This window comes from Seriola aureovittata, chromosome 8 (genome assembly GCF_021018895.1).
Source record: "Seriola aureovittata isolate HTS-2021-v1 ecotype China chromosome 8, ASM2101889v1, whole genome shotgun sequence".
NCBI lineage: Eukaryota > Metazoa > Chordata > Actinopteri > Carangiformes > Carangidae > Seriola > Seriola aureovittata.
In genome coordinates, this window is record NC_079371.1 from 4,214,243 (window position 1) to 4,286,331 (window position 72,089).

The 72,089-nt window shown below is 40.7% G+C and overlaps 1 protein-coding gene across 5 annotated transcripts; it reads right to left on the bottom strand.

The window, feature by feature from the left end:
* Positions 1–4,696: 4,696 nt before the first annotated feature.
* On the bottom strand, positions 4,697–19,708 carry tlx2 (T cell leukemia homeobox 2). 5 transcript variants are annotated; one of them, XM_056382073.1, is made up of 5 exons: positions 17,689–19,708; positions 10,804–11,016; positions 9,758–9,992; positions 5,581–5,761; positions 4,697–5,079 (listed from the first exon to the last, which is right to left on the bottom strand). In XM_056382073.1, exons 1-5 carry the CDS (start codon positions 18,203–18,205, stop codon positions 5,068–5,070), a joined length of 1,158 nt encoding a protein of 385 aa, XP_056238048.1. In that variant the 5' UTR covers positions 18,206–19,708; the 3' UTR covers positions 4,697–5,067. The 5 variants fall into 5 exon arrangements, with proteins under 5 accessions (XP_056238048.1, XP_056238047.1, XP_056238050.1 ...); XM_056382072.1 differs by having other exon boundaries at positions 9,758–9,995; XM_056382075.1 differs by lacking the exon at positions 10,804–11,016 and having other exon boundaries at positions 17,689–19,706.
* Between the last annotated feature and the right edge of the window lie 52,381 nt (positions 19,709–72,089).

Here is a 72,089-nt window from a genome sequence, read left to right on the forward strand (position 1 = left end):
GTATTATCTAAAAGGAATGAGTCGTCTTCATGCATGCCTGAAAGTTTTAGAAAGCTTTAATGTGTCACACACTGCCAGGACATGTCTGTGCATCCTTTCTTATGGCCGATATGATGCTGATGCACATGGACTTACTCAACACATTTATTTTGCACTTGAATCCTGAAGGTGTAGGGATATAGGAAGTTGCCTTTTTTTAATATTTACTCACTGCAACATTCACTTTATCTTCTCTCTGTCACCACACAGCCTGTTTCTGAAGTAAGTATATATTTTATATTCCTTATCAAAATTTGAGGTACACTAGATTTTCTTTTCTTTTTTGCTATTATGGCTAAATTTAACATAAACGTCCCTCTCAGCATCAGAGCTACAAGACTCATTCTTACTGCCACTCACAGTACTCACAGTTTAATGGGAAGACGTTCATATTTGTGCATGCTTGCTCTTTGTCCCCCACATTTACTCTCCCACGCAGACATGGAGATGTATAACTGTTTGTACATGCATGTGTCAGCAAGTGCATGCATACGTGAGTGTGTGTGTACGCATGTGTAACTGAAAGACAGAAGAGACAGAGAGTCATGAAAGCGTGTCATGTCAGCAGGTTGAGTTAGTGCTGAAGTCTCTACGACTGTTGAAAGATCCTCGTTCTTCAGCTGGATGTGACTCGATGCTCCTGGATTTTCCTGCTGCAACGGCCGACAAGTTGTTTAATAATCATCAAACACAACCACAATTTACAGTACTAAAAAAGTAATTCAATCCCATATGAATATGTTGTTAAATATTTCCTATATTCTATCAATTTATTGTTTGATCCTTTTATAGATTCTTAATCCTCTTTTGAGAGGTTTAATTTGAATTTATAGCAATAAAAACGAGATTAGCTCCATTGAACCAGATATTCATCTTAATTCAAAAATAAAATCAAACCATCATTTGAAACCGACAGTCTCAACTCAGGAGGTTTACATCATATGAATTAAAAGAAGCCAAATGACATCATGAGGAACAATGTTTTGAAATTAGTTTCCTGATCCATTGCACATTTGAAGATCAAATAACAAAAACCAAATCATACAGGATTATTGCATCAATCACCAGAGCATTGTGGTTCATTGTGTTTCATTACTAATGTTGATTATCAATGAATAGGTTAAAAAAACATGATGTCAAATGTTTTCACTGACTGAATGAGACGCTGATGTAAGTTGACTATTCCATCAGAGAAAACTAAATCTATCTGATTTTTCACATCCAGTCAAGCAAAACCTGTTTGTGATTTTTTTTTTTAAATTTGTGCCCACTTCTAATATTTTCACAACTCTAGTTTCACCCACATGTAAAAACCCGTTTATGAATTCTTCACACTTGACAAAACATCAGTGGGGGAAACGCTACAGATCATTAAACATCACGACGTAGGTCAGTAATAGTCAATATCCGTCCACAGGAGAATTCCTCCACACAGCATGCACCGGTTGCCTATATTCTCCAAATAACTCAAACTGTGGGGCTGTAGCAGTGTTTTAACTTCAGGGACCGCAAAAGCCTTTTTGTCAACAAAGCCTCTCATGTCAACACATTAGCAGTGATCTAATAGAGTTTGGCAGCGTGCGGTGGAGGCTCCTTTCCTCCAAAATCTGGGTGCCACAGCAGCTGTCACAGCCTGAAAATGGTTGTTAGGACTAATAATATTCCATCTGCTATCATGTAAAAAAAAATCATGTATTGAACAGTTATGGGCGTTAATTCAGATAATAGTTTAATAAACACATAAAATCAACCAGACTCTTCAGTAAACTGCAGCTAATCTTTATTCAAACACTCCTATTCTTATGCTCAGCTTTAATAAAACAACAAATGTGCCACCAGATGAAACAGATGAATCCAATGAATCCTGAATAAACTCATTATTGGGATTAGGTTAAGTGACTGAAATCACACAGTTTTGAGCCAAATGTGCATTATCCCAGTCTTTTCTTGTTTATCCTGCCTATTATATACAGTGCAAACAACCCAGTGAGCAGTTACAGCACTGAATCATCATTTAGAAACTGAATAAATATAAAAAGGTTTATCATGTTTATGTAGCGAATGACAAATTATTGAACGCTGACAAATTGTTGTTGTAGCTGGAGAATCAGACAATCTGTATAATGTTGCAGTGACCAAAATCCCTCTCAGTGTGTGTTCAGGAATCAAACTTCCAACCTCACAGGTTCACTGAAGCTCTGATATCTGCCTCATAATGACTTAAATGTTTACCCGTGTTTCTCAAGAATGGAAACAAGTGATGGGAGCAGACGGCGCATGACACAGAACACAACAAAGAGTATGTGGTGAATAGTTTTTCTTCTTTGTTTTTTTTGTTTTTTGATGCCCCTGTTCAAAACAAAGTGTTTGATAGGAAGTCTGATATACACTGTGCCTCTTGCTCTTGTTCATCTTGTGTGGTGACATTTTATTGGATAAGGACAGGGCTCTGTGGCAGCGACAGAGAGGGGGGGGGTGAGAAAAGAAAAAAAAAAAAAAAACCACACTACAGAGCCATGACAGGAGAGGAGAAAAAAAAAATCTTTAAGCACCTGTAGTAAAACACAATGCGTGGTTTTGAAAACAGAAAAGGAAGGAATTTTTCGAAAATGGGCCAAGTCACGTCTTCAAGGCATCTGAGACAGAGAGATGAAAGAAGCAGCAGGGAGCGGAGGAAGTGGGGGTTGAGGAGGCGTCACCTGGAGAACTGTCTGCTACTGACAGGATCCCAACCAGGCAAGACGCCCGAAAAACTGGCTAAACATAGACGCTGTGTTTTAGGGAAAGCCGAGGGGTTGTTGAGGTTGGATGCAGTTGCAGACAGCTGTTTCGAACCACATCATCAACTTGCCCTGAGCGAAGGCTTGGAGGATCCAGCAGGCAGATGCCAGCGAAATCCAAACAAAAGGCACAAGAGGTTTACTCAGGAGTTTGTGAAACACACGTCTGTGATAGAGGCCCGCGATAGCCGTTTGTCAGTTGCAGGCACGGCCAAGATTAACAAGAGGCCAACGTTATGCTGAAAAAGAAGTGGAGTGATTCGATGTGGATGAGAGGGGTTGGTGCGCAGCGAGGCCCATTTCCTGTGACATTCATGGTGTTGAAGGCTCATTTACGAGCAAGGAACCTGAATGAGTGTTTACTGTGCTTCTACATGGGTTGTCTTTGTTATGACTTAGGTGATAAGCATTTGCATGATAGGGTGGATGTGGTGATAACAAATCTTTACGACTGTCTGGTGTCTAGGTGGCCATGATTCACCAAGACAATAATGGCAAAAAATGATGTGGGAGCGAACATCCACAAAGGGATTTAAAACTTGCTTAAAAAAAATCTCCTTTCCTAACGAAAAAAAACCTAAATAAAATAATCTACACAGTGTTGTCCAAAAGACTCAGACCTTTGACCTCCAATGCACATGATGTTGTATGTCAGGTGACAGGCATTCAAGGAATTTCTTGAGGACAGACAACATCCTGCTGTAGGTGTCAGCTGATTGACAGGAAGCAGACTGTGACATGATGCAGAGCTGATACAAAAAACAGAGCAACTTTCACCGAATAAAGCTACGGGAAGATCGCTTTCCACACTGTGCAAGTTCAGCTAGTTTTGTAAACTACATCCACACAAATACGTTTTAGTTTACGTTTACGCCCGGTGTCCTCACTATACTCTGGAGTTTTCAAGCTCCCGAGACTTTTAGTTTGAAAACTCCAGGGTGGTGTTTAAGTCTGGACGGGCAAAAACAAAGACTTTTAGAAACAATGATTTTAAACACCCAAGTTTGCCTCCTGATTGGCTCTTCAGCCTTGACTACCAGTGGTGAATATAACTCTGATAACAAATTAAAAGCGTTGCTGAGCCTTGTTGTCTTTGTTAGCAGCTGTTGTGCAGTAAAATTCTGCATTTTAACACTACAACTGCCTTTGCTGTTCCTAGTTCCTAATATTTTCTACAACCAACCAGCCGCAGAGTGGACGATCTGCTTCCTGCTGAATGGTGAAACGCTCATCTGGACAGAAATCGTTTTAGTCTTAGAACGTCATTTTCAAATCAAAATGTAGTAGTGTGGACGTAGCCTCAAACGTCAAACTCAAAAAACACCTGCATTATCCTTTTAGGTTTCCTCCTCCAACGGCTGAATGATTCTTCCATTAAGGTCTTCCCCTGAAATCACTGGAATAAAACAAACAAAACCTGCAGCACTGCATTTCAAATCTTCACTTGGCAGCTGCACATCTCGTACTTTCTCATTCGCTCCCATTCTAATTTGAGCTGGCATCAGTTTTCCAAACCTTTCTTTTTATTTATCCAGGGGAGGGGGGTTTCTGAGCACACTTGCTGTTTTTCAGCAATGCCCTGCTTCACATTCACTCATGGGAGCTGTAGTCATCAATTTTTATGTATATAAAAAAAAAAAAAGGTATTGTGATTGTGCTGTCCTTCTGATACAATCTGATGGTATCTTACCTTTGGGTGGTTTGAAACTTTAATGTGTAATCATAGCTAAATCCCACGAGGCTAACTACCTCCACGCTAAAATCATAAAGTATTATTGCATGGTTTTCATAATGGTGACAAACGCCGAAGAGTAGCAGTGTGAAAAATCTGACAAGACAAAAGGAGGCAAAGAAAAACAGAGAGGTTTGTCATCTTTTCAAAAAGTCACAATATCATTTAATATAAAACACCTTTAAATTGAACATAATGAGGAATCCGTGATCAGGAGTTCCTCCAATCCACTACCACTTGAATGCTGCGGTCGGGGAGGAGCTCCACCTCGACGGCAGCTGACTTCAATGGTACTTCCGAGTGCACACAGAAAAGGGTTGAAACATGCATTTACTACATTGTACAAAGTCAAAAGCGAAAAACAGGAGGTCTTTTTTTTTTGCCATTTGTGGCAGACAGTCTCTGCCGCCTCGTGAGGGATCCAGAGGCAAAAGAGGGGACAGTCTTGATAGTTGGGCATGTACAGAGGTGTCCATTTGTTTCCTGGCACTTAGGGATAAAGTGCCCTCCTCTCTTTTAGACCGACAGCTGAAGGGAAAGCGGAAACTTGGTGTAAGGCAGGAAAATGACTCAACACACTTTAGATATTTAAGATAACAGTTGAAGATTTGCTTAATTTTGACAGACAGCAAAGTCAGTGCGGCTCCTGTGCTGTGAAATCCGCATACAGTGAGTTTTTTGTAGGTCTTGGCAGTAACACATAGCTGTCTCTCTCTACACATGCTCCCCCACCATATTGCTGGTAACGATCAATGAGGGAGGAGGCACAAGGTCCATTCAAAAATTTTTTTTTCCAGCAAGCATCATTTTCCTGTATCTATAACAATCCCATAATGGTACTGCGTTTTTGAACGTCAGCCACGTCAGAAATAGAAAGAAGAGATTCCTCCCTCTTGTCCATTCACACTGATGACAATCTGATATACACATTTTCATCCCTCCCTCTGTCCCTCCCTCTCTCTCTCCTACACACACACATACACACACACACGCTCACACTACAGATGCCACGGAGGTGACGGAGGTCACCTTATTGTCTTCTGCCCAGGGCTGCAGGTTCTGCAGGGCGTAGAGGGAGGAGTTGTGCAGGCAGAGTGGGTCCGGCTGCAGAGGCTGGCTCAATGTCTTCTGGAAAGCTTCCTGCTGAAGCTGCAGCATCAGCCGGTTGGCCTGTTGCCTCTCTGCCTCTCTCTCCTCCGCAGTCTGTCTCCTGGGTGGATGGAGAGAAAAAGAAGAGCAGAGGAAAATTTAAGATCTATATGATGTTGATTTTTATGGGGGCATGTACACAACATCGATTAATGCCACATACAACAGCATTGTTTGCAATGTTTGTCCCATATCCTACTTCAAATACACAGGATATAGTTTATATTCAAGCAGACAAATCTGTGGGGTCATAAGATGATGTTTGGTACACGAACATATTCTTTAAACATTCCCGTAATCTTACTTTTTTAGCATAGTTTTACTTCTTTAAGCCTCTAAAATATTCAAATACACAAAGAAAATATGTATATTTATATGTTTAAAACCAACCAGTAGACATGTGCAGTTTTCTGAGACTGTCCTCCTTTAAAAACGAGCCCATATGTCGTATGTGGCAGTAGCTTATTACGACCCATTTACGTTTAATTGTGCGACCTCTAGTGGCCGTAGTAATTATGAAGGGAGCAAAGGATGAAGTCAGGTGACGTAGCATAAAGAGCGACAAAGTTCACGTCAGGAAGAGGTTGGAGGTGCATGAAAACATGGCCACAGGAACTAGGGGTGCTGCAGGTGCTCATGCCTAAACCTAAACAATCCAACCAGTGAAGGCAACGATCATCAGCCAATCAGACGCAGCGTAGGGCGGGCCATGTCAACTCTATTAATGTACTTCCGGTTGTAGCATCGATAGCTAATCGACGGATAAATTCAAAATGGAGGAAAAGCGTTTTTCTTGGCAAACCACCAGCTAGAGAGAGCACAGATGAGAGCAGCTCCAACAGCATCGTTTTCGTTTGTTTGTAGTTTTTCCTCGGAGACGGAGACTGCCGCCGGAGTTTTACCTGTATAGTACCACATTAGCACCGCTACCGTTGAGGCGCGTGCTGCTAACAGGTGTCAAGCTAGGACTGATTTTGGCGGCATTTGAGGAGCCTCTCCAGCCAGACATTTTGGGGAGCTGGACCCAGCGCGTCCTGATGGCCACATCTGGATTATTATAACTACTAGAGCACCTGACCTGCAGCTCAAGGTAAGTTATTTTGTTTAAGCTGCCGCCGAGCAGTTTAATATTCAGCTGTCACTTACTTTGAACACACTGATATAACACTGTTGAAAAAAAATGTGCTTATTTGGATATGTTCTTGTGTGCCCTGCGCAATGGGCTTTTGGACATGTGTATTGCAATGTTATGGCATTATTGTGAGCTGCTATTGTGCAATAGCATTACTGAGTCCTTGTTTATAGACCTGGCTGCTGTTGTTGTTACTAGTGCTGCTTTTTTGGTGTGTGTGTGTGTGTGTGTGTGTGTGTGTGTGTGTGTGTGTGTGTGTGTGTGTGTAGTAGTATTGTTGTAGGCCTGTGTTGTATTTGTATGGGTTGGTTTAAAATGCTCTTCCCCCTACAATTTAAAACATCTTCCTGCGGCCCTGCATGAATTGGTCAACAAAATACAGGACTTTGACTCAGGAGGCTGCTGTTTGTTTCCTATTTGTAACCGTGACAACGAAGGTAATCTAACCTTAAATAAGTACTTATTTTAAACCAAACTCCAATCTTTTTCCTTAACCATCGTGCCATATCAAACCAAACTGGGACCGTTACATAACCATGTGTTTATGATTGTAACCATGACGACAAAGGTTTGGTATGTCTGCTGCCATAGGGGCACTGTGTCAGAGATGCTCTTATGAGTGGTATCAGAGGGTTCAGGTTGGTGGACCTGTTGGTCACAAACCAAAAAGCAGAAAAGGTTGTGAATCACTGCATTAAAGCTGCAACATGCAACTGAGTTTATGATGGCAAGAAATAAATAGGATGGCAGTCTGAAACTGGATTTTCAGTGTTGTTTATCTTTTTTTTGGGAAGCACATGTTTCATGACTATCAATGTAACTGCAACAGCCACTAAACAGCGAAGCAAAAGCAAAGAAGAAATCAAGCAAAGAAAGTGGAGAAATGAAAGTGTCTCAGAAAATTTACCAATGAATCTTGTTCATTTGCAAATTGGTTGCTTTTGCCGTATGTTTATTACATTCTGGTGCTAGTCACTTTAGCTTCAGGCTACATGACAGCTGATCAAGATGAGTGACAGGTGTTGGTGGGGGGGAATGTGACTAACGCAGGGGGAGGAGGAGCAACATTACACTTCCTGCCTCAAGGTGAAAAGTTACATCTGTTTTGTTTTTTTTTTCTTCTTCTTTCTTTTCAGCACAGCATATGTTCACAGTAACTTATGTATGTTGTGTCAGTAGGTGCTGATATCAGCATTTGCTGTCACGAATACTGGCTCAGATGTGTGTTTTTCCTGAAACGAGAGCGGTTAGAATGATATGTCCTTTTAATGGAAGAGTTGAGGTGCTTGTGTTGGAAAGTATCCAGTGAGTCTGCAGAATAAATAAAGAAGTGAACTGAGATGATAAGTGCAAAAGAGGGAGGACTTAACAAGCTTCAAACCGTGCTCTCATTGTGATTCAGAGCGGATGAGATGCTGCTTTTGCTCATAATCTTTTTCTTCTTCTGAGTTGAAGTTTCTTTTAATATTCAAATCAATTCTCCTGACAGAATTTTACATGGTAATTACTGTGGTTGTGTGACAGGAAATGTTCTGAATGGTCCATATCTGCATCACAGAATAAGGCAGAATGAAGAATTTATTAGGCTCTTTTGAAATTATGGTGCTGCTAATAACACAAGCCATAAGGGAGAAATAATTGCTGTCAAAATCAACAACAAAATAAAAATGGCAGGAAGGAATCACAGGCAGAAACACACCTCTAAAACACTCTTTCATGCACACCAACCTCCATCCATTAGCCACACATTATTGTTAACAGCATTATCATAATCTCATTCGCTGCCTGTTGATTTGATCATCCTCTTGTTACTAGCGTAGTCGTCACGCAAAGACATCCCTCATGCTCATCCTATCAGGTGCACACTACAGGGATAGAGGCATAAATCTCAGCAAAACTAGGAAATCAGAAAAACGAGTTAAGCCAATTCCCTTGTTACTCGTGACATGCCGCTCAGTCTTGGGTTCAGTTTGGTTGTGTTTATTTTAGGCAAATTCATCATCATCACATCTTGTAGAGGAGAAAATGTGTCTTGTTTTTTTCAATGCTATGTTGCTGTGACTGATGTGATTAAATGCGGATTTTAAAACATTTTTTTTAATAGGATTATCAAACCAATTTCGATATTAAATGTTTATTCAAGACAAACAAGCCAATCATGAATGTGAACCAGCAAAAAACACAGTTCAGTTTCAAGTGTTTTCTATCTGTATTAAATTGAACTGAACTGACTAAAAAGCTTTAGGCTCATTTAAACATTAAAACCCTTTAGGTAATGTAGCTGTTAGTAATGTGCCTTTGAAAGATGCGTCCTGCCCCTTTAACTAAGGGCAGGGCATCATAATGTGATTTTCTACTCATTTACTTCCAAATGGCTATAAACAACAGTTAGAATGAAGTGAAGGAGTGTGTTTTTTTTTTTCTCTTCTGTCTATGAACTTGGCAGTCAATTCCTCCTGTGAGTGTTTCAGTATTGCTTTGGACAGCAATTTTCTAAAAGGCCTTTCAGGAGGCTCAGAAGTGATTGTGCTTGGTCAAGTGAACTGGCCTCGACTGGCAGCTAAGCTAAGCAAAATAGGTGTTGTGTTGTACAACTGCTTCAGCTGCGGACCGTTTTACTCGTGTTTAAAGTAAAACACAAGTGAGCATTTTGGACCGTAAGAGCAAAACAGAGACACATTCACTGCTGACGATTTATGGCGCAAGAAATTTTTGGAAGGAGTGGCTCTTCTGAGCGAGCATCCCACGCTCATAAAGACAAATAGCTTCTGAAAAATCCACCAGGACCTGTTTGTTTTGCCTAAGTAGATCATGTGGGGGAAAAAATGAGCAAAATATGTCATGTGGAAGAGAGTTATGACACTTTGGTTTCGCTATTCTGTACTTTCACGTAGCTAAAGGGTGCTAAGGAGGGACGAATCTTACCGCCATTTTGTCCGTCTGTTCTGAAACCAGGTCTTGACTTGTGCATCTGTCATCTTCAGGGCCTTGGCCAAGGTGGCGCGCTCGGCCGACGCCAGGTATTTCTGTCGGTGAAATCGTTTCTCCAGCTCGCAGATCTGCACCCGGCTAAAGGAGGTGCGAGGCTTTTTCCTCTTGGGCGGCGTCCGGTTTTGATAAGGGTGGCCGATACGACGGGTCACAGAGAAGGGTGAGAGGGCTGCTGGAAATGCAGAAAAAAAGGAATTTATTTGACTTTAGCTAGTTTGGTTTAGTTATTCATGAAGCATTGTGTATTTAGTTGATTGGAGCTTTAGACGTTATACACATCATTCTTAAAAAAGTCAGTGTTAGCATTAGCAATAAGGTGACTGAGTAATTGAGGTGTTTGGACGTTCATCTTTGGGCTTAAGATGAATGTTTGTTAGTTTCAGTGGTTATTTCCATTTCTAAACTGCAGTGAACTGTGCTTTTAAAGAATAAACTTATTTCCCTTGAGGTTTTGTTTGTACACACTCATGTTATAAACACAATCCTTGGTTAAATAGAATTAATTTCCAGTTTGTTTCAACTTGAAAAACCAGTGTGTTTTGTCGGGGAGTCTAACAGAAGACCCAGGAGCTGCCAAGTGAAGGAGATAAATGTAATTTCCAGCACAATTCCCCTGCCACATTTTTTAAAACCAAATAGCACAATGAACTTTACAGACAGGAAGTCAAAGAAAAAGTCATGGAGGGACATTTTGAAAGCTGGGATATGCAAATATATAATAACTCAAATTAAGACATTTCTTGCAGCTGGTGATAAATTGGCTATTTTAGAATTAAAAGATTAGTACGAATCTAAATGTAAACTTCTGCAATACATTTTCACATGTGTTGTTTCTGTTTCTGATGTTTACATCAGAAACATTTCAAAGTGTAAGTAAAAAACTCTTTGCAGAGCACACGGGAGGGATGCACTTAAAAATCAGCTGTGACACAAATGAGTGAGGTAAGGGAGGCGGTTGGTAGAGGGAGGGGGTGACTCACCTGGGCAACCCCCCTTTGGGAAAGGATAGTCTGCTAGAAGGCCATTGCCGTCTCGCAGGTGAGCGAGCTCGGGGTAATAGCATTTGGCTAATGTCTCCACAGTGCTCCAGACAGGGACCCTGCCGATGTCTCCCTTGGGGAGAGGACAGAGGGACCCGGCGGCCCCCGGGCCCCCTGTGGCCTCTCCAGCTCGGCTCTCCTCTGCCTGCTCCCCTAAAGGAAAGGGAGACACAGTAAGGTCCCACATCTGGAGCACAGCAGCAGCAGCAGCAGCTGCTGCCGGGCAGGCACCGACGCATAGGAGCTAATCACATGATGAGGCCTGAATGATGAACAGAGGCTACTGTTATTTACTGCTAGTCTCTTAAGTTAGCATTTGAAGAGGTTTCACTTTGAAAAAGAAAAAGAGGTACCTTCCATTTGGAAAAATAAGTGACATCTAGCAGGAATACTAAGATAAATCAAGCACATACTAGTCAGCAAATCAGAAACAGGCAATCAGGGTAATCTGATGATAATAAAATGAAGGTCAAAATGTGATTTAATAACCACTTTGATAATGTTAACCTACTTCAAACAATATCATTACTATTCACAGACTTAATATAACAAAGTACAATTTTGTAGAATATAATTTCTGCCATCAGTCCAGTCAAATTAAAACACATTCAGTTTTTGCACAAAATATCTTCCATACAGAAATCAAACATTTGTCATTTAAGCTTGTAAGGATAACCTCACGAGACTGATCATGCATGTACAGGGCTACATGTATTGACTTGACTGCTTTGTGTCGTTCCAATTGCTTTGTCATTGTGTCTGTTCAAATTTATAAATTGGACACAGTCATTATAAGAATCTGTATTGTGTTTTTTCTTCCATCTGTGCCTCAGTGCCTGGTGGTTCACTTTCATATATCTGGATATTAATAACAACTTATCCTCGGCATCATAAAATATCTATGAATCCTGTCTATTTTGTCAGCTATGGGTAAACAGAAGATCAATAAATGTAATGAGATCGTTTTTGGCCATAGATCCACTCCCCAGCTGCAGTCGCATTTTGAGGCAGAATGGAAATCAACAACAACTCTGTCTCTCTCTTTTTTTCTCTCTCTCTCTCTTTCTCTCTCTCTCTCTCTCTCTCTCTGTATCTTTGTGTCATTCCTCCCCAGCAAGCTGTTTTGCCTGCTGTCTTACAGGGTGTTTATTTGTTTTTGTTTTGTCAGAAAAGCTCACCAGGAGCCAAAATGAATATGAAAACATCTGCATAGGTGTCCCCCGAGGGCCACGTGCTGCTACCGCTGCTGCTGCTGCCGCCGCTGCTGCTCTCAGAGTTTCAGCGACCTGAAAATTCATTTGCCACACAGACGATGACAATTTGGATGGAAAATGGAACATGAAGCTATTATGCGCTCCGCAGTCGTTTCCAGGGAGCTTCCGACATCCCCTGATGGTGCTGAACACGAGTGGCAAATTGAGGCGTACGCGAGCAAATGATTTGTAAAGTAAAGATAAATAGCTGCAATGTGCAGTTACAGTAGGTCGCACAAAGTTAACGTTACCTGGGTGTAAATTAGCGACGCAGATTTAGAGCCTGAAATGAAAACTCACAACCTTTTATTGTCTTTTCTACTTTTATAGTGACCTTTTCTTTTTTTTTTTTCCCCTCTTCTTCTCATTATTATTTTTAATCTCCTCTGGTAATATAACATTATTATCAGGTTTCACATTATGTGTTGCTCTGATGCTCAATAATAGTAAAATGGTAATTGTATCCTTTTAATATTCCTTTTGGAACTTACACAGGCATCTATGGTATTTAATCATGAGTTTATAGTGAATTTATTTATATTATGTTTCTATAATATTCCTATAGGTGCTCACACTGGACTGTAGCACCTTTGTGGCCCTTAATAGTGAATTTATGGGGGACCTTATTGCACTGCATGGTATGTTTTTAAATCTCCAGCTTCTTATGAAGACCATTCTACGGCATTTCCATAATATCTACATTTAAGCAGCTGTTTCCTTTTGATTGGCTTCTCATTGCCAAAAACTATGTGTAGCCTTATGGGTTACACGCTGAGTATGCGAGCAGGCCTGTTGTTGCTCCCAGCGGCAGGTCTGGCTGAATAATACTGCATTAGATGGCTATTTCAGGCCATCTGTAGGCTAACTAATGGACCAGGCACATAGAAGCACGTTCAGAGGCAACCCAACATGCAGCAGGATCCCTCTGGACCTGCCAACTGCAGCAAGGCTTCACCTTACAATGTGCTAAACACTGGTAAATATATGATACTGAGATGCTTTGGATGTTGCATCAGTCATGTTTAATGTTTTGACTGAGGGTGTAAGCCTAAGACTGCTCAGCAATCAGATACGCCCTCAGATTTCTTTCTTTCTATTATTACTGGGGCTGGAACTGCTGTGCATATATATATATATATATATATAATATATATATATATATATATATATATATATATTTTATATATAGAACAACAATGATGTAATGTTTGAGGTCTTGTAGTCCAGCACTGGCTTGGCTTTTAAACCGACATCTAAATTGAAAGACTGTCCCTGCTCAACTGCATCAATCCTAATGAAATAACATGAATCAAAATAAACCCGATTCAGAATATTCCTGTGTCAGATCTGTTCATAAAAGCCTCTTCTGTCACTGTAAAATAACCAGGCACCACAGTATTGTAGGGAAAAATAATATGTACAATACCAAAGGTACAGAAGACAATTAATGCCACTTTGAAATAAGATAAAGAAATGTATCCAAATTGTGCGTTAAAAGTCCACACAGAAATATTAAAGGCAGCTTATGGAGCAAACTTTCCATTGATGATGTATTGTTCCTGCATGTGGAGTCTAAATCCAGTGAACTGAATAGTGATTGTTGTTTAAAGTTTGCATCTTTAGTCCTGAGCATTTACTATAGAGTGTAAAATCAATTATTAAATATTGCTGTAATACTTAATTATTTTTCCTGAGTATTAATAGTTTTCCTGAACAGCCTGGAAAACAGTTAAAGAGTTAATGAAGCTGTGTGGTGGATGTGGAAAATCCTATTCACACGGGTGGAGGTCATGTGTTGTTCAAACAATCATTTACTGTATTTAAAAAGACGGAAAAAATCTTGTTCCCTTTTTTTAAATAAAAAAAAAAAAAAAATTAAAACAAAAATCATGTGATTTCTTGTTAACCTCAGTCAAATAAAAAAGAAATGGGCTGGAATGCTAAATCTGCTGCCAGGGTAATACAATTTAGCATAAGCATATCAAAAAATAAAATGCTACCGTGGAGAATATGTTTCCCATAATAAAACCACTTATACTTAATAATACTTCTCGGTGACAGCGCCTCCCTTCCCCACTGCGGATATTACCTTTGTAGCAATCTAATAAATATATCCGTGAAGGATTCTAAAGGGGATATTGAAATATAACATGAACATATATTGCTATTTATTACACTATACGGGACAAAAGGCAGGGAGACTGTCTTCTGTCACAGCGAGAACCAGGACAGCTGGAAACGCACGAGGACAGGAGCGGGGTCCAACACGGAAATAAACTCACATTTTTCTGCTCTGCTGCCATTAAAACCCAGACAGAGAGTTACAGGAGGAAAAAAAAGGTTTAATTATGTTTTTTATTGGTGCTACGCGGCCTGTAGAGCTACACGTGCTGCATGCTGTTTATTGCAAAGATCCACAAACGATCCACATTATCGCCTGTTGTTATTATTGTTATTATTATTATGATTATTATTAGTATTATTATTTTAGAACATCCTTTAAATTACTGGATTACTAGATTTGTCTGTCGGCAGCCATTTGGTCATTAGCAAATATCCGTGCTTGTCCACATTTATTTATTTATTTATTTTGTTTCAGTGTATTAAAAATCATTATTATAAAACTTGGCTACTTCATTTACTGTTTTAATTTAATTCATCATTTTTGTTTGATTTATGTGTTTTTATTTAATCAAAATCCTTAGCCGAGCATTGAGCAGATTTAAAAATAGATCTAACTAAAAAATAATTTATATAATAAAGTAAAATCACGTCACCTTTTTCTTTTCTCTAGGACACAGAGAGAAATAACACTGCTGTTACACTGCAACAGTTATGCTTTACTACTATACTACTATACTAATAATTACTGTACTATAATAAGAATAAGAATTATAGTGTCAAATTAGTGGTGAATAAATTTAAGCCCATAAGCCCTGAACAGAGGAGCTGGTGATCAACATGAGCCCTGTCGATATAAACAAGTCTTATTTTCAGACCTGGATTAAATAATGCCTTTAACACCCCAAACCTTAATCCCTCGCGTCAGTCTGACACAACCCCTCAATGATTTAGACTACGACGTGAATTTGAGCCACACGGACTCATGACTCATGTCAGTGTGAAAAATTAGAAAAGTCTATTGTGCAATTTTACATCCAAGCTAAAAAAAAAACAAAAAAACACGTCCCTCATGGCTGCCAGGGCTGAGGAGCCTTTGGCAGCAGCACGTTGGGCTGTTTGAAGCTGAGAGGACGGTTTTTTTTTTTTTTTGGTTTTCTCTCCTCGCGTTTCAACTTGGAAAGCGACGAGAAAAACAAGAAGCAGAGAGAAACATTTAAAATGGTTCTCTGCCCATCAGGATAGATGATAGTCTTTTTGATTTACGGCCTTTTGTAGAAAACAGAGCAGGCTAAATCTGGATAGCGCGTGTGTGTGTGTGTGTGTGTGTGTGTGTGTGTTAGGGGTGTGTGTGTGTGTGTGTGTGTGTGTGTGTGTTAGGGGTGTTAGGGGTGTGTGTGCGCGTGTGTGTGTAGCTGCTGCTGCTGATCTTTGGCTGATCAATACAGTGGAAAGATATAAGCTGCGAAATAATTACAGCGACACAAAGCTGAGAGAGAAATTAAACGAGAGGCCCTCGGTGACTATGAGTAAAATTGATAAGCCTATTTACACTGTATCTTTTTGCAGTTGACATATCGTCCCCCGGTTTTGAATAATTAATCAGCTCGAAAGAACGGAACAGTGAATATTTAATGCGTGGAGAGGTGGGTGAGGGGCTGAGGGTGCGCAAATAATCCATGGTGTTCTTCATTTTCATCTTCATAACGGTGAGGTCATGAGAAAAAAACCAACAACACAGGAACCACCCCTTTCAAAATAGGAAAATAAATAAATAAACTACCATAACCTACGTACAATAATAGATTATGAAAAGTCTGTTTACAGCAGAAATAACTCTGCAGGTTGACTTTTTTCTTTTTCTTTTTTTTCTTTTTTTAAAGTTACATGTAGTTTAATGCTTTTGCAACACCAGCAATCTTTATGTAAATGTATATGCAAAGAAAGGCTGGTTTAACATCGAGCCAGGGAAACGGTTGAGAATGAACCTTTCGTCTGACGCTGGTATTTTATTAGTTCTGTTCATCAATGTGATCAATATGTTCCTGTAAAACTAAACTAATACATTAAAAATGTTTTTTTTTGTGTGTCTGAGGCTGTAAACGCCTATTCGAATAATAATAATAATAAAACGTTATTATTTGGTTTTACAGGTAAGATACAAAAATACTAAGAATGCATAAAAATGCTGGGAACTAAAACAAAACAATAGCATGTAAAATATGAACCTAAGGATATTTAACGCAAATTATTTGCACTATAGACAGTAGAACTAGACTGCCTTGTAAAAAAATTATAAAATAATAATAAAATAATTATGCATCCTAGTTTCTTTATTTCTGTTCATTTTTAATTAAAAAATATTATTTGTTTAGTTTTTTTCTTTTTTATATTATTCAAAAAAAGAGGAAAAGAAAATCCAAGGGCTATTAAATGAAAAATAAACTATCTAGAATCTACAAGAATTGTATTATTGTAGTGTCATGGTATTTATTAATAATGTACTGTAAGTTATTTTTGCATTCCCTTTAAATTCACAAGCTAACAGAGAAACAAACAGTAATTTTAGACAACAGAAAAATAACGGGTTGACAAAATCCTCAGCCTGAACTTCATGAGTCCAATGAAAGCGAAGCAACGGAATGTGAGCTCTATTATAGTAATAACTAAATGTGAATTTTGCAGATTAATTACATGTACAGCTTTTTTTTTTTTAATAAATTGCATTTTAGTATGCAATGTTATGTTAGAATTTAAAAAATGTGGATTAAAAAAACTCATTATCCACTATAAATTCTAAACGCTATGAAAGCATAATAATAATAATAATAATAATAATAATAATAATAATAGGTAATATACTGGTAATATGTGAGATTTTAACCTGCCATATGTTGTAACTGTTACGACTCATCTTCCTGTTCTCTCGATTGGCTCATAGAAGAAAAAAAATCATTCATCCTCATGAAAAAAAAAAAAAAAACGGGGGACGTCGTTATCCGTCATCCGCTGTAAATGGAGAGTGATGGTCCAATACTGATTCATCAGCATGTCCATGTCAATTTCTCCACTCGTTTGTCAGGCTGCCCTTCCAGCATAATAAAACCGACTCTGTGCGTGTGTGTGCATATACGATTCGTTATAGATACATTACAACCTAAAGATGAAATCACCAGCCTCACTTTGTGGAGCTATTAGTCTCCTTACACCAGATCCTTCAGGGTCCGATTTAAACACAAATGTCAGAAAAATCACAATTCAAACCTGCACGGCCATGAGGGAAATATACACTAATACTAGTTCTACTCTGTGAGTGTTTGGCTCATTATTAGAGCGTGAAATGCAGGTGAAGGCACATGAAGGTGTTCTGTAGATTATATAGGACCCCTCTGTTTTAATGGGACAAATCAGCCTACAGGTGTTGCGGTAGCACGAGGAAACTCTTTTTTACCTGTTAGTCTGTCTTTGGCAAACCTCCTACTGCTCTCCATCCACGGGAAGGTGAAGTTTGCCGCATTCCCCATCCCCATCCCGGGCACCGAGGGGATGCCCGGTCCGATGCCCGGCGGATGCGTCGAAGGGGGCGGATGCGGCGCAGCGGCGGCGGGCGGTGGCGGCGGAGGTGGCATGGGTCTGTGCGCCGGCACCCGGATCACGCCACCGGCGCCTCCTGAGTTCACGTTAACGTTCATGTTCATGTTCATACTGACGTTCATGTTCATGTTGACGTTGTAGGAGCCGGCCAGTCCTGCCGCCGCCGCCATGGAGCAGGCCGGGTTGTAGACGCTGTTGTACCCGTTGCTGTAGACGTTGGAGGCCAGCGCGTAATCCGGGTCGCCGGTCCGGTTGGGCAGCATGCAGCCGCTGGACTGGTCCGAGCTGTTCAGGATTTGGTCGATCCCGAAGCTGATGGGCTCATGCTGCTGCTGGTGCGTCTGGTTCACCTCCTCGATCCCGGTGTGCTCCATAGTTTTATCGGTTTATGTGTTTGTCAGTGTGTTTTATCAGAACAGGGATGTGTTTTTGTCATCTGGTAATTCACGCCTTTGAAGAAAGAAATGTTTGTGTGTTTACAGCAGTACTGGACTGTTTTTTGTTTTCAAGCATCGACACAGGCCTGTTCTACTCCCAGGAAACCAATAACGTGTCCGGCGCTATCCAAAATCTTGCCATTATTTCTGTCCAACAGCGGGGTCGAGTGTTCCCTAAATTAAGTGCCTATCCGTCGGGCAAAGAAAGAGCGGATCCATCTTTAACAGCGTGCTCTCTCCCCGCGAACTAGACACAAGGAAGCCTAACAAGAAGAAAACGCAGCCGAAGACGCAGAGTGGTTATCCTGAGTACTTACAGACAAAAATCCGTGATTGTTTTTTGGAGGGGAGGCAGTTCTCTGGAGGGGCTCGATGCGCTTTGTTCGCCTACTCTGGCAGAGACGATCCATACGCAGGGAGCATGGTAGGATACCCGAGCTCGTTGCATCAAAATAAAGCAGCAGACAAAACAAAACAAAAACCCGAAGAGGCGAAAAGGAAGCGCTGACCTCGCAGGCTGGATATTAATTGGAGGTGAGAGCGAAAGATGGCTCTGTTGTGCTGAATGGTGAAGTGCGTTTCAGCAGGTGAGACAACCCTCTGCGTAAAAGCTGCCATTCGGTCATCCAGCCAAACCTCCCTCCACTCCCTCCCTCTCCCTCTCTCCCTCCCTCCCTCCCCGGCAGGACAGTTGTTTTGCTCGGATGTCTTAAAGAAACCGCAGCTTTTTTTTTTTTTTTTTTAATATTCTGCAGCTTTTCTGGTTTTAAACAGGAGGGTTCGTGTCTTTTAGTGGCGCTGAGGCCCGAGTTAAACGCTTTACAAACTGTTTCGCAATAAAACTCGCTTACATATTTGAGATTATAGAAGAATGTCCACATTACACAGTTTGGTCTCATGTCTGATACATTACTCTATAGTTTTAAATTAAAATTGTGTGGTTCAAAAAGTAGGCAGGACCATTTATATACATTTTCTGAAGTGTCATCACATTAAAACCGGATTTTTACTGGACACACCAAATTTCATTTTTTAATTTTTTTATTATGGTTTGTTTTTCAAAAATAAGTTTATCACTGGAAACACCAATAATAATACAATAAATGTTTATGTGTCCATCTTCTCTGAGCGTCTTGCTAAGTTAAAGGTTTGTTTTTTCTTTTTTAATTTTTTAATTTTTAATTTTTTTTTTTCCAGGCCTCCAGAGATCCCTCCTCTACTTTATAGGATTTTGTTTTGCAACTCTCTCTCTCTCTCTCTCTCTCTCTCTCTCTCTCTCTTTCTCTCTTTCTCTCTCCTGCTGTTGGGCATGATTTGGTACAGGACTTGACAGCAGGTGAGCACTTCGAGCTAGCAATGAATTATGGGTGTCCTTTCGTGTGTGCAGTTAAATCAACCTCATATTTACCCATGGATCCTCAGAACTCTATAGTGCCCCCACAGCCCCCCCCCCCCCAACCCCCCCTCTCCTGGAGCTTCCTGGTACACAGGAGAACCCACCAATGTTGGGATCAATGAAGACTTATCGAGGATAAGAAGAAAACGGTGCAGATCGTGCTGGAGAATGGGGCCTGACTGGTATCCCCATGTCTGTGTTTTATTTATTTATTTATTTTTAAAGGCGGGTTACGTCAGTGCACGGTTCTCCTACAGGATACAGCGAATACTGGAGCAGATTTATGTGCACGAGCCGGGCTGAAGCAATAAGCTGTTGCACTGTTACACACAATGAAGCAATAAATCCACTGACATTGACGGGAAGTGCGCAGAGTATCAAGAGTATAGGCCTGATTTAAAGCCATTGATAGGCCCAGTCCAACCTAGATAGATAGATAGATAGATAGATAGATAGATAGATAGATAGATAGATAGATAGATAGATAGATAGATAATTAAACAAATAAATAGCAGGTGGAGTCGCATCATGAGGCCAAATGTGAAACGCGCGCGTTGCTGATTTGCACAAATTATTTAACCTTTCTCCGCCCGAAGCGACGACGCGGATCGCCAGGGTCTCAATTCAATAAAGATGAAAAATGGCTCATAATAAAACCGCGACACGGGGAAAAACGAATTTAATATATCACCGTTTTATTACGCACTTATTTCACTTTCTGTGCGAATAAAGATATCTCTCAACTGCACAAGGTGGCTAGAGGGAAGCATAAAAATCAATTGTGTGAATTCTAGGCCATATCAATAACGGTACCGGGGACGAGAACAGTGCGAGTGTAGCTGCTATTAGGCTTGTTTATATTTGCGCGTTACGGTAAAATGAATAGGGGACGAGAGGATGCGCCGAGCCTCAGATCAGCTTACTGACAAGGTAATTGGCCGTTTATGCAAAACCAGGAAGATCTATGGGCAGGAGGGCGGAAAATAATGTTTGAAAGCCTCTTTGGGGTGGCCCAACACTCCTCTCCCTGTCGGTGATGTCAGCAGCTCAGATCTGATCGTGCATCAGTGCCACAAACCGAGTTGTGTGTTTACACCAAGGCAGGGGGGGTTCCCAAACTTTGCCATGTCAGGGATCCCCCACAACAGACTGTGATCCTCCTCCTGGGCCAACACGGGGTTAAATGGAGAGTTTTTAGTGAATATGGATCAGGACAAAGCTATCTTTGTCTTAAGAGTACTTTGACTTCTGTTTGAACATTTAGATTTGTCATATCTTTAATTATTTAAATCTTAAACATAATGTCTTTTCATCATTTGAATTGCTACTTTTTATTCCTTTTTATTATTGCATATGCAAAATGTGTATATGTCCACGTGTATATGGGCCTTCGAGCCAAAGTCCTATGTGAAATCACAGTATTTATATGTAATAAACTGCCTGTAATCAAAGTGCTGGTGAGAAGTTTCTTATCAGTTGTAGGTTGGAGTTGCATGGCTCTCTGTTATTGTTGTGGAGGTGGAAGCTGTCAGACTTATTCCCATGCATAGACCAACTGCACCAGCATTTAGTCAGTGAAATTAACTTCCCATGCTTCAGCTCCTGATAACCACTCAAAGAATATTGTGTTGGTTTATGATGCTAATTTGTGAATGTGAGAGCAGTAAAAGTATTATACTGTATCCCTGCGCCAACCCAGCCTCAATGTGGAACATCTCAATGGTAGCTTTACTTTTTTTATTATTAATTATTTCAGATTGATTTCTTGCTTTGGTGTAGGTTTTGTTTTACATTCGACCAAAAGAAGAAGAAAAAAAGACAGAGCCTGCTGCTATTTTAAACTCTATGCATTCAAGTTTAACAGTTTCATACTAAACTTCCAAAGTAATCCACAAATGACAAATACAAAGTGTTTCAGATTTACACTCAACGATTGAAACCTTGTTTATGAGACGGCATCTGATTTTTCCTTAAAGAACCATTTGAGTTTTGGCAGAAACTAAAAACAATCCTCATAACTCACATCGTGAAGCAGAAAATTCCTAAACCTTTCCACGATGCGTCCTGTTCACACGAGGCAGGGCCCCGCATGTGCATGAATGAGGCTCTTTGCCAACATGTTGAGCACAATGGTAAAACTGTAAACCTCTAATGATCAGGAGCAACATCAGACTTCTCTCTATTGAGACTGACAACCGGAGATTACCCAACAAGACACCAAGTGTCTCGTTTCATTATTCTCAACAGTTCAGGCTGTTCACGACGATCAGCTCCCAAGAGTTTAATGAAGCTATAAGGAATTAAAATGATTATTTTAGTTAGTTATTTGATTTGTAATGTGTCTCATGTCATTTTTATGTTTATGTTTTTACATTGTAGTTGAGATTGAGGTGGAAGGAATGTTTTCCCTCCATTTTTTTAATCATTTCTATATGAAAACCATAAATAAACTGTTTCTTTTTTCAAATAAAAGTCCTTTTTTCCTCTTGACCATCAGATAGAGCTCAAAAAGATGATTTAGTGACATAATATTCAGCCAAAATGTTATTTAAACACCTTTTTACACCAAATCGTATGTATCTCTGATGCTATTCTGCAAAGAGAAACACTGTGCTCTTGCTCTAATATCTTGTTGAAGTATCTTCATTAGCTTTTTGCTAATCTTATACATCCCTCAATCTGCTGCTGCAACGACCCAGTTCTCCCATCAGGATCATTAAAATTTTATCTAATAAGCTATAGCTGCAAAGCATGAGGGGATTGGAATTATTATTATTTTTAAATACAGATCCCTGACTTACTATGAGCTGCCACTATAGAAGTGGCTATAAAACAGGCCAATAACAGGTCCACCTATAGGTTTTAAATGCAAACTTGACGTGATGCTGTGCGGGATTGTAATCAGCAATTTTACTAATGCAATAAAATCCCATTGCCAATTAAAGTATAACCCCCCTCACACACACACACACACACACACACACACACACACACACACTGACTGAGACACACACACACCCTCTCTCAATATGAAAGCCCCTTGCTGACTTTGCCCAAAGGCGTTGTCTATGGTTGCCGGCTGTGCGTGATGAATCGTTATCTCCAGGCCATGCTGCTCGTGTGGGTAATAAAGTACCAGCAAAGCGGAGACAAAAGGAATTTGTCACAGTTGCCTCCCCGATATATTAGTGACCTACCGGTCGGTTTAGCTTTCATTTGGTGGGGAGAGCGGGCCGGGCCGGGCCGGGCCGGGCCGGGGGCCTGCACACCAAATTAAAATGAAAAGAAAAAATAAGAAGCAGAAACAGGGAAAGGTGCGTGTGTCAAGTTAAGTCATGAGCCAGCAGAGGTTTGGTTCAGGCGTTGGAAGAGGAGGATGTAGACCTCCTACAGGGACTACAAATATATCACACTGCTACTGCACTATTACCGCCATCATTCAGCCCCCGCTTCCCCGCACGCGCCCTGTCATTTAATGCTATTTTCAAGCTAATCAGCGCATATCTGAAGCGGATTTTACGCACACTTTTACGCAGGTGCGCTAAACGCGTCTCAGCCAATCAGAGCTGCGTATTCTGTCGCTAGTTGTAAAACATTAAAATCGGATTGTATAGATAATCAAACATCCGTAATTTTCACACCAAGTTAAATATGCTTACAGAATATTTGTGTTATATTAAAGTTGTTTAATTATTGTAAAAAGATACATATCCATAGAATATATTAGAAATGACTAACATGGAGTGTTTCTATATTGTTTTTACACATAGCCTAGTGCAGTGGTGGAGGATGTATTCACACTGTTGACTCAAAAGTACAAATAGCATGGTTTCAAATTGTTTAATTTCAAGTTTAAATTCTGCATTAAATATTTAATTTCACTATTATCAGCAAAATGAACTTGAAGTCTCAAAAGTAAAAAGCTCATCACGCAAAATCTATCCATTTGTGTGATTATTTTTGATGCAATAATGTGTGAGCAGTATTTCGGTGTTGGGATGGTGTTGATGTGTAACAATGATTCTTATCTTATGATATATGTTTCACATGTAAATACAGGAGAAGAAAAGTACAATAACATGAAATGTTTTGGGGTAAAAGAAGCACAAAGGGGCATCAGATGGATATAATCAGCTAAAATAAGAGTAGCCTCAAATAACAAGCTCTTGCCTCACAGTGTTATCATTAGATGATCAAGCCTATTGCTGTTGTTGCTGATGCTGGTAATAGTGTTAGACTTTGCTTTGTGTCATTAGTTTGTGTTAAGCCTGTTTGTTATTGGTCACTGGGGGTTTCCCACATTTCATCAATGAAACCGTTTCCATGGACTTTATATGTTCACTGACTGTTTCTGTATAAAGAGAAATGATGAGGGAGGGAAACACTTGAAACGTAGCTAGTCATGTGACCATGTCATGATGCAAGGCTTAATTAAAAAATCAGCCTGCTTCCATTATCGGACACTCAACTCACACTCGGTCAATCAGTGTCGTTATTTTTCTATTTTTCACTTCTAGTTCAAGAAATATTTGGTGACAACACATCTGGTGTGAATTTGCGCACTGACACACGAGAAAACAAACTGACATTTAGCTCAAACGTATTGATATGTGTATCAAACTAAATTAGCCATACATTGTTAAACTCCTTCAGGTGCTGTCAGCTCGTTGTTTGTGGAGTCCTGTTCACATTTTTTCTCCAAAATTTGGCAAAAGGCGCATCAGACAGCAAGGGGCGTCCGATAATGGATGTCTGGCAGCTAAGTTGTCCGATAACGGAGGCATTTAAATTGACAGCTGAAATGATCCCAGACCTGGGGAGAAGGAAAACTGCCTCTGCAATCAAGGATGTGGAAGATTAGTGTGACGAAGCCTGTCATCCCTCCCCGGCCCTGTGTGGCTCTCTGCTGCTGTTAGGTTGAATTTCACGAGATACACCCAGAAAAAACAGGGTCCAGTGGCTGTTCAATCTGCACAGTGAACTTAAACTGTCTTTGTGATTAAAAGTCCAAGAACACCTGAATAAGACGTCTTCTGTGCTTCTGAAATAGCCTACTTATTTTTACCATTCATTATCAATGTATTTCTGCCTTTTCAGGGCCGTAGCCAGGATTTCAGAAATACTTGGGCTCCGTTTTGCCCCTGACACCCCAAATGTTTTTTCCTTATTTTATTATTTACACGTCAATTAACAGTTTGATTAGATTTTCTGTGCATTTTATTCCCATTCAGTTGAAGATACTGTCTCATTGATTTTTGTTGACCTACTGCGCATCCTCCAATCTTTAGGAAATCATTGTTATTACCCAAAAAAAACCAATATAATCAGATTTAGTTAATGCATTATCCTGCATGTTAAAGACCCTCTTACTTATGCTTTAGAAGCAGCAAATGATTCAATGACACACTGTTATTGTAAACTAACCCTAAGAGTTGCTGCAGGTTTTTGTTTTCTTATAGGGACACAAGTGTTTTCAAAGGCTCAAACAAACACGTTCAGTGAGTGTGACCTGCAGAACCACTGCGTATAATGCAGAGTCACCACATTTACGCGCTTGGTGCTGCAGCTTGAAGAACATCATGATCTTTTAGAAGTGTTTTGTTAAGTGTGGAACCACCGGGGTTCTCTGTGGTTCTGGTACATTATTCTACGGAAACAAATAAGTTTAGTGCACGAACCGTTCTGTCGCACAACCTTTTTATTGAGAGAGAGAGAAAAGAAATAAAAGAAAAAACACATTTTGTGATTGTGTAAACAGAAATAACATTTAGTGTTGCACAACCTGTATTTCGATATGTTTATTTTCTGACGGTTTCACAACCCTGATGAGGGCACAGGGGCCGAAAACGAAGGAAATAAACACGAGAGAAGTTGACTTGAACTTTGCGTCTGCCTCGACAAGTTTGCTGCTGTTTGCTCTTGCTGAAGTGGAAATTTACAGAATCTGGATCGGGTCATATTAAAGTATAAAAAAGCCATTTAGTGTTATGAGACGAACATTTGCTATAAGGGCTCAAATCTCACATGAAATTTGGACTTATTTGAGCAAAATCGTATAACATGTTATGCTTTTCAGGTGACACGTATGAAAAAGAGCCTTACATGTGGTTTGTGAAGTAATACAATCAAAAGCTTTTTTAAAATTTTGATTAAAAAAAATTCAACCAAAAAATATTACACAGATCTAATGTGAAGATCTAATAGATATTACAGAGCTACTTCAACAACATTGACAGTTTATTTACTATTGCAGACAAAGAGATTTTACAGGAACATTCACTTTTATTTTCTCTTAAAAATTATTAGGTAATCTTCATTGTTTATTTCCAACTTGATCATTTGAATGTTTGTGTTTCTTTTCCTTCATGAATTATGGATTAAAAGACAATAGAAAATGTGCTTTTTTTCCTTTATTCATAGTGTTGCAGCATGTAAAACCTCTTTTCTTGAGAGTGTGCAACCACCGGGGTTCTGCGAGGGAGGAAGCATCATCTCTCTGCTGAACCTTTTATGCTCAGAGTGTAGAGCAACCATTGTGCTGCTCCACACAATAAACCCCCATAAAGAACCATCCCGCGCCGTGAAGCCCTTTTTTACTGAGAGTGTGGAATTACATTATTCTGCATTTGGAGGGTTCAGTCCTTGACTCTTCGCCTGCCTCAGGGGAAAACCTGGCGCCTCCTGCCCGGATCAGACGACTCGAAACTGGACGGAGTGGAGAGGAGGAGGAGGAGGAGGAGGAGGAGGAGGGAGAGCGGGGAGGAGGAGGAGGAGGAGTGGGGGGAGTAAAAACAGTGGAAAAAGAAAGAGAAATCGCTAAAATGCATGCTTGGGACTGGGTGGATGGAGGGATGTTGCTGTTACAGGCCTCACAGGCTGCAAGAAGAACAGGTAATTTCTAGAATTATTATTATTATTGTTATTATTAATGTTATTAATATTATCATTAGAAATTAATCGATTTTTAAAAAAAATTTTGTTTCATTAACTTTTTCCTTGAGAGTTCATTGTATTAGTAAAAAAAAAAACAAAAAAAAAACAGAAAGGTAAACTAAAACCCGTCATTTCATTACTGCACGTGAGATTTCTCGACTTTATCTTTTCCTCTTTTCCTTTTAAATGCAAACCGATTCATTTCGCTCTTCCCAGCTGTCGGCCTCAGATAAACCTATCGATTAGACATCAGTTAGATTCCTAGCCGGGGCTTTATTGAGTAAGTTGGTGAACCTTAAAGTGAATTACAGGAACTGCTCTGCCCCTCCGGTGAACTATTTAGGTGAATCTAATTTACTTTGATAAAGACCATTTATTTTATTTACTCTGATCGACATTTTCATCGGGGGTTTATTGTGAGACTGTGAGGGGCAGTTTGTGGAAGATTTTTTGGGAGGAAGGGAGACGGGGATCATGCATTAGGCTGCTTTTGTAGATTTAAACTGACAACTGTCAATATGACCTGTAAAGTTTATATAGAAAATACACATCACTTATTTATTTATTTATTTATTATCAATAAAATTCCAAGATAGGCCTTTGAATTCTAGCTATCATTTTGCAACAGATGCCAAGACAATTATGTCTGCAACAGAGCCATTCATATTTTCTCAATCAATACTCTTCAGCAGACGTCAATAACATCTGCAAACAAGCCTTCATAGATTTTAATATGCATTCTTCTTTTGTCTGCAGGAGGCACAAACAGCAGCAGTTTCGTCCAGAGCTGCACACCTGCTGCAGGATGCTCCGCTGCGCGGGAAATGTTCTGTATTTTTGGTTAAATCGGGAATGTCAGACTACGTCCTGCGTTGTAAATAGACTTTAGGGCCTTTTAACGATATTTTTCAGTCTCACTAGGGTAAATGATAATTTCAAATTAATATTTCATATTATTCATTTTATTATAATGCATATTTTGCATGCATATTTCGATACAGCCTAATTTTAAACATTTGATTTAGTCTAATTCAACCACTGAAAGGCCAAAATGAAGATTTGGTGATCATTGTAATATTTTTAAATTCCTTTTTTTATTTAAAAACATCGTATTTTCTGTTAAAATGCACCAGCTCGTGCAAAAGAAAAAAAAACAACAAAAAAACTACGACAATTATATTAAAAATGGGCATAAAACTGAGACAAATCTCCGCAGATAATAATGAATGGAAACACAAGTGGCTCCACAGTCTGTTTATCCTCCTCTCCATCCCTTGTTCCAGTCTGAAACCGGGCTGCTCTGAGAGCCTGTTGTACACATGCGTCGTATTCAAGTGTAATTGGCCGTATCATTGGCTTTTGTCTTGTTTACAAAGCGGGCAACAGGAGCGGTAATTTAATTTCCTCTGCCGCATTGAAGAGCCACCAGCCGCCTGTCAGGCCGAGCTCAGCCTCCCCAACCCCGGGCAGCGGGCAGGAGAGTGGCTCGGGGCGATTCGGGAGAGGGAGGGAGGAGGAGGGAGGAGGAAGGGAGGGAGGGGGGAGACATCTGCCTCCAGATAAAAGTGTATATGAATGATATAGTGGGATGTAGAGGAGGGTAGACCCACTCCTGTCCCTGTGGTTTAGCTGACATAAATTTATAATTTATGAATATTTATTACAGTAATAGTAGGATAAGAAGGATAATCATTCATTCATTCATTCATTCATTTAAATTGAAGAAAGCAGATATTTTGCTTTTTATTCAGGTTTGTTTGGTTTCACATCAGCATCATATTCTTCTCATGTATTTTTTATATTAATTCACAATGGAAGTCTGTGTAATGTCTGTACTCAGTTTTATTATGTTTACATGTGTTTAATTTACTGCTACAACTTTCTATTTATTTATATAAATACTGATTTTGTTTCTTGTTTTTGTGAACTGATGTTTTTTTTTATTTTTTTTTATTTTCCGTGATACGTTCTGTTTATAATTTCTCGGTTCTTCAGGTGATAAATCAAGTTTCATTTGGGGGAACAAAGACAAATAAATAATTTTTTTGAAATAGTTCAGGTGATATTTATATTGGTTGTTATTTAGGTGATGATGATCAGGTTCTGGGGGTTAGAGCCTCTTTTAAGGGTTAAATTAAGACTTGCTAACAGGTCATACTCATACAGCAGCATCATGGGAAGGATCATTAAACCATCACTGGGTCTAAAATGGCAGATAAAGACAAAAACTGGCGATTTTCTGAAAATATGGGTCTTTATGATGATTAGGTTTTCATTAACAAGGATCCAGGAACCAGGAACAAGGAAATACTGTGATATAGTCGAGGAATTTTATATTGGTCAATCTGACAATCTTCTGAATAAGACAAAGGGACAACGACAGCAGCTTTTGCAGGTTGAATCGTAGTTAAGAGAAAACAATTAACAGCCTGTTAATAGCGGATCATCTATTCTTTAGGAAACGCAACATGCACGATTCAGTCTTCAGGCTGGATGGCCTCTTGCTTGATCCAAAGGGAAACGTAAACAAAGCTATGACGTCACGGCGGCGCAGTGTGACCTATATCACAAAACACTTCATGAAATCTTCAGGAAAAAAAAGCTCTAGTTTCTTGTTGAGTTTTTATCCTCTTCTGCGCTACAATCCCCGGATATGACAGAAATTACAAATGGCTCTACTCAACATTCAAAGCTCAACGTGACAGAAAGAAACTGCTGAATTTGAGGCGAATCAATTCCTTAGTTGAAAAAATTAAAACCCTTTTGCAGAGTGGATCCTTGTTTATGTTCCAGAAATCAAATCACGAGTTTATGGTTGAATTTCCAGCATGAAGGAAAAAAAAAAAAAAAAAGGCTTTTGTAAATGAACTCTTTATTGGCATCAAACAGATCTGAGGAAGAATGAACCGTGTGTGTGTGTGTGTGTGTGTTTACTAGACCAGCAGAGAGAGAGAGAGAGAGAGAGAGAGAGAGAGAGATGGCACATTAGGCCTGAGGGTGCATCATTATTAGAGAGCCTGGCTTCCCTCCCTCCCTCCCTCTCTCTCTCTCTCCACCAGGCCATCCCCATCCAATCACAGAGGCGGTCAAAGGACAAACAGAGCGCCGGCCGTCGTGCGGCAGCCTCCTTACAGGGGAACACGGTTCCTGCTCTCATTACGCCATGATACAATGCAATATTCCTCTGCAAATATTCCCACATAAATTCATTTCACAATCCATTAAAGATACAGCGGGTGAGATCATTTACATCACCGTGTCCCAGAACAATACAGCACGAAGCCGGCTTTTACAACGCCGCCAAATGTGCCAAGTCCCCCCGGTTGAACGGCAACCTGGTAGGCATTAACTCAACATAATGTCTCACAAATTAAAGTATTGCTGGGGCTACCACCGCGGCGTCAGATAAATGTGCTCTATTAGGAGGCCCCAAGCTGTGCGCAAAACAATTGATTGCTTGTTTGTGTTTTCATATGGCGTCCGTGAACATGCAGAGTGATGGATGAGAGCCCGCCATCTCAAGTTGCCGTTAGTCGATTGCTGTTGGTGTTTTTCTTCCCTTCCTCTAATAGGAGGAGTTGGTCAGTCCACACACACACACACACACACACACACACAAACACCTTATATTTTCTTTATTGAGGCTGTAGGAAGGCTGAGAGGGAGAGACAGTGCAGAGGGGGCTGATGGGAGCTGAACCCGGGCCAATAAGGGCAGATGTGATTGCAGAGCCAGTAAGGTGTTAACTGCAGTTATGTTCACACTGCAGGACTTCATGTTCACTTTCTTATTGCTGCTTGTGTCAGATTTTATTTTTATTTTGTTGTGTGTTCACAGCTCACATCTATTTTTGGGCGTGATCTGTCTCCAAATCCAGTGCGAGCCGACAACAATAGCAAAACAACATGAGCAGGGTTTCAGCAACTGTCACATTTGTTCTCGTATCAAACACATTTCAGTTACACTGACAATTTGATCCTGTGTGACTAAAGACCAGTTACTGTAAATCTAAAGCTGTTTGGCTTCTTCACTGTCCAAAACGTTAAGACAGGCTCAGCTGAAACGCTGCGAAAGTTACGACAAATGTTCTTGGTGAAAGATTTGACTGCATGAGAATAATATTATTCCATGCTACAAGAGCTTGTTTTTAAATTGACTGTCTAAGGAAAGACTTTGTGCAACTCTCTGCAGTTCACATCAATTACAGAACATCTGATCTGTGTCTCACTGACAGAACCAAACGCTCTCAGCTGCAGCATCCACAACATATCTGAGCATAAACTCGGCATAATTTAATATTTGGTCCAAAACAGGTTGAATGTTACTCTAAAACTCTGACCGGACAAAAGTCATTCAATCAAAAATAACAACATCATCTTCCAAACAACGCAGCTGATCGCGCGGGAATGTGGCGTTATAGAGGTGAACGCGGTGGACGGGGATGTAGCATGTTAGCACGTCAGGCTTGCAGGAGACTAGAATCTGCCTCCTTCCTGTTTTAGTTGCCCAACCCTACCTCACCTGTAAGGTATTTACCATGACTATGATCTTTTCCAGACTATAATAACCACACAGTAGTTACCATGCTTACTGTAGGTATCTTAGAAAGCCAGAATTAGGCGTTTGGCGTTTTGCAGAATCACCCAGTACCACCGCTCTCGTCTAGTAATTGAGCTGCTTCCAAAACAACCCATATGAGCTTTTCCTGATGTGGCGCCACAGCTGGCAGGATGACGTACCCAACAAGTCCATACCGGGATGATATGACCAATTTGAATAAAAATATTGATATTGTGATCCGTCACCACTATCACCGAGGTTTGGTTAGCTTTAGACAAGTGGAAGCGGTGAGTCAAGGTTAGGTAGATTGCTTATGGTAAAAGAAATGTGTCAATGTCACACCCTTTGTTTGCTCAAACATCCGCCCTTACCTTTTCCCTATAGAGGTTTTGCTGTGTTAGAGCAACAGCAAACTCATTATTCGCTCGACTGCAAGAAGTCACTTGTCAGGAAACGTATAAACACTGGTGCTTTTTTACCGTTTGAATGAATGACAGACGCTGAGGACACTCTCTTGTGAAATCCAACCTGTGACCTTTCCATTACACGACCGTCTCTTCTCTTACAGACTGAGCTGATGAGAAGGATCTGTGTTGTTACTGTCTGTATATGATCTAGTAATGAATACCTGCTTGAAACTGTAATCATCCACTTAAACCATTTGGATTCACGGCTCAAACATGTAATCTGATTATACTCATTTTCCATTGGACTGCTTCATCTTCAGCGCTGGTTAAGAGTCAAGATGATTTACTAAGTACATTAAGTAATTTGACCATTTTTTATCAGCAACACTGATTCATTCCAAAATGATGTATATTAGAAAGAAAAATCAAAACCTTTAATGGCCTTTAAGTTCCCATAATGCCCCTTAAAATATATTTTAACAGCGAAGGACTCCTGATAACGTTTATTTTCCCCTTTAGTCAAGTTATATTTGTCTCTGTCTTTTCTCCCATGGTCAGATTTCCTGTATTGTGCTTGTGATTTCAAGTATCACTCCTTTTATTTCATAACCTTGCAACAGGGATATTACATGTTACATTTGATCAATATCAGCTGTCTTCAAAAATAAATTGAAAAAACATAAATATACCCGAGATGTCTTGTTTACTACCTGAAGCACCATCTTCCACATCAGCATCTCTTGGTCCATCACAGTCATTAACATAATCAGAAAGCTGCTGCTGTGAGTCCAGGTGAGAGCGAGCCGGGTCTCCGTGAGGATATTGCTGCATTAATTGATGTTTAGCTCGATCAGTCTCGTAGGTGCTGATCGCAGGTGCTGCGGCGGAATTGATGAGAATGCCCTCCCTCCGCTCTTCACCATCACTTCCACCGACACCACCATCCTCTCTAGTCCTCCGCCCACCCCTCGCACACCCTGCTGCCCAGTGGTAAACACAAACGTGGGGGAAACTATGACCTCCAGTATGTGATCATCATTAGATGCACAACCACCATTAGATATATATATATTTTTTTTTTTTTAGAAAAGGTGTTATTTCATGCTTTTTACTCCCTTGAAAATTATTTTTCTCATTTAAATCACAAGTTTTATTGTGAAAGAACTTAAATCATGACGGTTCATATCAGCTTAAAATGATGAGTAAATCCAATTGTGCAAATAGCCCTACTCCAAACTCTCACTAATAATCAATTGCACAAGTTTTATCCTTTGAGAAATAAAAAGATATACAACTACTAGAGAGAAAATAGAGAGAAAGGGATGCATGTGCTGCAGGTTTTTACACACTATATGCTGAATCTCCCGCTGTAAACCGGGTGTTTTATCTTGGGGAAGTGAGCAGCCAAGAGGAGGCCTGGCTGCAACGCCAGCCAAGGCGGCTAATTACATTTTCCATCTCAACAAGAATGGAGGATCCCTTCCTATGTTATTAATCATAATGAGGGGAATATAATAAGCTACCATACATCATGCCGTTGACAGTCGTAGTTTGCCATTTGCAAGCCCAAGCATTCTTCTTCTTTTAATGGCCGTAAACTGAATTAATGTACACTGAGTTCGATGCCCATAATCAATTGTGGATGAGATTTAAGGCCTTTTAGCCTCACCCTCCAGGATTTTGGATGGATATCAAGAACGATGCCATCCAGGAAATCACTGTGAGTGTTTATATGCACAGTGCATTGAAACAGTTTCTCCTATAAGAAAAGAGCGTTGATATACTGTTTTGTATTGATTAAACATTATTTGGGGTAAAACATCAAGCCGCCCAGATTACGTTTTTAATTAATATATATTACATGTATCTGAAAGGATACTAACAATTCTGAAGATATGTTCATACCAAGAATATGTAGAAAATGTTCATACTGAAGATACAGTATGCTAAATACCTAAAGAGAAGGGGTTCTTCTCAGAGCTTTTTCACCTCTGTTAGCTCATGTTTCAGTTTTACAGCATATTTACTGAAGGTTCAGCCTCAGTCTGCAATCAACATTGTTTCCAGGCACAGCAGGCCGCCGTATTCACCACACAAAGCTCTGACAACCTAAATGTTAATAGCACCGAACTGCAGACAGAATAAGTTCATGACTAGCTGGCGAGGAAAATAGAAGATCTAGCAGCTAATCAGCAGGAGAGTGAAAACTGGTCTTGTTTGTAAGTTTTGCGGTTGCTACATAGCCAACGTTAGCATTAACAGCTGTTTACTCACCAGTCTTGGCAAGAGCTTCGGCCATTGTTGCATTTACAAGACCAGAGGTTATAATCCGCCCTCTGAGCAGCGCTACTTCTTCAGGTCAGACTGGACGTTACAGTCGCACATTGTATGAAATTGATCAGATTGGCCGACCGGGCCAGAGCTAGCTGGTTAGCATGCTAACTTCAGTAGAAGAAAAGAAGTAATAGAAATAGAAGCAAAATAAGAGTTAACATTAGTGTTGCTTTCCACGAACAGGAGACGGCTCTTGGCGTGTAAAGGAATGAAGTCACGGTGTTTCTTTTAGACTTGTAAGTAAACAGCTGTTAATGCTAATGTTGGCTTTGTATTCATCAGGTGACCAGAAACTGGACTTTAGTGGGTTGATAATGTTGCTTTGTGTCTGCTGCGTGTCTACGTGAGCAACTGTTTGCTAACATGTTAGCCATAGCAACTTTGGAAGGCAATCATATGTCAGGCCAGAGTGTCCACAGATTTGTTTTGGTTTTCTTCTGCCTCCTAGTGGTCAGAAAGTTAATGCATCTATATAAGTTAGTATATTCTCAATTATCTTCCTATTGGGGGGTTGGATACTTCTGTGCACAGGGGATTTAACAAAACTGTTGCTAAGTAAATATCAAAACTGTTGCTAAGTAAATATCAAAACTGATAATAAAAAAAAAGAGTGTTTTGCTTCCATAACTTTATATGGATAGTTTGATGTTTTTCACTTATTCTCTTTCTTGTTGAGTTAGATGAGAAGACTTATAGGCCTACCACTCTCATGCCTGTACAGGAGGCATGTGGCGGGAGCTAGCAGCTGGTTAGCTTACCTTAGAGCCTGGAAACAATGGGAAGAGCTAGCCTGACTCGATCTGTCCAAGAGTTACAAAATGTTTAACCCTCAGCAAGAAAGTGAACAAGAATGTTTCTCAAATTGTCAAACTCATTCTTTCACTTAAATATTTGCTTATTTAGTCGAATGCATATACAAGAAACATGGTGGTTGATGTATTTAAGAAGAATAGATGGAGAGATTGCCATTAAACATATAGAAAAAGTCAAGCGTGATATCCAGCTCCCAGATCTCCACACACTCACTTTTGGCTGCGCTGTATTGACTACAAATGTTGTTTTGAGTTTGATTACCGTGTGCATGCGTGTGCAGTTGTTGATTTGTGCCTGCAAAAGTGTTTTCTTCTTACACCCGCTGTTGAATGTGACAGTAAAATGCAGAGAGCAAAAACCATATTTCTTCTTCTGTTGTCAGCCCTGACATTTCGGTATCAACTAGGGGAAGCCAATTCTATCACTGTGTTTAATAACAGCACGAAAAATGAAAAGATCCTGAAGGTAGCTATACCTCCTGAACGGCTATCTGGAGAGAGAAAGCACTGCAATGTAATTTATCGTGACTGAGCTCACAGCCCCCGGGCTTCTCTTTCCAAAGAGAAAAAATCTCAAAAACGAACAAATAGGAAATAAAGGCATTTCTCCTCTTAATCCTCCTCACCTCAAGGGTGAAAGACACAGGTTAAAGACTTCACAGCCGTATACAAGCAAGATAAGGTTCAAGTCAGTCTGGTCAGTATTTCGATAACTTCATCAATCCTGGAAAATGCAATCAGATATAGTGCAACTCTAAGCTGCTGTTGCCCTCTGGGAGGCTGAGAGAGACATTCATTTTAGTGAGGAGGGCACACAATCTCCCTTTTGTAATTAAGAGTACCCAAATAAACTGTGTGTGTTACCCCTGAAGTGGAACAGTTAGAAACAAATAAAAGGCTAATGAAGAAATGATTGCTCTTTTACAGGGAGAGGGAAGAGAAGGAATCTTAAGGCAGCGAGCTGCTTGTATGCAGCAGCAGTCCAAACGAGGCTGGTCGAAATAAGATGAAAACAAATGAGGACGTGTGTGCACGTACATGTGCATGTGATTGTGCCTTAGTCGAGAGCCTGTTAAACTAAGATCAGATGATGAGCAGGCTTCTGTGTGTCTGTAGATACACTGACGCAGGCTGTTTGTCAGTGCCTTCCAACATGAGCTAAAGAGCCACCTTATGAAATCAAACTGATTAATACATTTAACTACCTGACAATTTATAAAGAGCTTAAATTATCTCCACCTCAACCAGCTTCATTAAAATTCTGTTTACACATAACGCGAAACAGTAATAATAATCCATATTCATTTATAATCCGTAATATTTGTAATAAAAACTGTGGCTCGGGCGGTAGAGCGGGTCGTCTGCTAATCAGAAGGTCGCCTGTTCGATTCCCAGTTCCTCCCGTCTGCACTTCTGTGATAGAAAAGCGCCGTATGTGTAGGAAGAAGTGTTATATGAATGTGTGTGTGTGAATGTAGCTTCAGTTCTAAAGTGCTTTGAGAGGGCAATAAGTCTAGAAAAGCACTATGTACATAATGTTAGGACCCAGTTTAATGCACTGAACATTAGTTTTTGTTTATATTGTAATCTTTTACATTCATTTTCCATGTCATGATTTGAGCTTGTAGTCTATAATACAGTCCTACTTTAATATCTACATTTTGCTATAAATGCTTCTGTAGTTAAACTAACTGTAAATTTTGAACGCAGAACTCAACGTTAGTATTCACAACTTTTTCATTGTGCTATTTCTGCTTCTTAAAGGATCTGAACGCTTCTTCCACCATTGTCTTCATCCGCTCATGGGTCATAGCTGAGAATCTCTCGAACACCTTAAGCGTCTACGAGCTTCCCCGATAATTAAAATGTTTCTCAGTGTCTCTGTTACCCTATAGTTCTTTAAGTGTGGGGCCTTTTGTTTGGTGTTGACTTTTCCTGGCAGATAACTGACGGCAGATCAAGACGCTGAGCCACTTGCGATGAAAGGTTTTGACTGCAGAGATGAAAGTTTGTGAATTCCAAAGTACAACTACGTCTCCGGTTACAAAGCGAGGTCAATCCACTTGCGGTGACTAGATTTTAGTGGTGAGGGCGCCATAGGTGGGTGAAAACACGCAGCCACAGCGGCTATTTCAAGTTTTCAGCTGCCTCGCCGTGTCGCCCAGTTTAAAGATCTAGGCTTTTTTTTTTTTTTTTCTAGGGGATGTTCCTGAGAAGAGAAGATGAAATTTATTAATGTGTCATCAAAAACTCGATCGCCCGTGGAAAGTGTGGCACATACCTCAACGCAGAGCTGTTGCAGAGGCTTGTTGGGGCTATTGGTGCATTAGCACTCATCTGAAATGTGATCTTCCACATCTGCGTCGTTCGACCGGGGCCAAATTCCTCGCTACTGTAACTAAGGGGATTGTTTTGTTCCACGGCAGTGCAACTTCTCCTCTCCTTTGACTGTCCACCCATAAAAGTGTCAAGATTGAAATATCTGGATTGAGAATGAGTGAAGCGGCTGCCATTTTCAACAGCTCGTGTGAAACGTCTCCGTCGTCTGCGGCACGGCCCTCCAGCAGGAGGAAAACGCATTAGTCCCAACAGGTCGTCGTCCTCCGGAAACCAGATATGCAGGTTTTATTAAGAAGGACACGAGTTAATTTATGTCAGAGCTTAAAATAAGCCTGTTGCTGCTTCTTGTGTTAATCATGAAGCAGGTGTTGTGGGTGTTTTAAACTCGGAACAACAACCTGAGAGTCAGTTGTTGTTGTTGGCTGAATCAAAATGTTTTAATTTTGAAAGATTATAAAGTTAATATCAGTCAAAGCAATTATGTTTTATTGGAACAAACCCTGGGGATTTTTTTTTTTAGAAAAACAAATACAAGAACGTGTAGGCACAAGTTTTCACGAGAGCTTCTTTAGAGGTTGAGAGAGGGAAATATACACAAACATGACACAGCAGCAGAGTCAAAGACGGAGTGTGACACCGCTGAACTTTGCACGTCATGTCCGAGCACGCAGAGGGCCTCGGCTAATATCGACGCATTCCCGTCTGCTATTGTCTGAGCCTATAAGATCACAGCTTGAGAGAAAAACAGCAACCCAACGTGACTCATGGAATGAACACTTCAGCTGAGGCAGGACAGAGGCGTCTGGATAGCGTCTCTCTCTTGCCTGGATCCTCTGAACCATCCAGCCTCTTGGAAAAAACGTTCTGTCGCCATGCTGTCCGAGCCCGTGCCATTTTCATTCCAGTGCAGCCGCTCCGCTCTTCCACCTGTCATCTGCACTCTGAGCTCCCTGCGGCCGACCCGCTGACAGCTCCCGAACGTGAGGGGAGTCACAACACCAGCGCCGGGGGAGAAGTGTATTGATATAGCCCTACATATTGTATTTAGCTGTCATTACGTTCCTCCGCTGATGGAGTGCTCATTATTTTTTATACAATTAAAAAACCAACCTTTGTGGGAACTAATCTTTCCGCGGGTTACAGCAGGGCACAGAGTTTTAGTAGAATATCAATGATAGTCGAAGCTTAGGCCCCAGATGTCAAGAAATTAAAGGCTTAATCATTAGAAATAATAAAGTCTGACGCACTGAAACAACTCTTTTCTACCTAGTGCATTTCATTTATGTATTTTAATTGGAATGTCAGCAGTAAAACATGTTTCACCTTAAGTACCTTAAATACTGTTCTGTACAGTTTTGTGGTTATTGCTTGTTTACTTTTATTTTTCAGTTATTTGACAGATCTGGTTACTACAGAATCATATTTTTACATACACAACATATAATTAGTATTTAAAACATGATTTATTGTCATAGATAAAATTAACCAGTTGTAGATTCAATTCAGGTCAATACATTTTTATTTGTATTGTGCCAAATCATAACATACATGATCTGAAGGCACTTTACAGGGTAAGGTCAAGACCTTACAGTATTAATGATGAAGATGTTAAGATTTGTATTTACAATCCAATAATACACCACAGGGGGCATTTTTTCTGCATAACTTCAAGATATGTTTCACTATTAATACTTCTGTACTTTTATTTAAATCAGAGGGTAAATGCACACATTTTACTTGTTACCACATTTGCACAGTGCAATGTTTTGCCTTTCTTAGACATGAAAATGATCATAATTTAGCAGTTTGCAGTGTCGTGCATATTCTCTGAGACATCAGAGAGTAATCACAGTGACTGAATAAACAAGTGAACGATCTCTCTGTCGCTATGAGGAACAACAAAGACATGGACAAAAAGATATCCTAAATAATATTAAACATTTAATATCACATAAATATATTTTTTCAATCCTTGGCTTATAAAAATAAACCAGGATATTTATTTATTTTTTTTACATACACTAGATTTTCCAGGCCATGTCTTGAGGGCACGATGAGCACTCCTGCACTGCTGGAGACAGTTTGTATTTCACTCTTAAATTTCAATTTGTTTCTTGCTGTTTTCTCAAGTGCCCATCCTTGATGCTATAATTACATTTGGGCAATAGGGTCTACAGTATTTCAATTAGGAAGAATGGGGAGCATTTCTCGGCTTTGTGATCAGGGCTGACATGAATGCAGTGCTGTCATGTGATCACGTGATAGGGCCAACCAAGCAGGACACCCAGCTGGGTGTAATTTTACAGGAAAATATTGCCTAGTTAAAGCACTACAACAGCGAAATTTACCTTGGTGCAAAACTTTAGTAATGAAGAAACTGCATTACATGGCAGTCTTATTCCAAATGTTCCATGGAGGAATAATTAGAAATAGAATAAGCAAAATTTTAATGTCTGTCTCTCTGCAGGTGACAGTAAATTGTCTTTGCCATGGTTCCTCAGTGAAAACACAACATATAAAAGAAGGACAATTACAACTACAAAAAAACATCTGTTTAAGCTCTCAACAGATCATCACACAGCATGTAAACCTGCAGGGGTCAAACATAAACGGAAGAATCTCATAAGATTATATTCGACACATCATGACCAGGACAACATTTGCAGTCATTAACATTCACTTCGATCAACAGGGAAATAAGTTTGACCCGTTGCAGTGTTGTTACTTTTATACAGCGTTGATACAGATCTCTTGGTTTTCTCAGGATGTCTCCTTCACAGCGTGTGAGAACGCCCTCATCCACCATCGCTGAACAGGTGATGTATGGAGTTCAAACCATTGATGTCAGCCCATAATAATCCCCGGGACAAAGCTGAGAGTGTTTTGGAGAAACACAAATACTACCACCATGGCTCTACTTTCAATAAAGCCTGTCCAGATTCATTCATTCATCAGCCTATCTCTGATCTTCTGCTTGAGTTGCTTTACCCTCACCTTGACGGCTGCTAAGGGGAGATCAGGTTAATGGCCATTAACAGTGAAGATGGTAATACTGGTGAAACCTTTGATCTGTCGTGATAAGGCAGAGGAACGGTTGCTCCAGCTTTTCCAGTCACTGATAATACAACAGCTGTGCTAAATAATGAAGGAAGTCGTTAATTTTGTTTTGTCACAGCTTTACAAAACTGTGATGGATGATGAAACAGCAGCATGACTAACATGTTCTCTGGGTGGAAAGATACTCTAACACTTTGACACAACTAAAGTTTAGCTAAATATCTCAAACTTTGGTCGAGGTTGAGGCTAAAATTTGTACCTTTTTTGTAATTTTTTTGTCGTTAGAAAGGTTGAGTGTCGATAGACATTAAAACTGTCATAGTTGGACTTAGTGTTTCTTCATTGGTCTTCACTTCGATTGCTCTCGATTCGCAGATAACTGCTTTAACTAGCTAATGCTATAAAATGCTAATAGTTTGTACAAACCAGAGCTGTTGCACACAAAGTGCAAGCGAAAACAGAAATATCTTCATTTATACATAAATATACACATTAGCATACATGATATATGGTAAAATTATTCCGCTGTTTTTTTTATTTGTTAGATTGAAGTGCTTTTCAGAATGAGATAATCTACCATTGTTTGTACTTACCCTTTGATATGACCCATAGTAGCTTCGTCGTCATGGTTACCAATAAACACACAACTGTTACGGTTTAGGCACAGAAACTACTTTCGTTAGTTTTTAGGAAAAGATCGTGAATTAGGTTAAAATAACATTTCCCTAATGGTTAGAGGCGCTTCGTCGTCATGGTTACAATAAACAAACATATGAAACAGTCATGGTTAAAAGAAATAACGTTGATCCGTTTTCACATGGGAAACAAAAAGCAGTCTCCTGCGTGGAAGCTCTGCGTTTTCTTGACCCATCCATCCTCCCAAACCTCCTCCCCCGTGCAGCCTCCGTCGCTCTCCGTACGACATCACCTCACGTCATAATTACTTCAGGTCACCTAACAATGAACTATGGGTCGTAGTGAGCTGCTGACCTATGGCTTCATTTCTTTTTAGAGGAGGACAATCTCGTTTAGATTATTGCTTTGAGACTCTATTAAGTTCATATAAGAGTCGATATATAATTTGTGACCTTTAAACAGACTGTATTCAACTGTAAACTAAGTGGTAGTTTACGTAAATTTACATAAATCAGTTTAGTCTGCTGTGATTAATGGTCTCCCCTCTCAACAGTTGTTTATTCTCCAGTTTGGCTAATCTGAAGAATCTAGATAAGGGGGAAAGCAATACTTAGGAAGGAAGTACCCTTATGGGGCGATCAAGCCAAGCAGCCAGCATCCTCCGGCTCTCACATCTCCAGCCGCTGCACATCTAAGAACTGAGAGGAGATAGGGGCCAGAAAAAGGCATGTTGAATTGCACATTTGACTTATGGCTGGCCCTAATCCGGCAATCTGCTGCATGAATGATGGTGGGTAATGGTGTGTGGACGGTAGTTTCTCACTAAGTGCCATCATTCATACATTTCAGGCCTCGGTGGCTTCGCTTCAACTGTCAGAAATGAAATGCTTAATTGAAAAATGCTCCACAGTCTGGAGCAACGTGAGGATGGATCCACGGGGTTCCTCAAGTTAATGAGTCTTGATTTTTGTCAAAGCAAACGTTGTCAACAACCTTTAAGCAACCATTTAAAACAAGAACTACTATGACAAAAAGTTTTTGTTAACATGCTAAAGGACGAATGAACTTCTGTTCTGTCTCTATCAGTAATTCAACCCGGTCTCACATCAGCTTGTGTCCTCGCTACACGTGCGAGGGCATGAAACCTTTAGTGATTCCATACATTGTTTTCGCGACAGGGAATTTTAAAGACAACAGCTTTGATAAACTTTTGTTCACAGTGACTTCAGACACAACGTGTTTATTTGTCTTTATATATATATTTAGGGAAATTATAAAAATATAAACATTATATTTTTATAATTTCCCTAATATTAACCAAAATGGTTTTATTGCCAGAACGAACTCTGGATTCAAACCGTGGTCTCCGGTGTGAAAGTTATGTGCCGTCCACCCCGACATGCTTCCTAGTCAACTTTGCAGCTGCGAATGAATGTGACGCTTCATCCAAAATCAAAACATATGAATGACAATGGGCAATTTTTATCCAGGTACACGAAATCAGTAGATTAAATTTCATGTGTCTGCACATAAACTGACGTGAGACTGTGTTGCCGTAATGATATCTGACGTTATCGGTTCTTGGAAGACACAGACTAAATTCTTCTATTATCTAGAGGCAGATAATCACTAGAGGCTTTATATGAGAAGCAGCAACAAAACAGCTGAGACAAACTACAAAAACATGCAGGCAGCACACTGACGTTTATGGAGACGTAGGTAATGTAAGCAATGCTTGTTTAGAAATGTTCTGGAACCACAGAAATGAAGCATGTGATCTTTTTTAAAACAAGTTTAAAAAAACAAAAATCAATACACGACTTTCTCTGGGAATACAAGTATTCATTTCCCATTATTTGCCTATCAGCAACAGTAAGTAAGGTTCTCTCAGACCTGTATGATACATGATTATCTTCAATACAACCAATTTCTCATAACAACATAAGTAAAAGCTGCTGTCTCCCTCCCTCAGCTGACTCTCCACTCCCATCGCTCAGCACCCAACATCCACTAATTGAAACAACAGCCAACTAACTTTTTTGTCAATGTCAGCAACATGAGCGGCAAACCAATTGCATCCAATTTAATTCGCACAGGGCGGGCTGTGGCGGCGGATCATCCTGAAAGTGGCCTCTCGTCTGAAATGAACTCTGAATCCCCGCCCTTCCTCCTTTGCTTACTCCACTCTCCTCCTTCCTAAACTGAAGAGCTCTGCTACTCCAGAGACGCGCTGCAAGAAATGTCTCTCAGCACCGAGCCACGCCATCTTGTTTTCCTTCTTAAAAATGTATTAATGTTTTAAATAAGGGTAATCATTAGTTATATATCCATAGTTATAGTGAAAAAAACCGACATGAAATAAGGCATTTGTTGTTTCCAGATTATTCAAATGTCACACGGTAAATAAGTTACATCTTGTTGGACTGTGTCTCTATTTTTTTTCCACAGATATATAAAATCAATAGGTATTTTTTTCTACAAAAGATTGATTACATATTCGTAGCATCCTCCTCATTTTTTGCAGTGTGTTCAGTGCCATGCAGTTGCTGCCTAAGCAGGCGGATCCTCTAATGAACCAGCGGGTATCAGCAGATGTGGGTCTATAACTTAATTTCCCCCCTCAGCTATAGAGCAGATCCTATGGCGTGTAAGTGGTCTTGATGGATGAGCACTGCAGCTCATCATACCCCCACCACAACCACCATCAGCACCAACCCCCAGCATCCAGCGCCCTTCAACTCCGTCTCCTCCTTCCCAGAATAACCATGTAACTGCACATTTTAATTGTTTGCTTACTCATTTTTTAAAGTGTCATCATACATGCTCTTTGCGAGGCCTTGAAATATCTAAAAACTTCAGTGTGTATGATGTCGAATCACGTGGTTATTGTTTTTTGAACATTGCTTATTTTCATTACACTTGTAGAAGGGAGGGCAGCGTGGTATTAACTACAGCATTATAATAATAATGGAACAAGGAGGCCGTGAATTGTCAACCTACACAATAATGCTTGCATCAGAGCATCTGTCCGAAAGCTCCAGAAAAAGCTGAGTAAGTGGACCTTGAGTTGGGCTTGAGTATGAATGAAACCGTAACAACTACTGTGCTCTGTCGACAGATCCGTCTCCTGGACAACTGACAAAACATCCTCTGACAAAAACTGGGTGATATTCCCAAGGAAACCCAGGAAAAACCTAGTAAGAGGACCTTGAGTTGGGATTGTTTTTGACAAATCTGAGCATTTGCGTATAGTGAACGTCGCAGTAATGGCAGCCAGCTGTTTGCACACCGACTGCCCGGCACAAAGCAGCAGACAGATGAAGTTGGCGATGAGCTGGTGGTGAATTTAGCAGCTGAAGAGCCAAATATTTCCCTCAGGAGTTGGTGGAGACCAAAACGGAGCTAAAAGCAGAGTCAACATTAAACTAACATTGGCCGGAAACACGATTCCAAGTAAATGCTCCAAATAACTGCTCCGTGTAGGGGTAACTGTTAACATCACCATATCACCTTTGTAATGTGATACTGTGTCAGTGTTGTGTTTGCAGCTTGTTGCATCGTCCCCAAGTGGCCAAACATTCAGTTGATGTAGGTTTAGGTTGATTTTCATTTAACAATTTTCCAACCAACCAACTAAACACACAAATCCAAACCCACATACATATACACATGACACACACAAACCCAAACACACACACACACACACACATACAGCGTCTTCTCAACATATCCTCTGTCTCTCTCAAGGGCAGGGAGCTGTGGTTGCTGCTGGAGGGCCGAGGGGACCATGTGGCGAGGCGTCCATATGGGGTAACCCGAGTAAATGCAGGGTAAGGCCACCGTGTGTCGGTGCACTCTGTTGACTGTTTCAACAGACATGTTTTCCCAAAGCAAAAAAAAAAGGTACACTAAGAGGGGTGCCTTAAGTCACGGCTCAGTTCACCAAGCTATCTCGCTGCAGGAATCTGATCCCTCTCGCTTAAAGACTGCGGCTTCCCTCAGCTGCACTTTTTAATCCTGCTTTCCCGGTTCGGATTTTAACCTTAACTTCAAATAAAAAAAGAAATTTTGTTTAAAAGTGGAAGTTTACAAATTTGCACAGATGTCTCTCTTTATAAAAACCTATTTTCTGAGGCTGCTATAAGCTTCTGTAACATGTCTAAATGTACTTTGGGCTGTCTGTTCTTTTATTTTTCCCTCCATTCAATTCACCTGTGAATGCAATTGCAATCAAAGATGCTAATTACCCAAGTGACTTGATCAGCATTAGAATAATTATGCCATTACAATACAGGCATGCTGCGATGAATGTGGGATGGTAAACCGGTGTTAAACATGAACCGTTTATTTGATTAACATCAAGATACAAAGATGGCTCCCCCACCGACAGAACAGGTGATTGATTGAGGCTGAAAAAATGTAGTGCTAAAGAGAGCGAAGCAGAGGCTGGATTCCTTTAGCGTGAAGCAGCACAGTGCAAGTTTAATAAATGTGCTACATTTCCTCTGTCATTTGTTGTTCTTGTCTTTACTCCTCAGGTCTCAGATGTATTTTTTACCTGAACAAACCAGAGACATTTCTCTAAAACCGGGTTTTCTTTGCAGTTTTGCACAAAATAGAGGTGATTTCTGAGAAAAGACAAAACACAATTGCGAATGGTCTGCGTTTCCATCGAGACATGTTATACGAATAAAGCTGTTTCTTCTCCTCTCACTATATCATTCTAATTATGACGGATTTCCAGCAGTCTGCCTTTCACGCCACGACTTTAGTCTGAAAAACCACCTCAAGCGAGCATAAACAATACAAAACAATTTTTTTATCATAGTTTCCATTACTCATTTATACGTTTGAAATGTGCATTAAGCAGTTGTGTAATTGAAACACCTTAAGCGCCTAAGCTCACTGCCATTACTGTGTGTCTGCTGCAGTACACAAGTTGTAAACAAACTCAAACTCAGCTAGCAGCAGGTAGAGTTAGCATTAGATGACTAAACCGTTCAGCAACTAGGTAAGAAAAAACTTAAATTCACCGTAGATTCATAGATATTAAAGGTTTCGTCTTCACTGCTGCCATCTCTTAAGTAGTCGCAGTAATTTAAAATTATTGTTTATTCTTGCTAGCATGAGTTGTGTAGCTAACTTTAGCCACACAGTAGCTGTCTAGCATGGTAGCTAATTCACAATAGTTTCCAAGTTTCTGGTTAGCATGCTAACTTCAGTAAAAGAAAAGAAGTGACAGAAACAAGAGTTAACACTGGTGTTTCTTTCCACCGCTGGAGACGGCTCTTGGTGAGTGAAGGAATGAAGTGTGATGTTGAACTCATAACATTTCTGCCAGACTGCTAAGTAAACAGCTGTTAATGCTAACGCTAGCTATGTAGCAATAGCAAAACTTACAAATAGCTCCTTTAAGCTAAACTGCTGGTGGCTCTAATGCTCAAGTCAGATGCCATTAAACCACTGTAGAAGAAGAACGAACGCCTCGAGATGACACGACGGAAAGAGTACTTGTCAAACCTCAACCGAACAAAATACAACATGGAAAATGTAACAGAAATATGGCATTTATTTTTCATTCATTTGTGAAATGACAAAGTGAACAGGCAGAACTTGATTGGTTCTCCTGTGAATCTTCCAAGCACTTACTTTTTATACATTCATTTTGTTTATATAAAATTTTAGTTTTTAAAATTTTGAGGCCATAAAACATAAAATTTAAAATAAATCCAAATCAAAAATGTTAAAAAAACTTGTCTTAATATAGTTTCAAATTTATGACAAAAAGTTTTTGTTGATGAAAAAACATCAAATTATTTCTAACTTACAAAATTAAGGAGTTGCCTATATGTCTCACTTGTTTGCAAAAGAAGGTAAAAGAATTGATTTCCAGTTGAATGAGACCTGGATGAGCCACTCAGATTATCATCAATATTTAAGTGAGCGGTGAATAAGTGGTATTTAAGGACTGTTTTGCTGACGTTTTGACCTTAAGTGTCTCGTTTTGGAGATGAGGAGGAGATCGTTTTGGGAGGGGGGGGGGGATTAAGCCGGGTCAATATTGAGACACACACAAGTCAATTAATGCCATAAAGTGTCTTTTCTCCTCTTTCTCTGTTCTTCCTGAGTGACAGACTGAACTCTCAACACCATCTGCTGAAAAGTCTCCCTAAACTTGACCCCGCCGCCCCGAGGGGGGTCGGCCGACCTCTGCTTCCAGATCCTGCTCGCCGGACCGTCCCAGAAAAACACAGGTCTGGACGCGAGTAAGCCTGGAGAATCATAACCTGCATTCAGTACCGTCAAAACAAAAGCGGCAGGAAAACAGCGGGTGAAGGGGGAAGACGTTAACAGCCCATAAATCTGCCAGAGAGCTCCACAAGTGCTCTGTCTTTGCTGCTATTTAAGATGACGGACATGAGGGCCAGACAGCATGTTACCCAGAATGCATTCCACACAGGCGTCTGAGTAAGGTGCACTTTCACTGACTCACAGAAGGCACTGTTGATTATGCAGGATCTGTTTTTCATCTTTTCTCACAGTTTGAGCCGATGTCTGAGACGCCCAGAGGCTGCAGACCAGCTTTTAATTATACAGGGAAATGTTTTCTTTTTCTTTTATTTAAAACAGGAAAATAATTCATTGCATGTTCAATATTGTTTTAGAAAAGGCGCAGATGACAGGATACTCATTAAACCTAGAAGTATTTGCATCTTTTCTCCTCTGAGGGATCTGTGGGGCAGCGGCTTTTATACAAACATTAATATACAAATCTTTTTATTACTTATGTTGATGAAACGATGAGGGTTAAAATGCATGTCACGCAAAATCTTTGTTTATTGTGTTTTGCCCTCGTGAAGTTTTGCATAAAGTTTGAACGAACACCAAGTTTCTAGTTCCAAAGAGAAGAAAACCATATATCATCAAATGTCTCCTCAGAAATAATTAATGCTGACATTTGAAGGTCTATATTTGTTTTTTCGCTCTGTCGGTAGAGAAATATCTAAATGTAAAACAGCTTTTTAACATTGTCAGACACATGACTGATAAGAATAAGGTTAAAAGTTGCTGCAGCAGAACCAGAGATATAATTTTCTTCCTCTCAAAAGGTGTCGCCTACATAATATCCACCCTCGCCGTTAAGGCAGTAGAGTCAAGTGTGCTATGCAAACAGCAGCTTAATTAGCAAAGATGGAGCCGGCTATAGAGGTCACTTCAACTTCCCCAGGTTTGTTTCATTCTTCAAACTTGTAGTTTTCAACGTCATCCAGGACAGGTGACATCACTTTGGGGTTCCACTTTGAATTGAACCGCCATTAACTCTTCCAGCTCCGCCCAGTTTTCACGTTTCCAGTAAAACCCCAAATCCCTCCAGCATGATTACATTTTTGCCAAGCCAACAAAAAGAAAATATGAAGATGTGTTTGGACTGAACATGTGTTTTTCTCGATTGAAAACCTTGGCGACTGTGTCCGTCAGACTGCTGTTAGAGATGTTGTGCAGATCTGCTGCAGATGAGTTGGGGATCTATCTGGCTGAAACATTGGGACCTGCAATACTCTCTGCTGGACAATACATAACATGCTGCAGCTATTGATCTCCGCTGGTATTTTCGGTTTTGGGTGAGGGGCGCTCTATCAGGTTTCCAGGCACAACTGCTCAGTCTGCCCCATCTTTAGAGCCCTCTTATGTTCCCAGAGCTGCTCATTGGAGGGGGCTCCTGGGGTAGCAGGTTAACTCTAATCCTTCAGAGAATAAAAACCCCAAAGTTGATTCAGAAATAGCCCCCGTGCTGCGTTACGCCACATCATCAACAGTCCGGGTGTGTCCGATACCTCTGCTTGCAATTGTTGTTGATTCATTTGTTGGCAAGTCTCATAAACACATTCCTAAAAATGATTCAACTTTTTCTCAAATTTTTCTCCTATTAAGATCAATGGATTTTTTATTTTTTTAATAAAAAAGAGATTAATTAAGATTAATGGAGTTTATTCTGTTGAATGTTTGAATGCTTCAGACTGAGCCCTGCTTTGTGTCCTGCCCTGACATCCTGTTTCAACCACAATTACAATCAAGACAATGGGAAGAATAGATTCAATGGCTAATTTGAACCCACCATATCATGTACCATTATCACAGTAAGAGACACACACCCTGGCAGCGGGGCTGATTACAGATACTGTGGTGCTATTTGAGAAATTGCTCATTTGGCAAATGCTTATGTTGTCTGTAACCTAAATCCTCATTTTCATCGATGCGTTTCAGGGGATTTGTTTTTTAATTTAAAGAGACAAAAGAAAACAAAAAAAAATAAAATATAGTGGGACACATAATCGTTGACACATAACCAGTAACTGTACAGTTGAGCCTCACATCCAACCTTGATAGACACATCCCTCAAAACAAAAACACATGAGTCACAAGGGAAATAAGCAAAAGCGAGGCCTAATGATGGAAACAACTTAATGTGGCAGCTACATCGCCCAGACTCCTCCCCGACAGCGCGGTTTGGCGTTGTGTGCATGCGTAATGTCCATTTGGGACGGTTGAGCTAATTTACCGTGCCCGAGAACAACACCGTACGGCCCTAATGATCGCCAAGCCGCCATGGTCGGCCCTTATCACAATCAAGCTGCGGTCCAGTCGCTAAAGCAGGCACGGCTGCAAAAGCGGGGATTAATCTGAAACCATAAGCTGAACAATGACCTTTCCCTGTGGTTACATGTCAGCCCTGACAGGAAATGTGTGGACGGCTGAGTCTCCTGATGTTAATAAGACACCTCGCAGCTGTGGAGCAGTGAATCGAAATCACTGGGTTCTGCTTCGTTTTCTGTCTCAGTCTCTTTGTCTGGATTTCACTCTCACATGTGCACAGTCACATGCAAAAGCCTACATCCTGTGATTGCACAACTTGGGCCAGAGCTCTTTAAAAATCCTCAGCTACACAGCCGAAACAAAGATGAACGTCACCCGGCGCTGTATGTGAGATAAGTCACTGCCACATCAATTAAACCACGTGAGAATGGTATCGACAGACAAACCGTGACTCCTCCAAGAATTACCAAAATGAGCACTTCGCTAAGGTGCTGTAATTGATCATGTGAATGATGAACCCCAGGACTGGAGTTTTGGTTGGCGGCGGCGGTGGTGGTGTGTCTCCAAAAGTCTTCCCCGGGGAAACATCTTCCCCACCTTGGGCCACTGGCCTTCTCGGTAACGCTATATCCACATCAGAGAGGCTGGCCCCATTGATTTAGCACTTAGCTCCATTGTCCCATATGAACAGTTATCATTTTTGGCCGGGGGCCAGAGTCTAGGCGTCAAAGTTACCGATCAATGACCCGAACTTTGGAAATGGGGGTGGCAGAGTTTAGGATGAGGTGTGGATTACAGGAAATATGGTGTCATAGGTATCGGGGTGGAGTATACAGGGGCAGATAAGGTGAAATATGACTGGCATGTTAGTCACTTCCATGTTGAGAACAGAAAACACAATAGAAAATATACAGTAGACTCTGCTTCATTAATGTTTTGAACCTTTTTTATGAAGTTTTCTTGTAGTAAAACAGTTACATCAGGCTGTGATATCACCAGCAGCTCGTTGTTGGAGATTCTTCCAATGTAAACTTTGATACGGATAAAGTTAGGGGAAGAAGAAGAAGACAGATCTATGTTTAAGCTAACTCAGATCTTCTGAATGAAAACCACACACACATCCATCCACAACGCCAATCTCCACATCCTTACTTGCTGAAGTGGAACTCAGCGTTTGCATTGGACATAAATCGTGTGCCGTCGTTCATTATGGACAATTCCTCAAAATACTGGACCATGTTTTCTCCAGGTAAACTCTAAAGTCATATCATATCTTTCAGGCCTTGTGGAGACGACCTGTGGTACAGGAAAGGAACCTTCAGAAGTTACAAGTCTGACAAACACAAGAGTAAAAGTCATCACTTTATTCAGCAGTTAGTGTTGCATAATAATTTTTCACATTTAGTTCTCATTTATTAAAGCACCATGTTTCTGCTGAAACCTGAGAGAGTAAACTCATTTTACAAGTACACCTGTTTTAATTCATCCATAACTTCCTTGTCATCAGCTGAGAAAACTTTCTCCTTTCCATCGAGTACGTTCTGGTTGCACTCCTAATTTCTGGACAGTCTGTTTAAGCGCTCTCCTGGGACGGCAGGGCAGCGCGGCAGATGGGGAAGTTTTGCTTTCGAGATCATCTGCATGAGATTTGAGAGCCGACCCTTTTCACAGGGGCCACGGTTTGTCTACATGTTTTCTCGTCTGAGTTTCTGAGTCGGCCCGTGTGTGAGTTCTGAGATTTCACCGAAGTGAGACAGTCCCGTGGTGAAAAAAATTGGCGTCACTAGAGGATATTTGTTACAACCTGCAACAAAACCTGTTCTTAACAAGTAAGGAAATAGATAAAACTGCTTCAGTATACAGTATATCACTTCACAGTCCAGCCAAGTCCTAGGATTTACAGTCATAATAGATGATTCTGCAGCACATGATTTACATCCAATGTCTATGTTCAGTGCCAACGCAGGGAGTGGTGGGGGCTTTATTTAGGCAGATAAAATAAGGGTGTGGAGGTTGAAGTGTTGGTTCATCTGACTCTGTACAGATGTCCGGAGTTGGGCTCCCTCCCCTTTTTCCCACACATTCTGTATCTAACCTGAACCATCCAACGGTTCCCATGTTGCAGATATTGCAGAAGTAATTTCAAAAAAATCGTTCAAAACGTCATCATTGAACTTTATTCCTTGTTTTGCTGAATCATCCAGTATCGAAGTTCTGTCTGACAACACAGTTGCACAGCTTGGCAGCCCCTAAGTGGAGTCAGGAGATAACTAAGTGGTTCATCACACTAAAATCTGCAATGTGGCATCGCTTGATAGAACAGTCGTCAAATCTATATTTGCTCTACTTAGCGACCAGCGGTGGGAGAGATAAAAACAAGCAGCATCGAGAGTTGTTGGATTATCTGCCTGTCTTGAACGGAGCACTCAATTCCTGAGTTGGACGTCGTGCGTTTACTTAAATAATCCGGTCACATTCTGTCACAGATTATCAAGATGATTTATGTTAATAGAGTCTCATAGGACGAGATCATCTCTACACCTAAAATGTTCCCTGTCTGTGGTTGTCAAAATGCAAATGTAGTCCAGATAAAAACTAGATGTGCCACAGGCCTGTTTTAAAGGAAGCACACTATACACCTGCAACACACCTCTTCAGAAGTATCAATGCAGACTTTAGCTCAGAGAGACAGAGAGGACGAATAGAAGCACATAAGTATTAATGCCAGGCTCCAAAGACTGCACTTAAGTGTTACACATCATTTGAAACGCACTAGATACAGTTACACGAGTTATTTTTAACCCTACTTTATGGCACATTTATAATTCAAACGGTTGGCATTTAAAGCATCACATTTTAGTCCAGGCGGGGTTTGCTTTCACTGTATTAATGCTTGTATTTACAAGCAGTGGCTTGGTACTCGGAAGAAAGGCTGGTAGATGTTTGTTTGTTTGTTTGTTTTGTTTTTTTTTCTCAGGCATTCACGCCTGGATAAATATCCCTCGTTATTCAGTTTAAGAATAAACATTTCTCAACCTAATATTTTTTCTCCCCGAAGGAAGCATGTCCTGGTTAATCAAACGTTATTACCCTTTATTGGAAATACTATTAACAGATGAGTGGTTTCTGAGTGGAGTAATTTAGCATCTTCTTCCCACGTTGTCTAAAATTGGGAAGGGTAAATGATGTTATCATCGCCTTGTTAATTCACCTAATAATTTCTCATTTATTTAGATGATGAGATCTATAACTCAGCTCACTCAGCTAATTGTCGAGCTGCGGATTAAACAAATAACACTTTTGGAAATAGAATACTCCGTAAGCCTTTTTGTTCTTAGTTTTGTGAAGCAGCCTGCGATATTTTATGTCTCCTCAGCAACTTGGACATGAAAAACAAATTCATATATAAACATTTAAATATTAATTATGTGCTTTTTCCTTTTAGCTGTTTTTCAGTGAACCCCCACACCGGGATGCTGAAGATTTATGTGTTTCCAGCCTTGCCAAACGAAGGTAAGGCTGGCTGACTCACTCCCCCTCCGGCTGCACTTACACTGACTCCTTTGAGTCACAGTGTGATGTTTGCAGTTACATCTGAATACAACTGCAGAGCAGCGCTTATCGCACAAAAGCCAAAATGAAATATCAGACACAAATTCGTGGACAGCGGACGAGGACGAGGAAGGTTACATGACGGTGGGGAGAGGCATGAATGTGGAGCTGAACCCTGTTTCATGCAAACTACACTCATGTAACGCTTCTGCATTATATGTGTGACGTTGAAATTCAAAGTGTCGGATGGTTGTAAAACTAAGAATTCATGTAATAAATGTAGTCCGTGTATTGATGGAGTAAACACAGCCTTTATGTCTGTATGTAAACGTGAACATGCACCTCTTTTATTGCAGCAGTTTGCACATGCTAGCTGGCTCCACCTTCTCAAAACGGCAGCTTCGTTCGCTGCCACAGATGCAAGCGACACGTACATGAACGCAGCTGCAGCTGGTCAAAACAGTTGCGAGTGGTCATTAGATTTAATGCATTTTTCTGAAGAATTCAGTGCTTCTTTTTGTATTGGTTCTCCTCACCAGCTCACTTCACTGAACAAACAAACCGACTGTAGTTGTAGCTACTTGCATTTGCTTGCTTGCGCAACATAGTCAACAGCCAAGAGTGCAACATCCTGTGTGTCTTGGTTTCCACCTCAAAGCCCGACTACAGTACTTCAGCTTGAAGAGTCACCTCAGTAAGTATGATTAATAGTGCTCTTAAAGTTCTGTTTGACATTGTTTGGATAATTTCACAGCCTGCAGCTAATTAAGACTGTGATCATGACTCACTGATACCACTGCTGTAGTGCAGCAGGTATGCAGCGTATATACTCGCTCATAGCACATCCCGACTTCTAAATCCCCTCTGAGGGGGTGACGCCGTGACCGGGCCTACTCTTCCTCTGATTGGCCAGTACTCATTGCCTTCGTCGGTGGGGTTAAGCATGAGGAGTTTGATTTGACTTTGAGGGTAATCATAATGAATCTGAGGACATTTACTTCCCTAAAGTTTGAACATGTATTGAGAATTGTCAAATTAACAACCTGCACGGACATTTTCGGCCTCGTTCACACCAGCTAGCGCAAATCCAGAATCGTTAGCTTCCAGTCATATCCACTCTACAAGGTTTCATCAGACGGAAATTTCGTGTTTAATTTGAAGACACACTTAGAACTTCACAATAAAACGTCTTTAGTCGTTTTAAGCTGTTGAACAAATGACCGTCCCTTTTTCTAGTGAGAATACTCTTCTCAATCTCAGACTTGCTGCTTCAAAATCTCTTAAAGTTTGCGTTAAGACGAGCTATAAATTCATCTTTGCCCACACCGCACTGTATCCTGCAGTTACAAAATTAAAATACATGCCATTTAATATGGAACAGGTATTATTAACAGTAAGATGCGACCAGGAGGGAAATGCCATCATACAGCACTTCTAAACTCAGGCTGTACGTCTCAGTTTGAGGCGCCTTGTAAAGATTCGCAGACTTTTGTGCTCCAAGCCAGGAGAAAATTGGGTGCCATTGCAACAAATGAATACCACCGTGTCTTGGAGGCAAATGAAAACCCTTCACTCTGAGTGGATCTGAGCAGCCAGGAGTCATCGGCGGCTCTCCCTGGTGTCACCTCTAGCCTATTAGTCTCTATAAAGGATGATGAATTAGAGACAGAGGGGGAGGAAAGCCTCGGTACCAATGCCGAAGATGGGGGTCATAAGAATGATAAAGTGAACAGCATGAGTGCTTTAATGGGCGACGCCAGCAGAGAGGGCGGAAAGAGAGAGGAACATGAAATCTTAAAGAGGGGATTTCCGTGTTGTTCTCTCAGTTCTGGAGGCCAGTACAAACGGGAGAATTTCGTATGAATCTCAAATCGGTTTTGTCATGTACGACGTGCATCATTTTGTTTACCCAAGATGAAATTGATGTCATTTTCTGTCATCTGTCATTTGTTAAAGGTCTACTGACGGTTTGAAAAGTAAACAAGACGAAGACTAACAGTGATCACACCTTAAACGAGATCAAAGGCACTAAAAAAAAAAAACGGTTGTTATTCTGTTTCACTGTGACACGAGAAGCCGAAATGTTTTGCAAACTATAATTTAAAAACTGCAGCAAATTACAGTACGTTGATCTGACAGTTGACATTGGAATTCGCAATTACATTGCAAGTATGTGACATTTATGTAATGTAAATTGTAATTTGGTTTTTGATTCACTCTCCTTCAGCCTTGCTGTATGTACGTAGTTGCTGCGAATGCAAACCGACCGTTTCCTGCTGCTTCTGCTTCGTATTAAAACAACTGTGGTGGTAAAACACAGGGAGGGCTTTTGATATGAAGCAGTCACTTGAAATGCAGTGTGTAAACCTCCTACTCCCTGGCAACGTAAACAGCTGCTCTGCTGTTGTGTGGAAAACTTGCACCGTGTGTGACATGAAAACAGATGATGGGGGGGGGGGGTTTGTTTGGGCTGCGCTATAAACAGATACCACATGTTGTTGCTCTGTTGTGTTTCTGACAAAGTAGGTGCTCGAGGAGAGTTTGTTGTAGTTTTAAACCGCACTCGCTGTGACCGCAGACGTCACCAACTCAACCAGGATTAGATATTTTAAGGATTATTTACTTCAAGACCCTTAGATGATGCTTATGTAATATATAAATCACTTATAGCCTCAGCAGAGGTTTGTGATAATACACTTCTTAAAATGATGAAGGCGATTTCCTCTGGGAGTGACTTATAGGATACGAATTATAACAATTAACTGAGTTTCATTTTTTGCTTGAATCTAAAGGAATTCCTTCAATACGTGACACCTGAGATGAGGCTTTATAGAAAGTCATGCTGCTGTATTAATCCTAACTTTTAGTGTCGAAAATGAAATGTCTTGGGGAAACTACAAAACATTTACTTTTACAGAATGAAAAACCTTTTAATAATACCAGTATGTTGTGTGTTTGGGGTCTTGATGAAGCGATTGGTGCGCCTTCATGGGTCATTACATTAACAACTGGTGCTGGCAGTCCAGTCCAGGCTCGGAAATAAACCTTTTACCTCCCGAGATGAGAGTCAATCATATCTTTACTACGTGAGACGGTGAAAACAAATGGCTATCATATAATATTCCGAAAGAAGAAACACTTAGTCTGAGCTCTTAATGGGTCTTTGTCTTGCAAAACCTTTCATCTGACATTGACAAACGAGGCTCAGTCCTACCTGGAATAACAGCATATGCATTATTTCAATGATAATGGCCGGACTGAATGAGGTCATGTTTTTCTTTTATTATTCTTCCTTTTTCCATCATTATTCTCACACAGCACTCGTTTGTTTTTCATAAACATGCAAAACAATTAAGAGATTTTGTTCCCCGTGTTTCATCATATAAGGCTGAAAATCCACAGTCTTCAAAGTAAATTAAAATACGAGTAGGTCAAAAGATTTCGCATCATAAATCTGTAACTGCAGTCAATACATTTAAGTATTCAAACTATGATGAATGCTTGAAGTGGGGGGAGTCATTTTTCATCTCACAGCTGACATTTGTGTTGCAGAAAATTCATCAATAACAATTATGTGTTTGCTGTTATTATATGTAGTTTATCATTCCTGGTAATCTGCAGCTCCATGAGTGTGCGTTTTAGTACTTTGGGCTAATAATTGTTGTTAATGACACAATCTATACACTGCAAGAGAGAGAGAGAGAGAGAGAGAGAAACTCAAATGGACACTGTGTCAAAAACAAACAAAACAGATGTGCTGTGAAAGTGACACGTCCTCTCTGCGAGTGTATTAACCTCTGCTTCTGCTCCTGTGCCACATGAACCTGCCGTATCCTCTTCCCTGCACGGATCACTGACAGCTGAGAAGCTAAGTATTGTGTAATTGCAGGAGCTGCGGCAGCATGCCGTGCAATAATACGCTAAGTGACTATTAATCATTTTGGTGACAAATAACAAAATAAAGGCGAGACGTGGGAAGAGACTTGGGTTTGATTGATGCTCTGCGGGAAAGGTTTTCTGTTGTCTAATTGCTGATGAGACACTTTTATTTAAGTGTGTGCATTGTTTCGCCTCCTTTTCGCAAATCCACCATTTGAAAAATGTGACACGAGCTTTGACAGTGTAATTGCTTTAATAAAAATGAAAGCCCGTTATTAAATTTTAAAGAGTGAAAGTGTTGCTGTTTTGTGTGAAACACGTGGTCGTCCATTATGTCTTTGGAAACTGTCTGCAGGGTCTCTCCTGACATGTTAAATTCTTACTTGACAGCGATAAGGTGTTCGGAGGTTTACAGAAGCTCAGCGGAGGTGAATCAGCTGCAGCGTTGGTTTCTGTCTGTTTTAACCACCGATAAGCAGGTGAGATTATCTTCCATTCACGTTCAACAGCTTCACACAATCAGTTTACTGGACTGTTTGTGGGATCAAACTTATTTCAACTACATGGAAGATAATCCAGATCAGCCTGCTTCACAGACTTCCATACTGTCTGATGGTGTGTGTGTGTGTGTGTGTGTGTGTGTGCGGCTAATCCAAAAATGGGAAAAGAGGTCGGGCGTGTGTGGAGTCGAAACTTGTGTGATGGTTTGTGGCAAGCATACGCTCACCCACCTGTCGCTCAAAGCTTAATAAAATTTAAAACTAATGAGTTTTATAAAATAAATAAATAAATAATTCACCATCCAGACAGTTGTCATGAAGAGAGAAATTAACTATAGAGACTAAAACTGTTTATTTCTGCTGTAAAGTTGGGCATTTTAACCTGGGAGTCTGTGTGGACTGACTCACTGTTGGAACCGGCCTCGAGTGGCCATTGGAGGAACTGCAGTTTTTCTTTTGCACGACAGTGTTGGCGTCATTTTTCGGCCTCCGACGTTGCCGCTCGGTTTCCTGCTTCGGTCACATCGCCTGGCCGGTTTTGGCAAACCTGCAGGTCATAGTTCACTTCTGTTCAACTTTGACCTGTGACCTCTGACTGTCTGGCCACAAGAACAGTTAGGCGCAGTGTTTGTCAATGGAAAAGCCATTACGCTGTTACACTGCAGAAATCTCCTTCAGTCACTGTTAACGGTTCGTGATCGCTTTGCTCAGTATTTACCTGAAGACGGACAAGACAAGAGGAAATCACTGATGATCTCTACGGTTACCGCAGATCACATCACATCCGGAGATGATATTATTCCTGTGAGAATGAGGGCTTAACCGATGCTGAGACGGATCGTCTTTGCTCCTCAAACCTCCCCCCTGGTTAAATAAAGCTCGAGAAGGAAGCGGCTCGCAGCGGCGGACAGAATTGCTTTTGTTGTGCAGCACACAGACGTCTGTCATCCAGAACTCTCCCCTCTTCCATCCTGTACGTTCTCCATCACTGCGTGATTAGGGCTCAGGAATGATGGATGGGGGCAGAGAGGAGCTCCTTCTGTGGTTCTTCTCAGGCCTGTATGTCACGGACACGCTCCCTGGCGGCCATCAATCTGGTTCCGCGGCCTCTCAAACCTGCATCCAATAACGTGACGGCACTTCAGACTGAAGGAGAAATAAGAAGGAGCATGAGAGGGAGAGCGAGCAAGAGAGGGAATCTGAGGGAGAAGAGGAAAACAAGCTGTTCACGCTGACATCAAATGTACCTCAGAGGGTCGTCAAGAGGAAGCGCTGAGCGAGCGGCGTCCCGGTATAAGCGCCTACAGACGGGACGTGAGCGCCGGGCGGGGAGAGTGTCTGCGAGAGGAGGATGAGCTAATGCACAGGGGGGAGGAAGGGAGAATCACCTCTTCCTCCTCGTGATTCCACTTGATTTATGTGACAACTTTAAAAACAACATTAGGCACAAATAAAATCACACAGGATCCTTTTGGTAGTAAATCGAAGACCGATTACTGTGATCCACGTGATGTCAGCGTGGCCAGGAAGCATTTTGTGAAGCACGTTCAGCCCTGGTGATGATGTGAAGCTATATGGAGATGAAGAGCGAGTAAATTCATTATCAGTGCACATAAGTGCATCAGCATTTACAACCTGATACCGGTGAAAATGTTGATCGAAGAGGCGTTCAGGTGATGTGGAGACTAGGTTGTAGCCTTCATGTGAAGTCTTTATTTCTAATTTATACCTCAAGTTCTTCGTTTAGTGTGAAAGTGCGTTAATGTTTTGTCAAACGAGGATCTCGAGGACGAGCCATCTTCATTTAGGAGGTTACTTTCATTCATTCATTCGTTTTTATTGTGTATTCTCACGTATTTTGACATTACTTCATCCCAGTATTGACGATGTTTATACAGTGCAGTTTGTCATTCACAATAAACATCTATTCAAGCGCTTTAGATTTTTTTATTATACAACAACAAAAAAATTAGGGGATATGCAGATTTTCAGCTTTAATGTATGAAAGTTTAAGTTTTGGCAGAATAAATTATGAATGAGTGGTCTTTTTATTCTCTATTTTATCAACTTGGTGAATGATTTCTCTACCGTAAACCAAGAGGAAACGGCAAACCCAAGGTGTATTGCTAATTGCTGTTTGGCGTCATTTCCACCAGCCAATTTGGCCTTTTTTATTTATTTATTTATTTTATTTCTGGCATTTCCACTCACAGTCTTTGAAAATTCACAGAGGGTTTTGTCCTGGCACACAGTCCGAAAACGTACATTCCTCCTGCACTGTATGTGACCACCCTCAAACAAGCTTAAACAAACTTATAAACATATTTTTGCTCTTTATTTTTGCATTTTCGTGCCCAATTCGAGCCGCCATTGGCCTCCATGCGTTTCTCTACAAAGAGTACATCAGTAGACTCTTTAAACCTGCTTGAGTTTTATAATCAATCATGGTGAACATGAAGTCTGCATTCATTTTGTCAGTGTTACATTATCATTGTGTGGTAATCAGGTTTAAGAGCAGATTGATTTGATTTGAAACATCTGCGCTGCATCACCTCATACTGATAATGTAACTTTGACAAAAATGGAGGCTGACGCGACGTTCACAGTGATGGATCGTACGACTCGAGCGAGCTTTAGTGGTCTCTTAAAAGACTTTCATGCCAAACAGGAATGAATGGAAACCAATAGATTGATTGGAGGACGTGCAAAAAAACACATTCAGCTTTCTAAAACACACATGGTTTGGGGAAAATGGCGAGCGCTGGCATAAATGGGCAAATCCAGTGGCAGCACGTTGCCATTAGTGACCACAGCGTTAGTATACTTTTGTTTAGACTCTCACAGCACTTGGGTAAAGGTTAGGAAAAATGGTGATCTGGTCAGAAATCAGAAAAAGGTTCAGATTGATTAAAATCAGAATAGTGACTACAGGCATATTGATTGATTGACTCTCTTTCAAAGGTGTTTTTTTTGTTTCTATTTCCATCTTAATTCCATGACAATAAAAAGCAACAGAGGAGAGACTATAGCGACAGTTTGACTGGCAGCGATGTCATTAATGTCCTTGTGGCAACCGTCACCGACGTGCCTGTCACATCCTCTCAGCCTGAAGACACTATATTTAATTTAACTGTCATCTTTAGGTCAAAGTAATACCGCTCCAAATGGCAGGACACTGACTAAGATCACCTCTGACAGCAATTACAAACGAATCCAGCTCCACATCAGTTACACCGCTCATGTCTCCCGTATCAGATTGATTGTCTTTTATCAATCAAACTGCCATTTGTAAAAAGACGTTAACGTGATGAACGGTCAGACGGTGAAGTAATAATTCACAAAGATTTTCAAAGGGATAAATGATGATTTTCATCTTGACAGCTTTTGACAGATTTTTTTTTTGTTCCAAAAAACTCGTCCAGCACACAGGAAGTGATGCATTTAACGTTTCCATCGGCAGCGATATCAGTTTATTGGTAATAAATAGAAGAAAAACAGGGAGGTTAGCCATAGCAACAATAGCATTGGTGGTTTAAAGTGTTGAGAGCACCTGTACTTTTCATATGAAACCATATCAAACACGCAGCGTTGACTAATAGAGGATTGATTTAACATGTCTCCGGTGATGGCGGATCATTGAGCCAGGCGGCAGTGACAATAGCTAATACCCCAAAGTGTTGGTGGAGTTGGACGGGCTTCAGTAATTGATGGTCGGATGTGTTTTCCCACCGATAATGTGTCTTTGCTGTCATGGGGTTGCTGCTTTCCTTCCTCTCGCTCCGTCAGAGCCCTTACTGTCAAAACAGCACATGTGTCTCCCCAATGAAGATGGATGATTCTCTGTCGGGTGGATACTGAGGGGTGCAGAGGAGGAGAGGGAGAGAAGGGGAGCAAGGGGAGTGTGTGTGTGTGTGTGTGTGGGGGGGGGGGGGGGGTTGCAAAGAAGCGAGAAAGAGAACAACCAGAGGTGGAGAATGGGATGAATAGAGAAAGGAAGGACTAACGGGGGAGAAGGGAAGGAGAAGGAGGTAGAGAGACACAAGGAGAGAGACAGGAGATAAAAAGATGGAGGAGGTTGGGGCACATATTGAGGCGTTTCCTATGTAGACTGATCCTTTAATATGTTGTGTTTCCTGTGTGGGTGCGTTGGCCTTGGACCAAAACCAAAGAATGGGAACTTTTATTTTGATAGTCTCCCAATACACAGGGCACCAAAACACATCAACTGTCAGCAGTTTTTTTTTTTTTTTTTTTAAAGATAATGTATCTATTTTGCATCCCATAATTATTCTATTTATTTCATTTTATTACAGTGATAGCGTTTAAATATATATGTCACATTTGATAAATTCACATATAGTTAAAAATCATATGAAGTGTCCAAATGTCATTTTGGAAACAGACTTATTGACCATGAAGTCCATTTTTCTCTAAACCTGACTCAGGTAAATCTTTCAAACTTCTTTCACATTAGAGAATACTACTCTAACAGTCCACACTGTCGTTTCCTATATGATGCTGTATATCAAACCCACAGCCACATAATAGGAAACTCCCCGAGTCTTTATGAGAATATGGCTTTGAAACTGCAGCACAAACACAAACATACGTATACTCACACACACACACACACACACCCTGACGTAAAAGCTGTTTCCCTTGCTACACCATCCATTAGCGTTGACCTTTGAACTGACCAGTTGTGATCATGTGATTGTGCAACACAGAGGTCACACCGGCTTGTCAAAACACCGGCGCTGATGTGTGACAATGTGGTAACCTACGTGTCAATCTGTTTGAGTTTCCCTCACTCCTTCCACGACTTGCTCTGTTTTTTTAGCGGGTCGAGGAACCGTGGAAGAAGAAGAGTGAGCGTCAGCGCAGTTCCATAACGTCAGCGAGCGTGTTTGCCTCTGTGGTAATGGGAAACACGGTGATGCATAATGCAGCTACAACAACATTTTGGAAGGGTCTGAAGCATTTATAATGCATAATTTTGTCATGTGATTTATGAGACTGTCAGATAGCATTTTTTGTGTGTTTATTGTTTTTCTGCATTAGTACATTTTTATGCATTATTTGACAGTGTGGGAAAAAAAAACCCCTGACTGATACTGTGAGAACCATCATTAATGATGAGTATATTACCATACACTGGCAGGAATATGAGTTTTGAACACATTAATTGTTTGTCTCTATAGCATGTACCTTTTTAAAATACTCTAAGTGCATAACAATGAATGTATTAGTATACAGGAGGGTGGATTGTGCAGCAGTGGTGATTCTTTCAGTAGGAAACTACAAATGTTCGACAGGGAGTCAGAGCTTGGTGCTCAAAATATTTAGAGTAGACAGGATTGAAGTAATCTGCACTATGACCTTTGTTGACTCCTGTCGGTGGCTAGTGTGAATTACAGCTTTAACAAAATGTTCACCCACCTCGACCAAACACACCCACACACCCTCCACTTGAAGTTACATAATGCATATGAGCGAGCAGGCTTCTGAAAGCAGAAATCCAAAAGACAAATCTACTGAAGAAGTATTACATCATACCGGGAATGACTTTTCCAAATGTGTGTTGTTTGGCTTGAGAACAAAGCTTTTAACGCTGAAATGCAGCACCATCCTCCATCACTGAGGCGGAGCCGTCATGAGGGCTGGTGGACGCAAAGCTTTTGTTCCATAACATAACGGCTTGTAATGGACTTAAAAGTGAGTTTGGAAAGTAAGAAATCAACAAGTTTTCGCTGTGTACTCGGCCAATAATCATATCAACCCCCCAAAGACACGAAGATGATCATTTATGATATTGAACATTAGGAATCTGACCTTTGATCCGCTTGCATGTTGCTTCAAATCGTAACACAGAAGTCCCTCTTCCTGACCGCTGTCGTGTACGAGATCTGTCGTTTACCCGGGGCCACGTGTTGTTTACCTCGTCAGCCGGTGAAGGACAACAGGATTTGTTTGTGTACCAGCCGCGGTGATTCAGGTAGCGTATTAGTACGCGGAGATTGGAAGCAGGGAATATTCCCTGACACTAATGAATATCAGTTTTATTAGGATATGATTGCGGCCATCAAAAAGGTTATTGCTTTCATAACATTGTATATTAAAAACAATTTAATCTCATCCTTGTAAACAGTAATTCAATCTCTTTCAAGCTGCATCGCGTGTGATTGATGGCTAAAGCAGAAGTATATCATCCATACGATGTCACCGGGAGACAACTGTCTTATTTCAGGACACTGTAACCTGCTGCTGGAGGATCCTTTTGACAGCTGACGCATCGCTGGAAAAGGTGAGTGTTTTCCTTCTGTTCTGGCACTGAGAAAAATATGATATGAAATGTCAAGATTTCTATGTCGTAAGAGAACCTAGAGGTCAGAGTAAGTCACGTGAGGTCACATACCATCAACATGTGGTTTGATGGAGTTGGATGATTCCTGAGATGATAAGAAAATTCTCATTTTGGCCACCGCCATTGATAATGGCTCCTCCTGCCACTGCTGCCACGATAAGAGTTTTATCGCAGTGACTGTGTCCCAGTTTGACCAGAAACAAGAAAACGAGAAAGAGACTGAGAGGCAGAAAGAAAGAGAGAGAGAGTTAGAGGAATGGAGAAAGAGAGAGAGAGAAGGAGCAAGAGAGAGAGAGAAGCTTTTAAAAGGATTTTGTCGGTTATTGACTGGTTGCACTCTTCAGCTAATAGCCATTTAAAGATTATGGGCCTGCTGGTGGAAATCAAGGCCTCCATTGTTTGCCTTATTGCATTCTGGCAGATGGGGGCTGACACAACAACACGCAGCATCCCTCCGGGCACGCTAGGCGAGCACCGACCCTCCATCAGCAGATCTCCTATTGAACTGGCCCTAATAACTGGCCATGAATTATTAATACACGAACCATATTGAAGACAGAGAGAGAGAGGAGGAAAAAAACAAGGGAGGATTGTGGGCTGGTTGCAGCGAGTGTGATTGGCGTACAGGTGCCAGTCGAAGGAAAAAAGGCCCGTTCAAAAGAGTCCCAGGGCGGCCATTTCTCGGAACGGGGAGGACATTCCGATAACTGGCATGGGAAGATAAAATATATATTCATTAGATGTCAGATTGCTGATGAAATGGGTCCGATCCATTAGTGGGTAGCGGAGCGGCCGGTTAATGTTTCCCGGTTGTTCTTGGGTTGGGTGGCTTTTAGTGTTGCTCTGGGTTGCTGCTGGAAACAGGGTCACTCGATCTGGAGCAGAATGGAGAAGAGGGAAAAAAAAAAAAGTTTGCAAGAGAAGTAAGAGCAGGTGTAGGTCAAAATAAAAGGAAACACTTTGGAAATCGGAGTCAAATGCACCTGTTGGTGAAACCCAATAAGTTTGCTGTGTTTCAAGTGGAGTGAACCCGATCGCCGATTCGCAGTTTATCCGTCTTCCCTCCTCCGGTCAGCTGATTTATTTGCAGGGGTTAATTGCTGACTTTGGCTAGACGCACTTGACTTCTCTTAAGCTGCCCCATAAACTGCTGGTAGTAGTTTTGTTTTGATCCTAAGAAACAGAGACAGTTGAGCTGGTAAGAGACAGTGAATCTACTATATCATCCATACAATGTCACTGGAAAACAACTGCCTTATTTAAGAAAATTGAATTGTTCTTGACAAGTGAAACATCACTATGAACAAAAGAAATTAGCACATTCCCGCTGCCTTTCTGCACTTGTGTTGAGAAAATTAAGGAAAGATAACTTTAAGGTAACAACATGGGTAAGAATTGTTAGGATAGTCATTTATAAGTGAAACTTAAAGGTCAATGTAGAGGTTAAAGGTAACAAATACAAGGCATTATCATTGACGACAGCTTCTCCTTTAAAAACCCTCATTATAAGAGTTTTACTGTTAAAACTGTTGGACACATAGAAGTTGTACTACAAACCGCAGTGACTCCTGCACGCTCTTATTTTGACTTGCAAAAGTCTTTAGTATTTACTGAGTTCATAAATGGTTTGGAGTCTTTCTCTGCAGCTTTGTGGTTGTTTTCAGTGAGATATCAAAGAGCATTTTTATTTCTCCGCGTCTGAACAATAAGACTTTAATTTCTTTCATTTAGGCCACCGGCTCTATTAGTCCCGTACAACTGGTTAGCATTTTGAATTTTTTCATCTGTTTTTTTTTTTTTTTTTTTTTCCCCAAGTGTGTCAGCTCCCAGTGAATTAAAAAGCCTTTGGCAGGGTTGTTCTCACTTCCCGTTGATTCAAAATGAAGTCTACCCAGCGCCTGATGAATTGAATTTCCTGTGTCAAAAGCCTGCGATTTCAAAGAAAATAATGAACAACGCCCAAAGAATCCCCTTTCAGATTTCATTATGAGGGAGAGGTTCTAATTGCGAGGAAATTAAATTTCCATTGCTTTCTCTCTCTATGAGTTACTTGGCTGCCGACGATGATGTGGTGAGGTTTGTTTCAGTTTGATGCTTTGTATCATTTTAAAAGCCAATCATCTCATGTTAACCAAAAACCACAACAGGAATAATACAATGGGTTCGTATCAGGCACCAGATTAATGTGTCACTCTTTAGCTGGTGACCCGTCAGCCGCTGGGTGATGAAAGCTGCTGCAGGTTCACCAACATCAAAGACGCACGGATGAGTCTTCCCTCATCTCTCTGCCTGAGAGCTGCAGCCTTGGATGAGTGCCCCCATTTCATCAGATGCGCAGACATCGAGAGCATTAAGGGAAACTGCAATAAGCACCTGAACGAGAGCCAAGAGTGAAGGCCAATAGACTTGGAGCTTTTCCAGCGCAACTGCCCAGTCGCTCTCAGTGATACTTTGCTCAAAGGCAACTGAGAAAAATATGAACTCTAAGCAACAAATGTTGATGAAATATACGTTTGTCTTGTCAGTAGAATGTGAGTAGTGTCAGTAGCATTATCTGTATGATGCAACTTGTTTTACACCATAACAGAAAACAACAGCAAACACTGCAACATTGAAGGTGTCATTTCCTGTGTTGGTTTTCCGGTAGAAAGACAAACCTGACAAAAAAAAAAAAATCCCTACACTGCAGATTCAGTCACTTGTGTTATCAGTCAGCAACAGGGAAGAGCTAACTAGACATTTAATTATGCAAAATGTTGCTACTGTCACAGTCCCTAGATAAGAGGTTTTATCTATGCAAAACGAGAAATGCAGGATGTGGGCCTAAGACATTTTTCGATGAGTGAGATTGAAATTTTGACCTCAGTTTCGGCGAATTTGTGACAAAAGCAGAGGAGGAGTGGGGGAGAGGAAACCACAGTCACATATTATTCAGAAATAGCTTGTTTGTGTATTGTGTGTAAATGTGTATTGTTTGGCCTGTCAGGACAACTGCAGTGACGTCTGGTAAACCATCAGGTGATGTAAGGTGCTATAAGTTTTCTCTGCCGCCGAATGTGTTTTCTTGCTGGGAGCAGGTGGTGGTGATACTGGAGTCTTGTCAAAAGCTTGAAATGTTGTTGTGTTTACAAGACAAGAGGTTAGAACACGTCTTCTGATCAGCGGCTACTTCGTCATCCTCGTGTGTAGAACCGAGGACGGACTGGACGCGACAGTGACTCAGTATTGCAAAGTAGTGTAACTGGGCCGGGGCTAGCTGGTTAGCGTGCTAACGTCGGTAGAAGAAAAGAAGTGATAGGAATAGAATCAAAACACAATGGAGACAGCTCTTGGTGAGTAAAGGAATGAAGTTGGATGATGAATTTGCATCTTCTAGACTGGTAATTAAACGTCTGTTAATGCTAACGTTAGCTATGTAGCAATAGCAAAAACCTAAACATGGCACCTTTAAAGGTTTAGGTTTTTTTGTAAGTTCATTTTAAATAGTTTGTATTGTGTTTTGATCAGCATTAGATGTTTTCAAAGCAGTCATCACTGTACCATACTGTGTTTTTCAAATTAAAAATAATTCAAATGTTTGTCTTTGTACACCTCTGAATAGTCCTTAATTTCCCTGCCAGTTTAAATAAATCTTAAATAAGGCTGCACTCATTTAAATGTTTGGTTTGTGTGTGAGAGACTGTAGGACGCCCGAGCAACTGTTGAATACGTCATTGAATATTAACCACATGGACGTGCGAAGTGTACTTTTGACATTCAGAAAAGATAAACGTTGTGCAAATAAGTCATCTGCACACAAAAGTGAAAGACCTGAAATGAGCTTAATCGTGTGCCACGACACAATTATATGGGTGAGCACAGAGTGTGTGTGTGTGTGTGTTTGTGTGTGTGTGTGTGTGTGTGTGAAGAGAGAGAGAAAGAGAGAGAGGGAAATCGCCTGCAGGCAGAGAATGAATGGGATGTGGAAATGGGGAAGGGGGGGGGGGGGGGGGTTGGTGGTGCAAACACAGAGCAGGTCAAAATGAACACCATCTGGGTACATGAAAGGGAGGTGGGGGGGTGGGGTGAAACAAAACAAAAGCACCAGCGCTGCCAGCATGTAGCCAGCAACGCCACAACACTGCCACCCTCCATGTTATAACACCCCCCCTACACACACACACACACACACACACACACACACAATCAGGTGGAAGAGGAGTAGAAAGGCTCGCCATCACTCATGCAACACCCCCCCCCCCCCCCCCCCCCCCCCCTTCTTCTCTTATCCCCCTGTGGGTTCAGATCATTGCCAAAGGAGCCACAGGCCACTTGCAGGCTGACAGTCAGCTCCTCTAATGGGCCTGGCTGTTTATTTTGTACCGCTTGGAAGTGGATTAGCTGGAGGTAATTATGGTTAATGATCTGCCCGCCTCACCCCGCTGATCTGTAGTCACCCGTTCGCTTGGCTAGTTGCAGCGTACAGCCGCCGGCACCATTAATATGGGATAATGTTACCTATTAGAGCTACAAAAGGGAAAGGGGAGGGGGGGGGTTGGAGATTTGTCAGATGGATCAGAGTGTGAAGGGGTTTCATAGCGAAATGACGTGGATCCATTTTTGGAGTCAGAAGTGTTGCTCGGCAAGGATCAAGGAGCTTTTCAAATTACAGTTTGATTACATCCTCTGACATGTTGTTGTTTATAGCGAAAGGCCTCAGAGCAAAGGCTGTTAACTTTGTCGGGATATTCCACAGTAGGATTCAGTCTGTGAGCGAAGCTGCGTTTGTCATGAGTTTAAGTGGCGGGTATTTCACTTCAAGACTGGGTTTAATTATTGAAAACCCAAAACATTTGCTGAGTTTCTATTTCTGACTTTTAATGGCATTTGCTTGGGGCTTATTTTATCATGTTCCAGCTGTTCTATCTGGTCTGGTTCAGGAACAAGCCTTCTCCGACAGTCACATTAATGTTAACGTTTCATAAATCCTTTAAAAGTGAAACCAACCTAAAACTGATGTAGCTGTGTGCTCTAACTGGGGCTGTCAGCAACTGAATGCACAACTGCACAAGCACAAACCTTCACAAATCAAATCAATGTCATTCACAAATCCTTCTGCAATTAAAAATTATAACAAAATAACATAAACAAAACCTTTATTAATCCAGAGTTGCAGCCTCTTTAAAATCCACATTTAATCTGTCTCCTTATTCCATCACATATGCAACTCAGCATATCAGCAAAAACAGGAATATAGTCAGAGTCCTGGATCAAAACATCAACTTCTTATTAGCTAAGACAAAAAGGCAGCCCTGTTTTCAGCTTTTATGACAACACATTTTTCTAGTTAATTTTTTTAATATTTTATTTAGTTCAAGAATCTGAACACTGAAGTTTATCTGAAATATTCAGAATCACAGCAATTAAATGTGCTTTATTTTTCTTACATATCTAGAAGTTTAATAAATTAAACCAGAATTAAGGAGAGGGACGTCTTTGTGCACTTTGAACTCACGTGATAATGAAGTAACATGTCAGGGCAAAGTACAAAGACAAGAAATCAAACAAAAGGAGGTGGTAGATTTTTTTTTCCTTTTACTTTTTTTATTCGTTCATTTATACATATTAGGAATTGTTACATATGATGTTTCCAGCTGTTCGTGTTGAGATCACAAAATAATTATTGTTTCTTGAGAAATAACTTTCTCGTGCACGATCACAAGAAAATAAGCTGAAAATCCTCTTCACCCTTATCCGCTCAGGCCTTCTGTCAGTTGACAGGAAGAGGTCGATCTACTGGTGATTCGCTCAGATTTCACTCTAAAATGGCTGCAATTCAACATCCTTCCATGTTGGCACGTTCTTATACTTGGCATCGGTTTGTTATGTTTGGCACGTAACGCTGGAAGTGAAGTTCGGCTGAACACGGTTTCCTTTAAATCCTTTTTTTTGTTTGTTTTAAACAAGAAGAATTTTAAACCTAATTCAAACCTCCGGGACTGAAGGGTTGAACCATTTTAAATGCATTGCTTTTGAATATGCTGCGTCAGTGCTCCATAGAATAATATTTCAAGGATATTGGCAACAAATTAAAAAAAATAAAGGAAGACATTTTTATTAATTGTGCAAAAAAAATATCTGGTTCTTGGTTTTTATGATGATAATTTAATAAATTGCAATGACATCAAGTCAAAAACAGATGAATACAGGTTTAAGTTAATATTGATGGATGGTAGATGGCTTAGTAGGATTTTTTTCGACCCAAATTTTAAAAAACAGATGTTGTTAACTGTTACATTTAAGAGTAAAATGAAATCAGGAAATGTTCCTCAGTTGTGGTCAATGTAATTCATGGTTATCCTAAACACTTTTATCTCATTTTTGCAGCATTATGTGTTATGGGAATGTGAGACTCCTTTAAAATGAGTACACGTACACACACACACACACACACACACACACACACACACACACATACATACAGTATAGACCGTCAGTCAAGTAAGAGCGACATCAAAAAATGATGTCTTATGCAGCTAGCTTTTTTTTTTCACCTTCATCCATCTTGAAAATGCACCAGTAATAGCAACAAAGTGGTTTTTCCCCCCAAAATGAAGTTTTACTTAATCAAATCAGGGGTCAGAGAAACATATCTTCGTGTGAAAAGGACAGGACACATCAGGGTTAAACCGATTACGTCCTGTTAAACAGGCATTTCAGAGTCTCCATCTCAGACACATTTTCCTGCCTTTTCCAGTAATTTTTGAAAGCCTTCAAGCTGTAATAAAATATCACTTTTTGTGCATTTGTGCATTAAACACTCTTGGTCTCATTGCATTTTTCTGATGATAATCGCATTTCCCCCGAACCCTCCCCCTGGTCTATTCCCATCTCCCCTTTTAAAGCACTTTGCTCCCGTTTCAGTGAAGATGACACTGACTGTGGGTGAGGAGGGGCGAGGGCAGGAGGAGGGGGGTGGGGTTGGGGGGGGGGGGGGGGGGGGGGGGCTTTGGCAAAGGGTTCCAAATGGAAATCTTTAGCTGTGGGCTGCAGGTTACGTGGCGTCACGTCTCGTTTTGACTGATCTGGAGAACGGCCCCCACCACCACCACCACCACCACCCTCTCAGGGACCCTCATAAAGTGCTCTCATGCTTCATAATGCAGATCATTACCCAGAATGCTGTGGAAGACCCCAAGTCCCCACTTAGATGCGGAGCCTCCCAGAGCCCCCGCCGTGTTATGTATCCCTGCAGATCCCCTGCAGACGCTCTGATTGTCCATTCCTGCCCGCCGTCGCCTTGCCAGCAGCAGGGTTTATTGACACTAAGTTGCCCCCACAAGGCGGTGTTAATACACACGACAAAGACGTTTCTTTTCCTCTGTGTCAACCTGAAGGTGCTTACAAGCCGGAGGTTATTGAAACGAGGAGCCATAAAGCTAACAGAGATACGATAGATGTGATTGCACCAGGTGACCGATGCATGAGTGCAATCAAGTCATAGGCAATGATTTCAAAACGAGAACAAGGGGCTGTGAAGCAGGGAGGGAAGCAGAGGCCTTATGAGGCTCCCGACTGATGCAGACAGAAGGGCTGATGTGATTGGAGCGTCGGCGCTCACAGCAGCAGCACAGACTCAGGTTTGACTCCGGCCTTCAAAACACTTTTTCTAGTGTGTCAGACTTTTCTCCTCCGGCTGCCTTAACAAGACTTCTGCTTTTTGCAAGAAGAGATTTTGACTCACTGATGTGGTAGAAAGATGTGCAAGTGGTCGGTCAAGTCCGCTGAGATTTAAAAGTCACTTTTTAAATATTTTATTCTGTTTTTGTTGTTATCCGTGAACATGTTTTTAGTCGTCATATGAAAATGCTAAAAAGCAGACGTCATTATCAGAATGGGAATTTTTGTTGTCAGAAATGCTCTTAAACCATTTGAACACTGACAATAATCCTTACTTGACTTTTGAAGTTTAAAAAAGAAATCCACATAAAATCACCTTTAAACATTTGAGAGAAAAGTCAGACCCAGCATTGTTATCAAATTCTCTCAGTCTTGAAGTCATCTAGTTTAGATTTGGTGAGAACTGAACTCATGACTGAACCAAAATGCATCCTTGTGCAAAACATTCAAACCCACTTTGGTTTTTTCAGTCCACGTTGATCCAGATCTTTCCATAACATAGTGACCTCAAAGCCTGAATCTTTGTTCCACCAGTACTTTACAACAGCAAAAGGTTTGCACAAATTTGCACATTGTCACGAGTTGTGGAAACCAAAAGTCTAAAATGTCAAGTGTTCAGGTTTAAATAAGTAGCTTTGACTGCATTTTATGAGTTTGTCCAAAGAGCCCAGACTGTTTGTATGTGATTAAGTGAACCTGTAAAGTAAATACGATATTGAACAACTCAGAAGTGAGAGAAGTGAGACTTGAAGAGTTCTGCGAGGTATTAGCTATCTGCAAGATATCAGATATTTTTG

Bases quoted from the DNA above. Each gene is read 5' to 3' on its own strand.
- tlx2 (XM_056382071.1), bottom strand. From the start codon at position 18,205: ATGGAGCACACCGGGATCGAGGAGGTGAACCAGACGCACCAGCAGCAG. The intron at 9,996-10,803 runs GTGAGTCACCCC...CTGCATTTCCAG, and splicing joins CCCAAAGGGGGGTTGCCCAG to CAGCCCTCTCACCCTTCTCT. The intron at 5,762-9,757 runs GTAAGATTCGTC...CCATCCACCCAG, and splicing joins AACAGACGGACAAAATGGCG to GAGACAGACTGCGGAGGAGA.